Below are 72,089 nucleotides of genomic sequence, written 5' to 3' on the forward strand. Positions count from 1 at the left end.
TAAAAGTAAAAAAAAGGTGAAGGTTCATCTCCCCTCACTGATGCGATCGGTGAGAGGAGATGAAACTTTTTGCCGGAGGCCTCCGTATTTGCGCCCCGACACAATCTTCTTCCGTGAACGTTCCCGGATTCTGCGCATGCGACCGCCGGCAAAACATCGGACACATGCGCAGGAGTCGGGGAGCCCAGGAAATTTAAAATCTCCTTGCTCCCAGCGACCAACGGTCGCCGAGAGCCTGGAGCAGTGATGGGTGGCCTCGTTGAGCGGTCCCCAGTCACGTGAAAAAAAGGTAGCGATCTACCTTAGGTCGGTCTCACATGACCGGATAGGAATTACGGATTCCGCATGCTTCTGATCCGCGGTAATACGCAGATCAATCGCATTGGATTACCCAATTCCGCTCACATTAGTGGGTCGGAATTGCGTAATCCACTCGCAGAAAAGAGAACGCAGCAGGTTCTATTTTACCGCGGATATCCGCAACATAGAGCCCATTGTGCTCCATGGTCGCGGATATACCCGCAGCCCATACGCAACTACCTTGTATACGGGCTGCGGGTACCCGCGTCATCGCTAAGCGACGGTGCGGAAAATACAAACAAAAAAATATATATATACTGCGTATGACCGCCTGTGTGAGTAGGCAGTTATGCGCAGTACATTACGCGGCCGTACGCAGGGTCACAGCCGGGCTCACAGATGGGATCCGCTGCGGGCCTCCGCAAGCGGATTCCACCTACGGCTGTGTGAGCCCGGCGTTATTCAGACCGCTACCTGTAATACGTATTTTACAAGGAGTCCCAGGAACGTTCACCTTCATGCAGTTCCAGGAGCAGCTTGTTGAGCGCCTTCTGTGTGAGACCGCCGCATCTCATTAAGCTTACGGAGACTCACAGAGCGCCACTTTTTACACCCCATCCCTGCCGCTGAGGTCAAGAAATACCCCCAAAAAGCATGAGAGGAGGGGGGATACACGGTTTTATAGCCCCATGTACCCATCCCAACCAGCCTCCGTAATTACCCTTGTCTTTGGAAATATTACACAGTTCACATTATTACTTTTATCTAAGATTTGGGTAACGCCGAAAAGGGCGGAGCGGTAGGGGTGGGTGTGTGTGGGGGTGGGGGGGGGATATTTTTTTAAGGTGTCAATTTTTATTCCGTACAAGTGGGCAATGGGGCCTGGAATGTATTCAGTTGTGCCCTGCAATCCAACGGGTGTTCCCTCCATTATAGGCCTAGCCATGTGTCCAGTAAGTAGATTGGGGCCACAATGGGTATGTTTCTGAACACGGGACAAACGGGGGTATCCATTTGGGGGTGAACGTCTTCATTCCTATGTAAACTGTACAAAAAAAACAGTTTTTAAATTGACAAAATTGCCAAAAAAATGAAAATCGTAATTTTTTCCTTCTGCTTTGCTTAGATTTATTCAAATACTGTGGGGTCACAATACGCAATACACCCCTAGATGAATTCATTAAGGGGTCTAGTTTTTAAAATGGGGTCATTTGTGGGGGGGTTTTATCGTTTTGGACGCTCAATGGCTCTATAAGTGGGCAATGGGGCCTGGAATTTATACCATTGTACCCTGAAATCCAACGGGTGCTCCATCCATTATAGGCCTAGCCATGTGTCCTTTAAGTAGATTAGGGTTACAAGGGTTATGGTTCTGAACACGGGACAAACGGGGGTATCCATTTTGGGGTGAAAGTCTTCATTCCTATGTGTGCTGTACAAAAAAAACTGTTTTTAAATTGATACAACTGCCAAAATAATGAAAATTGTAATTTTTCTCCTACTGCTTTGCTTAGATTTATTCAAAAATTGTAGTGTAAAAATACACAGTACACCCCTAGATAAATTCGTTAGGGGGTCTAGTTTTCAAAATGGGGTCATTTGTGGGGGCTCTCTGTCGTTTTGGCCGCTCAAGGGCTCTACAAGTGGGCAATGGGGCCTAAATCACCTTCATGCTAAATTTCTGTTCTGAAAGCCACCGATTACTCCTTTCATTTTGGGCCCCGTTGTGCATCCAGACAAAAGATTAGGGCCACAATAGGTATGTTTCTGAACACGGGACAAACTGGGGTATCTATTTTGGGGTGCAAGTCTTCATTCATGTGTGTGCTGTACAAAAAAAGCTGTTTTTAAAATTACAGAATTGACAAAAAAACGAAAATCACAATTTTTTCCTTTTGCTTTGCTTCAATTCTTTCAAAAACTGTGGGGTCAAAATGGGCAGTACACCCCTAGATAAATTCGTTAAGGGGTCTAGTTTTCAAAATGGGGTCACTGGTGGGGGCTCTCTTTGGTTTTGGCCGCTCAAGAGCTCTACAAAAGTGCTATGAGCCTAAAACGCCTTCAAGCAAAATTTATGTTCTGAAAGACACCGACTACTCCTTTCATTTTGGGTCCCGTTGTGCATCCAGACATAAGATTAGGGCCACAATGGGTATGTTTCTGAACACGGGAGAAATGGGGGTATCCATTTTGGGGTGTAAATCCTCATTTTCATGGGCTCTATAGGAAAAAAATATGTCTTTAAAATGACATATTTGCAAAAATATGAAATTTTATTTTTTCTCCTCTAAATTGAATTAATTCCTGAAAAAAACTGGTGGGGTCAAAATACTCATGACACCCCTCAGTGAATACATTAAGGGGTGTAGTTTTTAAAATGGGGTCATTTGAGGGGGTATCTATTATTCTGACACTTATGAGCCTTTGCAAACTTGGTTTGGTGCAGGAAAGCAAAGTGTTCCTCAAAATGCTGAAAAGTAATGTTAAATTTGTATGTCCTCTAAATGGTTAAAAAAAACACAAAAGTTTTTCAAGTGTGCATTCAGAATAAAGTAAACAGATGGAAATATATATCTTATCAAAAATTTGTACAGTATGTTTGGACATATTTGAGCTATTACGGTTGAAAATGTGAAAAAATGACAATTTTTTCAAACTTTTTCCAATATTGGTACTTTTAATAAATATACACAAATTATATCGGTCTCGTTTTACAACCTAAATGAAGTACAACATGTGGCGAAAAAACAATGTCAGAATCACTTGGATATGTAAAGCCTTTATGGAGTTATGCTACGTTGAACGACGCATGTCAGATTTCCAAAATTTGGCTCCGTCACTAAGGTGCAAACAGGCTTCGTCACTAAGGGGTTAATCTCTTAAAGACCAGAGTATATTTAAGGACGAGGCACTTTTAAGCGATTTTCTGTATCCAATGGTTTTACAGGCCCATTTTTTTTCTTGGGCTGCTAGAATTATTTTTGCTGTGTTTTTACTTTCCTAACATATAGGGCTGTTTTTCTATATTTAGTTTTATATGGCGTAATGTATATATAATTTATTTCTTACCGTCTATGTCCCCCATGACGGCATAGAAGACCTCTTGGGAATATTCACAATGGGAACCCATAGCAGCAAACTGTTACAGGGGAAAGCATTCCCCTATAGGGACATTAGTCACTGTCATGGCTGAGTGGGATCTGTTAAGACCCCGTAGCTCTGCCATCCTGGGGGTCACTGGTAATTATGCATGATCACCGGTTCCTCTATTCAGCACACAGAAATGGTTGGGTGTAATTGCTGAGAAGGGTAGTAGCCTAGCAGTTGCGGTGACCCCTGGAGGCACCAGGGCAACGACATAAAGAGCCTAGTGCAACCCCACAAATAATGCCTAGGCAGGGCTGCTCTGGTAGGGGTCCCTCCATAGTGGCCTGCAAGGTTGTCAAGAGCCATCAGTCATTTGGGGTACAATCTAACTTCCGGGAAGATTTGTGGTGCGGCACCAGAAAGACATTGCTGATAATTCTGCAACTGTTCAGCTGTTCTCTTGATCAAGAGTATTCGCCTGTCTTGTGTCAGTGAAACCACCAAGCATATTGCACCTCTGAGGCCAATGCCACCCGAATATATGCACAAGTGTGTGCAACTCAGTGCAACTTTTTACTTACTGAACTAGTTTTTTTGTATGCATATCTGCGTATTTTACTGTACTTTCTCTACCCAAACGTATTAGGACACACCCCTCCCCCCCCATTGACTTTTATGGGGATCTTTAGTGTACATAGGCGCAGAAAAGTAGAGTATGCTGTGGGTATTTTTGTGTGACCGAAATACGCACACAAAATATGGAAATGTGAAAGAAACCATTAACGTCAATGGATTGTATTCTCTGTGTATTGTGTGCGCAAATATGCCTGTGTGACTAAAGGCTCGCTCACATAGACATATGTCATCCGCATATTACATGGTGCTAAAAGCCCATTAATCCTATTGGGCTACTCATACCTGTGTTTATTTTCACACATGTAATACACATGTAATACACATGTAAAAAAACCGCAGCATGTCCTATTTTGGCGCAAATTATAGGCTATGGGGATTTAACATATGCAGCAAATACACATGTGCATGCATATTTGCTGTGTAATGTGTATTTTACGCCCATGTGATTGAGTCCATGGCCACACTGGGGTAGATCTATGTCACATGGCAGGTAGATCATGCTGATCAATGCTATATGTCTTCATAAAAGCCATGCCATTGACCAGTACACTTTAGAAGTTGGTGCAACACATTGACCAGCTTCTCTGACGTCACTGTTGGTGCAGGTTACACAAGATGCATCGATCCATGTTGTAACTTTTGCTACAGGTGGGGTGGTCTGCATTGCATCAGATCTTTGCTCTAAGGCAGTGGTGGCGAACCTATGGCATGCGTGCCAGAGGCGGCACACAGAGCCCTCCCTGCTGGCACACGCCGCCATCGGCCGCTTACCACTTGTGAATACCGGCAGGGGCCGTGGCTCTCCGGTATTCTTGTATTATGTCGCCACCGGAAGTTAGGGGTGGCGACATAATACAGGGGTTTGACATGTTGTAACATGCTCAGCTTCTGATAGGCTGGGGGAGTGTGTGGCCTTACCAGGGGAAGCGGCGGAGGAATCGGTGACAGAAGGAGCAGCAGCGGACCGAGCAGAGAGATCGACGGCAACAGCAAGGACGCTGAAGGGAGCAGCGCCGGCAGCAGGAGACAGTGTGTCGGCGTCATGAGCACAGCCACTGCCAGCCGAGGTTGGAGGGAGCGGCGGCAGCAGCTGGATAGCAGGACACAGATAGGCTGCAGCACAGACTGTGGGTACGCTGTGGGATGTCGCTTTTACTCTGGGGGCCGCTGTGGGGTGTCACTATTATGCGAGGGGCTGCTGTGGGGTGTAGCTTTTATGCGGGGGGGCTGTGGGGTGTCGCTATTATGCAGGGGGCCGCTGTGGGGTGTCGCTATTACCACTGGGGGATGTTTACATGTGGCGAAAATAGGCAGGGCTGTTTCAAAATAGACAGGGTGCAGATTTTGAATGCTTTTTGGATGCGGAAAAGCTGCACAATTTTTCACAGAAATTTCCGCACAGTACATTCTGCAGCATTTCCGCATCTAAAAAGCAGTCCGAATCTGCACCCTGTCTATTTTGAAGCGGCGCTGTCCTTTTTTAGAATGACGGGGGTAAAATCATAGGTCGTGATAAGCCCCTCCCCCTGATGTGTTGGCACTTTGCGATAAATAAGTGGGTTTTGGGTTGCAGTTTGGGCACTCGGTCTCAAAGTGGTTCGCCATCACTGCTCTATACAGTTGCAATCACAATTATTCAACCTTAAAAACTTTCAACTGTTTTTCAAAAACATAATCAAACAAGTTAAATAGTTTAACACAACTAACTGAACAAGTGGATTCTCCAAATTCAACACAAAATAACACTTTTAACGACTACTGCCACCTCAAAATATTTCACCCCCCTGAATAGAATCCATCATAAATCAAGTGTTGTCTCAAGCACACCTGATGCAACAAATCAAGGGTGTCATTGGTTGCGCCAGGTGTGCTTGAGGTAAAACACATCAGATAGCTGGACTGGCTAGGGCTTTGTTAAATGTGATGTTTAATTGGATGTTAGACATATGACTAAAGGAAAGGTACTTTTACATGGGCCCATTACAGGTTGAAAAATTGCTCAAAAAAGTGATTCTGACTGACAGTCGTCCCGTGTATGAGCTGGATCCAGCAGGTTACTGAGTGAGAAATCATTCATTAGTTGTTAGTGGCTTTATTTAAGCTCACTGAAATAAAACGACTAATGAGTGACTTCTTGCTCAGTGTAAGAACAGGAGCAATACTTGTTGGGACAGCTGTCGGGCACTTCAATGTCTTCCTGTCATCCCGTGTAAAAGTACCCCGAGTCAAGGAAAATGGTCCAAAAAGTTAAAGGGATGGAAACTTTTCAGACAACTTATGCTCATCTACTAGCTTGTGTTAGCCTCATCATTCACTACAAATGTTTTTGCTTTACCACTGTAACGCTCCTCTCTCCCATGAGCCTATATCAGCCGGCCGTTTTCACAGCCGGTTATAGACTCTGTGATCTGATGCATTGGATTCCAATGCAATAGATCACACGGCTGTATTCCTGAGAAGTAAAAGCGCCCGGCCGGCCAATATAATGTTGGGTGTTTTTACGCCAGGCCCAAAAGATAGTCCTGAAACTATCTTTTGGGCCGGAATACGACGGCCACTGCATGGGTTTCTATGGGAGCACATGGCAGTGGCCGCAGGTGGGAGGGAGTTTAGCAGCGTGGCTGCTAAACTCCCTCCCTCTGCTCTCCTCCCCCCATGCAGGCTCACCTGTCCTCTCCTCCGCGCTGGCTCTCTGCAATGGGAGGGGGCAGGATGTGGGCAGAGCTAAGCACCTCTCCCCGCCCCTTGTTTATAGCCATCAAAAGGAGGAGGCGGGCCGGGTTGGCACTTAGCTCCGCCCCAGCCACATTGCAAAGAACGAGCGGGGAGGACAGCAGAGGTGAGCCTGTGATGGGGAGGGAGGGGAAATGCGCGACGGCATGGTATTCTTGGGGTATATGCCCCGGGACCCATGCCGGCTGAACGGGCGCACAAACATTTGACTTATGCGTTCGCTCACCAGTTTTATTTTTCCCAACGTAGCGTATATTGGCTGGCCGTGAAAACGGCGGCCGATATACGCTTGTGGGAAAGAAGCCTAAATCCTATGCATCAGCGTTATATCTGGAGGAGGAAGAATAAAGCATATGCTAAAAGGAACATGCCTTCTGTTTGGAAGCTGAAGCTTGGGTGACATTAGACATTTCAACACAACAGTGACCTCAAGCATACTTCAAAGTTCACAAAGGCTTGGTTTCAGAAGGTATCCTATTCTTGAAAATACTGTGTTTTAAGACTACTATGAGTGGGCTTGGACTTCTAGAATTCCCAGAAGCTTCTAATGAACATTTGATGCATGCTTTGTTGGACACACATGATCTACTTTTGATTAAAAATAGACAATTGGGAAATCCCAGCCATAGATAAGAATACACCTGAAAATAAACTGTGAGAATGGTATTTTCTTTGAATAAATCATTAATTCTGATAAGCAAGTGAAAACACAGATGTAAATATTTGATGTTTTGACAGATTTATGTAACAGATGACATGGGTCCACCATGATTGTTTACCTTTTGCAAACTCCTGTCTCTGAAATTTCTAAATAACTACTTATTGTTGATTCCTGACCTTTTGACCACATGCTAATTAAAAACATCCACATGTGAATGTCATGGTATGGGAAATTCCAGCATTATGTAAGATGCTCACATTCTGTGCGCAAACTCATTTATTGATAAAGATGACTAGAACGTTTTCCCAATAAAGTCTGGAGTGCTTTTGATCACACCATATCTCTGTGTGAATTAATGCCTACCCATACAGCTCTTGACTGTATGCAGAATGATCCCAGAAGAATGACTGGTCTTATTGGGTAATAATTTATCCACTTTGACAGAAAATGGAGGTCCCGTACCAAGATTATTAGATTAAAGCCTGGTTTAGACAGAACGATTATCGCTCAAAAGATGTCTTTTGAGCAATTTTTGAGCGATAATCATTGTGTGCATTCAGCACAAGGTGATCACTCAAACATTGAGCGATCACCTTCCGCTCCAAGCAGGGGATGCAGAAGACAAGCAGAGCCACTTGTCTTCTGCATCCAGCTGTTCCCCACTCGGAGCGCCCAGCTGGTATACAGCTGAACGCTCCGAGCGGGGCATGCAGAAGACAAGCAGGGCTGCTTGTCTTCTGCATCCAGCTGTTCCCCACTCAGAGGGCCCAGCTGGTATACAGCTGAGCACTCCGAGCGGTGTATGCAGAACACAGCTGGACCACTGTGTTCTTCATACCCCGCCTGTGTTCAGGGAGCGGGATACAGCTGAAACAATAGTATCAGCTGTGAACTCCTGAAAAGGCTGATCGTTCTCTTTTAGCATGCTGAAAGAGAACGATCAATGACTCCTTAACAAAAACTGCACAATGTCAGTACAGTTAAGGCCCCTTTAGACACAACGATTTTCGCTCAAAAAACGCTCAAAGCCATCTTTTGAACGATAATCATTGTGTCTAACTGCACTGACATCGTGCAGTTTTCTTAAGGAATCGCTAATCTTTCAGCATGCTGAAAGATCAGCGATCAGTTATCAGGAATTCACAGCGGGATACAGCTGACACTATTTCCCCCCCCCCCCCCCCCGCGCTACCACCTGCCGCTCACCCCCGCTGCAACTGAGTTATTCTATCTCAGGGACTTAGGGCTTTAGCTTAAGCATTACTGAAGCCAGTATTGGTGCTCGCATATTTATTAGATCAGCTGTCAGAATCTTAGCTCTCAAAAGGAGACTACTACTTCCAGACTAGCATTACCTACATTGCATTGCTAGGATTAGGAAGGGCTTGCAGCTTTGAACTAGCAGTGTATCTTACTAGTGTTCTTCAGCACTAAAAGCCGCATCTGACACACCATCTGTGCCAGTGTATAGACTCTAGACTTGGTCTAATCTGCACCTCGTTTCCCTTCTCTTACCGACGTGGCTACAAAACTTCTACATTAAAGTAGTTTATTGCCTGACGGTTTTTGGAACTACTTTTTCACGTCTCTATAGACAATTAACCCGTTGCCAATTGAACACCATTGGCTATACTCTAAAAGAAGCGGATACTTCTGTCATTTAAATTACTGACGTTACCTGCTTCATCTATGACTTTTTGGTCAGCTATCTATTTTGGCTCCTGATGAACCTCTCCTAAGGGAGTGGGGAAAAGCGTTGAGCCTATACCCTAACGACCTCTGAGACATATGAGCCTAAGTTTCGTGACTTTTACATATTATTGTTATCAGTCACTAAGTGCAGTAATAGACTATATGCACTTAATTCATCTGCTCATACTGACCTTGTCATCGTGACCTCTACCTGTATTGGTTGTACCAGGTGCACATCTTATTGATTCAAAACTGCACCTTTACATCCTTTCCTCTTTTTTTGTTGTGAGTTTTTTGTTAGTACTGTTGGTCAGCCCGTATATGTTTTTAAGAGTTTCAAATAAAATCTATTTCTTTTAGTCTATATCTGTGAAACGCTGCCCCCCCCCCCCCGAGCATGCTCGGAGGAGAAGGCACTTTCACGAGATGAGCGAGGCTTGCTCGAGTAACTGACCTTATCGAGCATGCTCGCTCATCTCTACACAGCACCATCTCACTCTTGTGGGGGGAGCCCAGGCCCTTAACGTTTCATGACATGATATGCATGTTGTTGGTTTAATAGGTCATTACTATATTACCCCTAGTCTGTTTAAATGATGGTCTGGTTTGGGTATGGGGGAAAGGAAAGGCGTGGAATGAGTAGGTGAGGATTGGGAAGGATGTTTTGGAGGCACACCTGGGCTATTTCCAGGTATATTCCTTCAGTTAAGGTTTCTGGCTACTGTGTTTACAACAGGAATCATATGAGTTCGGATGTTGATGATAATACAAATTTGCTTTATTTGTTGCATTATCAGATGTATACTGAAAGGATTCTGTTCTGCTTTTCATAGAGATAGTCCAGTGAATAATATCAACCTGATACTTGCAAGCTCCTCCCCTCTTTGTAAGATGGGACACCTGCAACCAAAAAAACATCCAAATCCAATAGATGTCTTTAAAAAAAAGCCCATGACAATCCGAGAGTGAGTCTACTGGGAAAATCTTATGGAACAAAGCAGACTTCTTTCCGGTGGATGGCATTAAACCCTTTACTCTAATTTTATCGATACTTGTATTTTGTAACTATGCGTCATTCCGATCAATACTGTATTTTTGAAAATATTGCATTTTAAGACTATTGTGAGTGACCATGGACTTCTGGAGTTCCCAGAAATTGCTAACAAACACCTGCTTGATGATTTGTTGGACACACATCACCTACTTTTGATTAAAAATACACAATTGGAAAATCACAGCCAGATAAGAATACACCCGGCAAATAAACTGTGAGAATGGTGTTTTCTCAAAATACATAACAAATAATTTTGATTAGCAAGTGAAAAGACAGATGTTCATATCTGATGTTTTGGCAGATTTATGTGAAAATGACGTAGGTCCACCATGATTGTTTACGTTTTGCAAAATTCTATCTCTGAAATTTCTAATTACCTGCTTATTGTTTATTCCTGACCTTTTGACCACATGCTAAAGATGTCCAGATGTGAACCACATGGTATGGGATATTCCAGTGTTATGTAAGATCCACACATTCTGTGTGCAAATTCAGTAGGTTGTTTACTAATAAGGAAGACTATAAATGATGCCCTTTTTATGCCTGAGATGGGAAAACCTGGCCGTTCTTTTCTGACAACCCGTCGTAAGCAGCTGAGTGCTTAGTGCAGCGCTATTTCTGTAGTTCTCATTGAAGTGAATGGGAGCTACGGAAACAATGTAGCATACTGTTTCTGTAGCTCTCATTCACTTCAATGAGTGCTACAGATAACAGTGCTCCACTAAGAGCTTGGTTTTTTTCGTAGCCTGTGATAGGTCATCAATAGTTGATCGTTTGAGTTCCGCCACTCAGGACCCCGGATGATCAGCTGATTGGGCGCCTGCTGTCAGCAGACACTGCTAATCCTTCCACTGTGTAGTGGCCAGTGCTGGCAATTGCAGACATAGCGGTCATTGATTTTATCATAGGAATCTATTAAGATTGGAGTTCATGTCAGGAGACCCACGGTCAGGCCAGGACACACGTCCAAATTACGGATGCAAAAACACGGTAAAAATACTGTGGTGTGTCACTGACCTTAAGAACGGAACATACATTGAACAGCACAGAACCACACAGAGTGTTAAATGATAATAAACATTTAATAGTGCAGTTAAAAAAATGGAACAATGACATACATATATTTACATGCGTGAATCAATAATTACAAAATGATATTCATACTAAATAGTGCAGAAATACATTGAAGTGCCGTCAGTTTGTATTCAGTGCAGGTAATCTTATAAAAAAGCCACAAGTCTGACAGTGTGCCAGAATACAAAGAATTGTAGTGACTTCTCAGTAAGCTTTTATTGTGCTTCTCAGTCTCTTTTGCATTCTACTTTTAATCCATTACTACCTCAAACATAATGCCCACTATTCCGCAACTGTGGCATCACTGATAAATTTGTAAAAAAAAAAACAAGCCCCTAGAAGAAGTTGTCGTTGTGCTGCCAAACTCGACATGCAGTTACACCTCAGGTTGATATGCAAATGATTAGAGTTATGGTGATTAGATGAATGGTCCTGTTTCCTGAGGCCCTAAAAGTGGGTCCCCCCTTGGCCTATAAAATGTTCTCGGAGCTCCTTGTGTGTAATGACCTCTTCTCCTGCTTGTGTAGAGCTTGTTGACCACTAGATGCCTCTACGACACAATCAAAGGGATTTTACCCAGTTAACCGAGTTTACGAGGCACCGCATTATTGGTATGTGAGAAGCTGGATGGGCTTATTGATGAACTGCCCACTAGCTGGGCCGTTCTGACCAGACTGTTAGAAGGTGTTGAGACCAGTAGATGCGTGAGAACATGCACATAAGATGCCCTTGGCAGACCACCAGTAGAAAGGATCATCTAATCATCCAACAAGCACGAGGAGCTCCAACTGTTTCATTATCCACCATCTAGAGACAGGGGACGCCATCATTACTGTCGGAACCATCTCCAGGCGCTTAGCTGAAGGACATTTGAGACCTCGGGTTGAGCACCTCAATCCTGCCTTTGCTGTGCAGCGGCACACTGCCCCCGACTGCTGGTGTGATGGTCTGGGGGTTGATCACATATAACAGTCGGTCACCCCTAGTGATGGTACGGGAGACAATGACAGCTCAGCGATATGTTCAGGACATCCTGCAGCCAGGTGGTACAACAGGGTACTAGAACCTCCCTTCAAGTTTGAGTTTTCTGCAATAAATTATCCTTTTTCTCTGATATTGTAATCACCTACTTATATCAACATTACGACTAAACATTAGAGATGAGCGAGCACGATCGGAAAAGTCAGTTACTCAAGCGAGCCTCGCTCTTCTCAAGTAACTGCATTCTTGTCCGAGCGTGCTCAGGGGGGCGCGGCGGGGATAGTTCACCCCCGCCCCCCCCCCCCCCCGAGGTTAGCTCGAGTAACTGACTTATCCGAGCGTGCTCGCTCATCTCTACTAAACATGTAACGTTTCCTTCGATTACGCCACTCCTTCAAGTTGCTGGATTCTTTTTGACAATGAGTACATATTTAACCATATACTAGTATTTTAACTGATTAAAATAGTGCTGCACATTTTTTACAATTTTTGTCAAATTTATTATGCCAGTTCGTAAACAGATATACAAAGCATAAAGTTTTGGCAAAGTTTTACACTCAATGCAATGTGCCATACACTATCCTGTATAACAGGAATATATCTAACAAAACAATGAACTTGTGATCAACTTCTGATCTGTAAAGTGCTATAGTTGCATGTTTTCAATAACTTGCCCCTTAGTACTGACAGGCAGCAATTAACCCCTTAAGAAACAGGCCTGTTTGGGCCGTAAGAACAAATTATTTTCTCTTTTAAACGTCTATTTATTGTGCAAAAGTAGTAAAATATAAAAAAAAATATCTATTTGGTTTTGTCTTATTTGTTCCAACGCACAGAACAAAACTTAAAACACAAACGGGCCTTTCATAGAGGCCAGAATTTTGCCACATGACACACCGCAATTCGCAGTGGAAGGTGCTACTGCGGAACCCTATGGATTTTGCTGCAGAAGTCCAGGCAGAGTTAAGCCATTTTCAATTCTGCATCAAACTTCGCATGGAGGTATGCAGATTTTGGTGCGGAATTTTCTCTATGTTGCATCTAAATTCCATCTGAAAGGTTTAAAAGAACAATGGTGGAATCCCTTAGAAAGAGCTAATAAATTATATGGAACCCAAGATGCTACTGAAAAATACAGCTCATCCCAAAAAAACTAAGCTTTCATACAACAAAAGTCTAAAAAAAAGTTATGGCTATTGGAATGCAGCAATCAAAAAAATGAAAATAAAAATATTTTTTGGGGTCACTGTATTCTGAAAACCATAATTTTTTTATTTTTCCATTGACAGAGTAATCCAAGGGATTATGGTCGTTTTCTGCAGAACAAGCTGCAGTTTTCTTTTGAGTATATGCAGCCTTTAAATCACTTTTTAGTCCACACTACAGTAGGCAGACTGAACAAAAAAAGGCATTTCTGAAATTGCTCTGCTGTATTGATTTTTTTTATGTTTAATACCCTTGCACAACAAAAACACTTTAAAAAGGCGTTTGTTTTTGTTTCAGCTTTCAAGAGCCATATATATATATATATATATATATATATATATATACACACACATATGAACTACTATGAGCTTTCTTGCTCACCGCTCACCTAGTGCTGTGCAATTATTTAGCATTGTGTGTCCCTGGCTGCCATGATGAGCCCTCAGCACCTGGGGATTGTATTACATGGAGGAGGAAGGCAATGTGGTGACAGGAGGAACCTTGCCATCTGTCCAACCAATTAGTTACCCTGTTTGTATAAAAAAAATCCACATATTTGACATCATCATATCCATAACGACCTGTGCAACTAATGAAACACACGTCATGCATGGCAAAAAGTATAAAAAACTGAGGCAAAATCATCCCAAAAATGTCTCCCAAAAAACGAGTTAAAAGTGATTAAAAAACACATATGTACCCTAAAATGGTACCAATAAAAACTACAGCTCATCAAGCAGAAAACAAGCCTTCACAGAGCTCTGTCCATAGAAAAATGAGGTTAAAAAATTTTTAAAAAAAGTTTTATTCTGCCAAAGTGGAAAAACCTAAAAAAAATACTAATTTTGGTATCGATGTAATAATACCAGCCTGCAGAAAGAAAACTGAATGTCCTTTAAATCATGCAGCATAGAAGAAAAAAAAAAGTTGGTAGAATTGATGTATTTTCTCTCCCTGCTCTCCCCAAAAAATTAATAAAAGTTTTACAATATGTTATATTTACCCAAAAATGGTACCAATAAAAACTACAGTTTGCCATGCAAAATAACAAGCCCTCATACGGCCGCGTCGATGAGAAAATTTAAAAAAAGTTATCGCTTTTGAAAAGTGGAGATAAAAATCCCTTAAAAATCGTTGTTTCTTTATGGTCAGAATAGGTCATGTCACTAAAGGGTTAAAAGGCGGGGGGCACGGATGGCCAATGAGCATAATCTCTTGTTATGATTCATTTCTTAAGTGTTTTTCATGTCTTTCCTTTTTAGTACAGCAGCTGGGAAATGGAAGTATTTCCAGGAGTTCAGGCTGGGGGTGCTATGGCACAGGAGACGATGGTAGTATCCAGCCAGTTTCTGTTTTCCTATATGGATGCCTCTGGAATACAACATATATAAGTATCTCTGGAACACAACATTCCTGTCCTTAGTGTCTTGTTAGTTATTGAAAGTGCTCCGGACATGTTGCAATCCTTCAAAGAATCTTTTACTGTATTGTAGCAGTAATGTTGTACATCAAAGGCCGCAATTCTTAGTGATCCAACTACGCAAATATGTGACTCTGGAGTACACACCAGGTTTATATCGTAAGGCACATCCATCTCCAAAGCTGACAATTCCAATAAGCACCCACTTGCCGTTACTTTGTGTGGTTACCAGCGGACCTCCAGAATCACCCTTGTTAGGAGAAAGTGGAAATAAAAAAAAAACAACTTTTGTGAAAGTACTGAATTATATTTCATGCAGTAGTGTCGTGTGCATAGCGAGAAATACGTGTACAAAAGACAGGCATTGTTGGTGAAATTTTACTAACAGGGTCTCAGATGCTGAGCATGCAGCTTTGTCATAATTAACCTTTGTAATGTTTTACTAAGAGAGAAGTATCACACAGGCTGTAGGCTTTGAATGGTTTACTTTGTTGGGGATGCCGCAGCATATAACCTCTTGCATTGGAACAATAAAACAGAAGAGCTTGGAAACATCACTTGAGTGTTTCTCATTGTCTTCTTCTCTGATGCATCGAACAATAGTTAGGCACACCTGAGGCTATGATACCCTTTGAGTATCAGCTAAATTAAAGGGGTTGTCCCGCGAAAGCAAGTGGGGTTATACACTTCTGTATGGCCATATTAATGCACTTTGTAATGTACATTGTGCATTAATTATGAGCCATACAGAAGTTATTCACTTACCTGTTCCGTTGCTAGCGTCCCCGTCTCCATGGTGCCGTCTAATTTCAGCGTCTAATCGCCCGATTAGACGCGCTTGCGCAGTCCGGTCTTCTCCCTTCCGAATGGGGCCGCTCGTGCCGGAGAGCTGCTCCTTGTAGCTCCGCCCCATCACGTGTGCCGATTCCAGCCAATCAGGAGGCTGGAATCGGCAATGGAGCGCACAGAGCCCACGGTGCACCATGGGAGAAGACCCGCGGTGCATCGTGGGTGAAGATCCGGGCGGCCATCTTACTAAGGTAAGTAAGAAGTCGCGGGAGCGCGGGGATTCGGTTAAGTACTGGACGTTTTGTTTTTTTCACCCCTGCATCGGGTTTGTCTCGCACCGAACGGGGGGGCTATTGAAAAAAAAACAAAACGTTTCGGCGCGGGACAACCCCTTTAAGCAATTGGTTCAACACCTTACAAAGCTAACAAATACATTGAATCCATTGTGAAGAGACAATGAAATTTCAAAAACATCAGGAGCAATTCCTAATATTCTGTATTTGCTGACAAGCTCATGGACTTTAATTAACTACATGTGTGCCTGAGTGCAGTGTGACTAGAACATAACTAATGCATCCATAACTTACCTGACAGGCATCAATTTGTCCTTCAACGTATCCAGCACATATCATGGATGGGTCTATTAAATGCCCATACATCTGTGGGCTTCCGCATAAAGCTGAGCTGATTATCTTTACTTCAGCTTGCTGTAGAGTTGGTGACGTTCCACCTGTAAAGGAAGAACATCATGCTTTGATTTGCTGTAGAGTTCCAAGAAAATTCTCATCTTTTTGTTTACAAAGTCATACTTAATAGAGATGAGCGAGCACCAAAATGCTCGGGTGCTCGTTACTCGAGCCGAACTTTTTGTAATGCTCGAGAGGTTGTTTCGAGTAATGAACCCCATTGAAGTCAATGGGAGACTCAAGCATTTTCCATGCCGACCCATGATCGGTAGCTTTCTCTCTCTCTCTCTCTCCAGAGCTCCATTTTCTCGAGCAGCCGAGCGCCGCGAGGTGCTCGGCTCAAGTAACGAGTACCTTGAGTATGCTAATGCTTGGACGAGCATGCTCGCTCATATCTAATACTTTACCATTTGGAATTTTACCACTTATCTTGGTTTTTATGGGAATTCTGTACACATGTATATGTTTCTAAAAATCAGACCGGAATTGGACAGAAAAAGAAGCATTATATTGGCATTATATTAAATGGTTATATTCACACATGCAACTTTTTGAATTGGATGAACAGTCTGAGTAAAAAATAAACAACCGTATATCCGATTTTGTTGCGGCTTTTGGGTGTAAATCCCCTATTCAAGTCTACTGGTGCGTTTAAGAAAAGGATTGCATTTGTTTGATGCGACTGCAATCCGCTTTTATCGCATGTAACCTTGGTAGCCTTAAAAAAAAAAGTATGCAGAACTAGGAAGTATACCGAACCCATCATGCTTTTTCTTTAATGGGCATAAAAATCGGTTGTAAAACGGGTGAAAATTGCACAGAAAAATTGCAGAAATACATAGTGATTACAAAAAAATTGCCCCTCCACCCCCCCCCCCCCAAAAAAAGAAAAAACAGTCCAATTTTTCAAGATCTGCTGTATGAATACATCTTTTAGGCTGGATTCACACAAGCATACGCGTATTTGTGCACACATGAGCGCAGCGTTTTTTCAGGATGCATATTCCTTTTTTTTGCTTGCTCATCGGCGTATTTTACTGTACTTTTTGCGCACGCACGTTGTATGCAAAACAATATGTACCAACGCTCCCAGCAATAATTAGTCTAATGAGTTTAATATGTGTTCTTCTTCCTGCATAATCACACAGTGTTTCACGCATCTCCTGGCGTATTGCACATGCATTTGCGCATCCCCTTTGGACTTTTGGTGCACAAATGCGCATTTTAGGTGCGGATTGAGGAAATATATTCAGCTCTTATGAAAGCACTCTTAACGTTAAATGATGTAAGTTTACGTCCTGGCAGGGAGGTACTTAACATAATAGGACATAAACTCACTTCATGTGGATGGCGCGAGTTGAGAAGCTGAGCCCATGCCATCCCGCAATGGGAGCTGGCTGTGACAGACAGCAGAACTCCAGCAGCAACATCGGAGATCGATGAGAACATTGATCTCCGCTGTTAACCCCCTACATGCCGAGCTCCCTCTGTGACGTCATTGGACCTCTGCGATGTAATCGTGGAAGGCCGATGGGTTGCCTTGGCAACTCGACGCTAGATACTGGTGTCCAGGCTTGCAATTGCCTATGATCCCTATTGTAAGTGATAAGGCATTGCAGTACAGAAGTACTGCAATGCATTATCATAGCGGTTATGGTTCCAAGTCCCTTACAGGGGCATAAAAAATGTAAAAAGTAAAAAAGGGTTAAAGAAAAAATTTTTTTTAATGCACTTGCAGAAAAAACAATTGCAGAATTGATGTTTTCTCTCTCTGCTCTAAAAATAAAATAATAATAAAAGTTTTACAATACGCTATATGCACCCAAAAACGGTACCAATAAAAAACTACAGTTCGCCACGCGAAAAACAAACCCGCGTCAATGTAAAAATAAAAAAGTTATATCTTTTGAAAAGTGGAGATGAAAATCCCCCAAAAAGTGTTACATCCTTATGGCCAAAATAGGCGCGACCTTAACGACGGTGCGGATTTACTGAGCATATTGGCAGTAAGCCGCATGTCAAGCAGTTGTCGGCTATGCTGTGGCTGCCACGTCTGGGGACTCTGAAAGGAATAGTCAGTCTGGCTTGGATAAAACATTTCTATATGCAGTTCTTGCCGTAGATATAATACACAACTGATTAATAGAAGACCTTTTGGATCCTACGACGTCTAGTACTGACCGTCCTCTTTCAGTGCTCCCCATCCTGTGACGTAGCATGACTTATCATCGGCGAAGTTCTCGGAGGCACTCGGCAGACATACAGGTCGGATGTTCTGATTGAAGTTCACTGGATCAAGCAGCTGGACGAGCGCAATGTCATTCTGATGGGTTTCGCTGAAATAAGGTTGGTAGGTTATGATTCGTTTGACCTTGAATCCATGCTGAGGAGTGGATGACGTTTTCCCTAGTACCACCGTCCACATATTGGGCCTGTTGTCCCTGAAGGAGAGACGCAAAAAGAGAGAGAAATGATTCATGGTCAAGTAGAATATCCTCTAACTATATGATGTGGTATATATATGACAGCCAGGACCACTTTGTCTATTGGCCAAATAGTCTGTGTGTTCCTATTCATATACAGATAACTGCCATGTTATTAACCCCTTAAGGACCAGACACTTTTTAGGGATTTTACAGCCCTATTTTTTTCATTTAGCTATCAAACTTATTTTTGTTATGTTTTTTTTTTTCCGTGACATATAGGGCGATTGTTTAATATCTTTTTTACTTGCTTTTCCCCCCCCCTGTTTTTTCAGTTTTATTGGGGGTAAAATGCTAAAAAAAATGATTTTTTTAACATTTATAGTTATTTTTTTTTAATTTGTAAATTTACGCTAAAATAAAGTATGGGAACGGGTTAGTCATTTTGTTTCAAACATTTTGATATAAAGTATGTATGGTTTTGCATTACAGGGCGCTTAAAGCGACGGTTTTGGTTGATGTCGGTTTTGGGTTATTTTCTTTCTTATGTATATATTATTGTATTATTCTGTAATTATGTTTTTTTACTATCTATGCCCCCCATGACGTCATATAAGACCTCTGGGGAACATTCACCTGTTTTTGTCTTTTCTTTATTTGACACTTTCCCACTGTAGCTGGGGCATCCATAGGATCCCGAGTTACAAGGAAAAACAACCCCTGTAGTGAAATTAGTCACTGGCAGAGCTGATAAGGGTCTAGTATGACCCTCCAGCTCTGCTGTAGCAGGGAACCCCCAGCGGTCACATGACCCTGCACCCCCTTCCCCCCCCACACACACACCCCGGCTCCCGTAGTGAACGTTACACTTCTACTTTCAATTTTGGAGTACACAGTGCACTTTGTGCCTGTGTACTCAGGGAAGGAAAAGGCAGAAAGGGTTAAAAAACCCTCCTGCCTTCTCCTCTGGGTTATCAGCTGTCAGTGACAGCTGATAACCCGACCTGACTGATTGATTGCAGTGCCTGGTCTTTAATGGGTCTAAGAACATGTCCTATCATGTTCTATCTTTGCGCGCATCTCGGAGCCAACATGCGAGTTTGCACTCGCATGTCCTATCTTTTGTTAGGTGCGCTATAGGGACGTATTGGTTCCTATTAGAAGCACGTTCTGTGCGCTGCTAACAGCGCTCATATGAGGCCTGAATCCACTTCTTGATGACTATCTTCACTGTGTACCATGCAGGAGGCGTAGTTAGAGGCTCATGGGCCCGGGTGCAAAAGTTTAGCTTGGGGCGCCCTTACAGACCCCTCCAACCGCCACTCCTTTTCACGGCTACTCTTTGTACATCACTTTTAGCTACATTACTGTTTTTTTTAAATGACGCATCAATGGATCATTAGTAATCAGGGGTTTTAGCAGAGCTTTAAAACATCCAGAACACAAGCCTCAAGGCGCGCTTCGCTTCCTCAGGAAAGAAAAAAATAATTTTTATATACATATATATACATACACACACACACACACACATATACATCGGAGATAGCATAATAACAATATATACAATAGAGACAACATAAGCTGACTTTTATAACATGTTAGGGCTCGTGTCCACGGCCAGGTTTTCACCACCTATTATGCGTGCGTTGCGCAAACACATGTGGTGCACAGTGAACGGAGTCAATGAAAGTCAATGGACTGCGTGTAGATATGCAACAGAAATAAATCCCAGCATGCTCTCTTTCTCTGCGTACCACGCAACGTGAGCCCTGTACACTTGTATGGACTGCATATGATACACTGCCCATACGCAATACATTGTTTCGATACACATTCTCACTCTAAGCACTCCCCATCACACAGAACACCCCTCGTACCCCCCACTCCCCATCACACAGAACACCCCTCGTACCCCCCACTCCCCATCACACAGAACACCCCTCGTTCCCCTTCCACTCCTCATCACACAGAACACCCCTCGTCCCCTCCACTCCCCATCACACGGAACACCCCTTGTCCCCCCCCCACTCCCCTTCACACGGAACACCCCTCGTTCCCCCTCCACTCCCCATCACACGGAACACCTCTCGTCCCCCCCAACTCCCCATCACAAGGAACACCTCTCGTTCCCCCCCCCACACCCCATCACACAGAACACACCTCGTCCCCCCCCCCCACTCCCCATCACACAGAACACCTCTCGTTCCCCCTCACTCCCCATCACACAGAACACCCCTCGCACCCCCCCCACTCCCCATCACACGGAACAGCCCTCGTCCCCCCTCGACTCCCCATCACACAAAACACCCCTCGTCCCCCCCCAGTCCCCATCACACGGAATACCCCTCGTTCCCCCCTCCCACTCCCCATCACACGGAACACCCCTCGTACCCCCCCTACTCCCCATCACACGGAACACCCTTCGTACCCCCCCACTCCCCATCACACAGAACACCCCTCGTCCCCGCCCACTCCCCATCACACAGAACACCCCTCGTCCCCCCCCTCACTCCCCATCACACAGAATGCCCCTTGTCCCCCCCACTCCCCATCACACGGAACACCCCTCGTTCCTCCCCCCCACTCCCCATCACACGGAACACCCCTCGTTCCTCCCCCCACTCCCCATCACACGGAACACCCCTCGTTCCCCCCCCCACTCCCCATCGCACAGAACACCCCTCGTACCCCTCCTACTTCCCATCACACGGAACACCCCTCATTCCCCCCTACTCCCCATCACACAGAACACCCCTCGTCCCCCACCCACTCTCCATCACACAGAACACACCTCGTCCCCCCCACTCCCCATCACACGGAACACACCTCGCCCCCCCCACTCCCCATCACACAGAACACACCTCGTCGTCCCCCCCCCACTCCCCATCACACGGAACACCCCTCGTTCCCCCTCCACTCCCCATCACACAGAACACCCCTCGTCGCCCCCCCCCACTCCCCATCACACAGAACACACCTCGTCCCCCCCCACTCCCCATCACACAGAACACACCTCGTCCCCCCCCCCACTCCCCATCACACAGAACACCCCTCGTTCCCCCCCCACTCCCCATCGCACGGAACACCCCTCGTACCCCTCCTACTTCCCATCACACGGAACACCCCTCGTTCCACCCAACTCCCCATCACAAGGAACACCCCTCATCCCCCCCCCCCACTCCCCATCACACAGAACACCTCTCGTTCCCCCCCCCCACTCCCCATCACACGGAACACCCCTTGTACCCCCCCACTCCCCATCACACGGAACACCCCATGTCCCCCCCCCCACTCCCCATCACGCGGAACACCCCTCGTTTCCCCCCCACCCCACTCCCCATCACACGGAACACCCCTCGTACCCCCTTTACTCCCCAACACACGGAACACCCCTCGTTCCCCCCCACTCCCCATCACACGGAACACCCCTCGTCCCCCCCCACTCCCCATCACACAGAACACCCCTCGTCCCCGCCCACTCCCCATCACACGGAACGCCCCTCGTCCCCCCCACTTCCCATCACACGGAACACCCCTCGTTCCTCCCCCCCACTCCCCATCACACGGAACACCCCTCGTTCCCCCCCCACTCCCCATCACACGGAACACCCCCCGTACCCCTCCTACTCCCCATCACACGGAACACCCCTTGTTCCCCCCTTTTCCCCATCACGCGGAACACCCCTCGTCCCCCCCACTCCCCATCACACGGAACACCCCTCCTTACTCCCCATCACACGGAACGCCCCTCGTCGTCCCCCACTCCCCATCACACGGAACACATCTCATCCTCCCCCGACTCCCCATCACACGGACTAGCTCGATTGCTGGTCATGTGTTCTTTTTCCGGCGGTGCGGAGAGTCCTCCGCACCTGCAGTGCAGCCGTTTTCTTCGTGCAGTAACACGGGCGCATCGGCGCCCGGATGTGCCCGTGTGACTGAGCCCTTAAGCTGCTTTATCACCATTATGAACTATCTGATGCTTCTTACTTAAGCAGCAATAACCCTCCATTGCTCTCTATGGAAAAAGGATTCTTCATGCACATGAGCAGAAACCAGTTGTGATTTCCGCTCACAGATGTAAAATCGCAGCATGCTCCATTTTCTTGTGATTCCCGCATGGACGGCTTCCATTGAAATCATTGGAAGTCATCAGACCCGCAGCCCGTCCGTAAATGACATTGTTAATGGGCCGCGGATTCCGTGGGAAAAGCAGGTATTTACAAGAAAAAAATCTGTACTGCGCATGTCCGACAGCGAGCCATGTGAATCATCCGCAGTACAGAGAAGCCGGAAGAAGACAGGTCCGCACGGAGGCCGGCGAAGACGACAGGTACGCAGGGTCACCCGCTGCAGTCAGGGCCAGATTCCGTGCAGGATTCTGGAACCGGAATCCGGGCGTGCGGTGTGAGCCCGGCCTTACCATCTGTTCTCTCTATGAATCACCCTTCTCAGGGTAATGCAATCTAACCGCTGACCTCTTTTTCCCCCGGTGTCTTTGTGCGCCAACCTGTATGCAGCGCAGACACCAAGGGGAGAGGTCAGTGGTCACAGACTGCACTGCCACCATCGCTCGAGACCTGTAGGCTAGGTGAGTGGAATGCCCGTAGGGATACAGCCTGGCCCAAGGCCAACAGTGAGGTCTCCATTACTAATGGGCATACTATGGGGGTAACTTATTATTACTGGATCCAATATAGGAGATATTGTTACTACTGGGGCCACCTATATAAGGGGCACTTACTACTGCGGCCACTATTACTGGAGTCACTATGAGGGTCCCTATTACTTCTGCGGCCACTGTGAGGGACACTATTGCTTCTGCAGACCCTATGGGGGTCATTGTTCAGATTTGGTCACACATGCGTAAGTGCATTTTGATTACGCTTATATGCCACCCATTTGCACAACCGCCTCCGCCCGCCTGCATTTTTAGCTGCCCCAGCCATTTTCGTCTGCCCAGTTACACTGCGTTTTGCGGATGCAAAAAAACAACCCAGACAGGCCCATTGAAATGGTGCACAAATATGCAGTGAATACACAGGTTATTTGCGCCGGCCCACTCACTGCAATGGCCTACTGTGGTGCGTAATATCAAACTGGGCCATGTTGTGTATTTTTTCACATGCTTACGTGAATGAACCATTGAAATCAATGGGTTCTGTTCACTGCATATTACACGCATTTTCCTTCTAATCTCTTATTATTTCACCTTTGATACTGTCTTGCCCAATCGGTATAGCACGAAAGAAGCAGGCAAGATCTTTGTAAGTACATCTAGAATATACTGTACTTTCCCATTCGTCCTGATCCAAGCCAAACAAATACCATACATTTCTGAAGGTTCTAAATGGCGAATGCCTTATGATCACTAGGTAGAAGCCAGATAACCACTTACGTTTCAAAACAGTGAGCAGCGGAGACCAGCCAGGTATTGTTGATCAATGACGCCCCACATCTATGAATTCCATTCATCCGCAGGCTGGCTTGCCAGGGCCATGACGCCAAGGCTGCTGGCTCACCACCTACTATTCTGCTCAGTCCTGAAGGTCCTCCAACACCACATTCTGTCAGAAAATAATATGTAGACATGTTACCAGGTAACGTATATATAATGTTACAGTATTGTATTACTTCCAGACAAGCCCATCTCAACTCCATATCTCCTTTCGTAGCATGTTTAGAAAAAGCGGGAGACCCACTCTTGACTTCTCTATTAACGAAAGCCATAGGCTGTATTCATGAGCATAGACTTCCAATAAATCCTATCATTCTTTTGTATGGCGGTATTATTATAGGCTTGTTCATACCTCACAGAACAGCCTCCCCTAACTACTGGATGCCAGCGGTTGGCAGTCGTGGATACTTTTACACACTAATAGCAACGGCTGCAGTGATACAGTTGGTGGCTACATTCAGTAAGTCTGGAACAGTTTCGGGCCCTTTCACTCTTTTTTACATTTTGTTATGTTGTGGCGTTGTGCAAATTGTAAAAAAATGAAGTTTTCCCCCATCATTCTGCACTTAATACCCCATAATGACAACGTGAAAATAGAATCTTAGGAAAAAAAAAAAAAAACTAACATTTTGCATTGACATACAGTAAGTATTCAGAGCCTTTGGGATGACACCTAAAATTTAGCTCTGTGGGCCTGCCCATTTCTCTTGATCATCTTGTTTCTACATTTTGCTGATTATTAACAGACACACTCATCTATATAAAGATCTTACAGCTCACAATGCATATCAGAGCCAAAACCAAGCCATGAGGAAAGAACTGCTTGTAGAGCTCAGAGACAGGATTGTGTGGAGGCACAGATCTGGAGAAGGTTATAAAAAAATTCCTGCTGCACTGAAAGTTCCCTAGAGCCCAGCGGCCTCCATAAGTCTTAAATAGAGATGAGTGAGCGTACTCGTTAAGGACAGATACTTGAGTGAGTATCATCCTTTACGAGTACCTGCCTGCTCGTCCACAAAGATTCGGGTGCCGGCGTGGAAGAACGGGTGAGAACGGGGGGAGATCTCTCCCCTCCCCCTGTTCCCCCCTGCTCACTCCGGCGCAACCCACTGCTCACCCCCGCCAGCACCCGAATCTTTGCGGACGAGCAGGCAGGTACTCGAAAAGAACGATACTCGCTCAAGTACCTGTCCTTAACGAGTACGTTCATTCATCTCTGGTCTTAAATGGAAGAAGTTTGGAACAACCAGGACTCTTCCTAAAGCTGGCCAGCCGACTAAATTAAGTAATGGAGGGAGAAGACTCTTGATAATAGAGATGATCAAGAACCCAATAGTCATTCTGGCTGAGCACCAAGAGATCCTGTGTGCATTTGGAAAAAGCTCCTAGAACATCAACCATCACTGCAGCCTCCACCAAGCTGGGCTTTATGGCAGAGTGGCCAGAAAGAAGCCTCTCCTCAGTAAAAGAGACGAGAAAGCCCACCTGGAGTCTGCCAAAATCACCTAAACAACTCTCATACTGTGAGAAACAAGATCCTCTGATCTGATGAAACCAAGACTGAACTATCTGGCCTCATTTCTAAGCATTATGTCTGTAGGAAACCAAGCGCTGCTCATCACCCGCCCAATACTATCCCTACAGTGAAGCCTGGTGGTGGCAGCATCATTCTATGGGGGTGGTTTTCAGCAGCTGGAACATGGACAGCGGTCAGTGTTGATGGAAAGCTGAACGGAGCAAAGTACAGAAATTATGACAACCTGATCCAGAGCACAAGGCACCTCAGACTGGGCAGAAGGTTCACCTTCCAACAAGGCAATGGCCATAAGCACACAGACAGGACAACACAGGAGTTGCTTAAGGACATCTCTGTGAATGTCTACGACTGCCCCAGTCAGAGCTCTTACTTGAACCCAATCAAACATCTCTGGAGAGACCTGAAAATGGCTGTCCACACACGGCCCCCATCCAACATGACAGCTTCAGAGGATCTACAAAAAATAATAAGGGTCTGAAAACTTTCTGAATCCTTTGTAGTGGAGCCCTTAGTCCATTGATAAATAGATCTACTCCCAAGATGATGAGTTTGGACAATATAATGATGCTAAGGTGCATATATTTACAGCAGTAGTTTTATCCCCACGCACTGCTGCAAGTGTATATTTAGACTAGCTTCAGACGAGCGTATTACAAGTAATAGGAAGGAGTGTCCCGGCCCAACCGTGGGTGTACCGACCCAAACTCAGAGGGAATGATCATGCTCTGAATTCAGGTCCGTACACCCGTGACCCGGCCGAGGTACTGGTCCATATCACAGGTTCATAGATAGACCCTGAATACGCTCAAGTGACACTGGCGCTAGTGCAATGGAAGTGTTTGCACATCAGAGAAATATATACATGAACATATTTTGGGGATGATAGTGACAAATATGAGAAGAAGAATGATAAACTTTAGAAGGTGAAAAAACTCAGTTCAGTTAGACCACCATCACACGGGCGTATGCGTATTTGCACACTTAAAGGGGTTGTCCCGCGCCGAAACGGGTTGTTTTTTTTTTCAATAGCCCCCCCGTTCGGCGCGAGACAAACCCGATGCAGGGGTTTAAAAAAAAAAAACGGATAGTACTTACCCGAATCCCCGCGCTCCGGTGACTTCTTACTTACCTTGCGAAGATGGCCGCCGGGATCTTCACCCACGGTGGACCGCAGGTCTTCTCCCATGGTGCACCGTGGGCTCTGTGCGTTCCATTGCCGATTCCAGCCTCCTGATTGGCTGGAATCGGCACACGTGACGGGGCAGAGCTACGAGGAGCAGCTCTACGGCACGAGCGGCCCCATTCAGAAGGGAGAAGACCGGACTGCGCGAGCGCGTCTAATCGGGCGATTAGACGCTGAAATTAGACGCACCATGGAGACGAGGACGCCAGCAACGGAACAGGTAAGTGAATAACTTCTGTATGGCTCATAATTAATGCACAATGTACATTACAAAGTGCATTAATATGGCCATACAGAAGTGTATACCCCCACTTGCTTTCGCGGGACAACCCCTTTAAGTGCAAGACAAGAAGCACGGAAAATGTGTGCAAGGTCGGCTTCGCTTGAGCATATGCACAATTACGCACTGAATGAAGCTTCTTTGCGTGTGTATCGGCACATGCCACTGCATTTTTTCTGTCCGCAGGACATTTGCACGCAGGATACATTGACTGAAATAGCTAATTAGTCTCTAATGAGTTTCAGATGTGTTCATTTTCCAGCAGAATTACCTATTCCCTTGCATATTGTGCATGCATTTGCACATCCCCACATTGACTTCTATGGGGGCCTTTGGTGTGCAAATACGCAGAAAAATAGAAAGTACTATTTGTTTTTGTGCAGCCGAAATGTGCATACAAAATACGAATATATGAATGAATCCATTGAAATCAATGGGTTCTATTCTTTGTGTATTGTGCGGATCAGTGCCATATCGCTGCGATTTCTCGTGGTGATAGCACGATTTTGTAGCGCTACAAAGTCGCATTTGGTGCTACAAAGTTGACTGACTTTGTAGCACCACATGTGAGGATTTTCGGGAGAAGGGGGCTGAAAAATATGTGCCCTACCCCGAAAATATGCCGTAGCTGTAGAAAAAAAAAGAAAGTATGCATCACCTTGAAGCGCTGTCCTGGGTTCTGTTGCAGATTCTTCTCGGTCCCCAGCAGTCCTATTAGGCCTCCTTCCCACGAACGGATTTCCGCCGCGTAATTCGCGGCGAAAATCCGCTGCGTTGCACGCAGCTATTAGGTTCTATTGAACCTAATAGCTCCATGCTCACGATGCGTAATTCCACCGCGGAATTACGCACCGCGATTTCTCCCGTCCTCACCCGCAGCATGCTCTATTTTCTGCGGGTGAGGACGGGCTGTACGCACTGACGGCTTCCATTGCAGTCAATGGAAGCCGTCCATTCACGCTATCTCCCGCTGTAACCAGCGGGAGATAGCGTGAAAAAACGCTTTCCCGCCCACCGCCGAGCGTCATATGACGCCAAATGACGCGGTCCGGCCGCGTCACGTGACACGGCTGGTGACGCGAGAGCGGTGGGCGGTGATGAGCGGTGACGAGCGGTGACGCGGCGGTGGTGGGCGGGGAAGCGATTTCACGCTATCTCCCGCAGGTAAGTATAGGGGCTCTGGGGGGCGCCGTGACGGGCTTCACAGCGGAATATTACGCTGCGGAGCCCGTCACGCTCGTGGGAAGGAGGCCTAATTCATCTCTTCTGGCCAGGGATTGAGAAACCGCTGCCTCCTGGAAGAGGTACCTGTGATTGGCTGACGCTTAGCCAATCACAGCCAGCGCTCGATGAATGGCTGTGATTGGCTAAGCGTCAGCCAATCACAGCCAGCACTTCCAGGAGGCGGGGTTTTTTCAATCACCGGCCAGAAGAGATGAAGACAAACGGTGCCGGGGACGGAGAGAAAGCTGCAGCAGCGTCGGAAAGCGCTTCTAAGGTGATGTATGTTTTTTGGGGTTTTTTTCCCCTGAAGTTAGGGCTTAGGTCAGGGCTTTGACAGTAGGATTTCCTCCTGTTAAAGTTGCATCGCATCACACGAAAATTGCGTTTCATGCGATGCAACAGAGAGGAAAGCTCCATAGGGAAACATGGGCTACAAAACCTCACGATTTGCATTCATATCGCCGGACCCACGAGGTTTTTGTGTCGGGTTGTTGCATGCCACAAAACATCACATGTGTGAAGTAACCCATAGGAAAGCATGAGCTTCACATACATGCGATTAGCATTGTCGCAATGCGGCCTAAATGTGAGGAAAGTGAAGAAAATATTCCAGATATATACTGTGTGATATCCTTTCTATACAATGTAGAGTTGTGAAGACGGTGCATAGGACACAAGGTTGTACAAGATTATAAAGCGGATGAGACCAGGTAAGTCCTTAACTAGAGCTTAGCTTCAGGGAACGCATATATTTGCTCAGGTGTCAAAAAATGTAAGAAACAAACATGAAAAATATGACCTGATAATTTATTCTAAATGTATCATAATAATCCTAACAGTAAGAATAGATATGAAGTTACATGATCTTACCACAATACAGAAGGTTCTCTGCATCCGTCACTGTGATATCTAAGGGGATAAGTCAACATTCATTATTAGAGAAGAACATTTTCTCATATTCCTGAATTTAAGGGGTTTTACACGGTTTTAACATGGCTGACCTATCCTTAGAAGAGGCCATCGATATTCCATCCCTGAAGGTCTATTCTATGGGATTCCACCAATCAGTCCATCAATGTTAATAGCCCAGAGAACCAATTTATGGTGGCCACGCACATCACATTAAAGCCACCAAACCCACCATTTTTGGAGACATTAGTGAATAATTTAATCTGTTTAGGGATCTTCTAGTTATGCCCCAACAGCAGATGGATTTTAACACACCCAATAGTTTATAAGCCACTTTCGTAAAAGTTTGTTCCCCCCTTCACATTGAAATGTGATGCCAAGTGTCCATGCTTATAGCTGGAGTCAGGAATAGCTCTATAATGTGTTAGGGCATTTTCAAACATTTAATGCATATCCTATCCCAATGGTATAGCGGGTGAGCATGTGCCCTGGGTACTGGATGTGGACCAACAGCTCCTCTGCTTTGGGTGAGGCCTCCTGTTCACAGGCGGGTCGGATTCCGCATGGGTAAGCCCGCAGCGGAATCCGGCAGTGCCGTCCGCGCGTACGTCACACCTTTCTTTTTCTGTACTGTGGATGGTCCGTACGGCTTAAGCCTCCTGCTCTTCCCGCGGAATCGGCGGCTAGTTCGCAGTGTCAACTGTGGACGGGCCCCAGATCAGATGGCTTCCGTGGACTTCAATGGAAGCTGTCCATGTGGGAACCGCTGTAAAATGAAGCATGCTGCAATTTTTCATCCGCGAGCGGAAACCACAACTCGTTAACGCTCATTTCCCATTGCATGCTATGGAAGGTTATCGCTGCAGAATCCGGAGCGGAACACCCACTCCAGACTCCGCCGCAATAGTCCGCCTGTGGACATGAGGCCAAAAGTGTTTAGATACAGGGCAAGAGTTATATATTTAAATGCAGAACTTTTGTAGTACTGTCCACCTTCTAAGCAAGATTCAATACAGCGTTTCCTGAAAATAAGACCCTGTCTTATATTGATTTTTGGCCCAAAACAGGCACTAGGTCTTATTTTCGGGGGTATCTCATTATACGTACCTAGCAGGATCGGTTCAGGTCACTCCCGCTGCTCTTCAGAGCTCTGACGCGCTTCTTGCAGTCCTTGGCCATTCATATAACATCACTTGCTGGTTACAGGATTCATAAATCCTGCCACCAGGAAGCGATGGCTCTGATTAGTTCTCGAGCGCTGCTCAGCCAATCAATGCAGTGCTTGATGAACCAATGTAATGGCTGTGATTGGTTCATCAAACGCTGCATTGATTGGTTCTTCAAACGCTGCTCAGCCAATCACAGCCATCGCTTCCTAGAGGCAGGATTTATGAATTGGCTGAGCCGCGGAGAGCAGTGGGAGGGACCTGTACCGAACCTGCTAGGTAATGTATTCCTTTTTTCCCCCTTTTTAAAATGCAATGCAGCTAGGGCTTATTTTCAGGGTAGGGTTTATATTCAAGTCTCCCCAAAAAATCAGGGTATGTCTTATTTTCGGAGGAAGCAGGGTAGTTATGAAACCATGTATTACGTATTTGGTAAGGACTGATCTAGATACCCCATAAGGATATTAGTAATTCATAGTGTTAAAAGATATACCATTTAGAACCATCCAGTTGATGTTTCAGATTTCATATAGGGATGATGACTTTGAATTCCAACATATGCAAAGTGAGGCGCTGACTGGAAATTGTGGTCATCTTTTCCTCATACCATGTGTTTACTCATCTGCCATAAGCACTTATTTAGATGATATAAAGCAAGTGGCATCTGAGCACAAGGCATGTGTCACCATACACATGCAAATGTGAACATGAGACATCTCCGCCTTATGTCATCTGTGGTTTATAGGAGCAGCCAACCTTTCATATAGTAATCACAATGCATGTTCTCATGGAAAGCAGCCATGTGCTCCTCAGTGCCAGAATGAAAACCAATTGGAACCTCTTTATCTTCCTTGGATCGGTCCAGTATTGGAAGCTCCTAAGGCTTTTTCATTGCATCACACACTTTGTTGCTTTAGCATTAAACCTGTCTGCAGCACCCCGATTGGATGTTGATTGCTCTCAATACATAGGGTTATTGAAAGCATAAAAAAATGTAAAAAATTGCAAATCTCAGTGTTTGGGGCTCCATGCATTTTAAGAGTGACTGTGCCGTCCAAAAACATTTGACATGTCATACATTTTTACCACTGGGGATCCAAGTGCTGAGAACACCGACTGCTAGAATGAAGGCTGTCATGGCTCGCTAGGTGAAGGTAGTCTACTGGTCTGTCTTCTGCTAGCGACCTGTCACAACGCTCGGATGATCTGTCTGGGTCTCGGCACCCGGATCTTCAGAGATAAAAACTTTTCACATGTTCCTATGACATGTCAAAAAGCTCTTGGGAAGCACAGTTACACTCTAAGGGCTTAGTCACACGGGTGCCGATGCGCCCGTGTGACTGAGCCCTTACTGTAGGAAGAAGACGGCCCTACTTCAAGACGGACGACTCCCCGCAGCGCTGATGAAAGAACACATGACCGGCAATGAAGCCGGTCACATGTTCTTTCTTCCGGCGCTGCAAAGAGACGTTGGTCCTGAAGTGCGTTCGTCTTCTTCCTACGATGCGCCCGTGTGACTAAGCCTAAAAAATAATCAAGCACCTAGAAAAAGTTGTCATTTTTTTGGCAAAACTCGGCATGTAGACAAATAATGTTCCATCTCAGGCAGATTTGCAGGTGATCAGAGTTGTGGTGTGATATGCAGGTGATCAGAGTTCTGGTGTGATATGCAGGTGATCAGAGTTGTGGTGTGATATGCAGGTGATCAGAGTTCTGGTGTGATATGCAGGTGATCAGAGTTGTGGTGTGATATGCAGGTGATCAGAGTTCTGGTGTGATATGCAGGTGATCAGAGTTGTGGTGTGATATGCAGGTGATCAGAGTTCTGGTGTGATATGCAGGTGATCAGAGTTGTGGTGTGATATGCAGGTGATCAGAGTTCTGGTGTGATATGCAGGTGATCAGAGTTCTGGTGTGATTAGATGAACGGTCTTGTCACCGGAGGCCCTAAAAGTGGTTCCCCCTGGCCTATAAGAGGCTCTCGGAGGCTCCTTGTGTGTAGTGACCTCTTCTTCCGCTTGTGTAGAGCTTGTTGACCACCAGACGATTCTACGATGCAGAGAAGAGATGTCACCCAGCTGAGAGAGGGCGCATTATTGGAGTGCAACAAGCTGTATGGTTGTATGAACGAACTGTTCGCCACCTGGACCATTCTGACTGAGGAACTGTTGGGACCAGTGGATGCGTGAGGGCATGCACACGAAGCGACGGGGCTCAGGACGCCCCCTACAGACAACCAGTAGAGATCATCTGACAAGCATGAGCAGCCCCATCTGCACCATCGTTACAGACCCCTGTGTTTGTTGAAACTACTTCAAGGTGCTTGACTGAAGGAAATTTGTTCTTATGGTGCCCATTACATGTAGTGCCTTTGACACCCACTCATCATCTCCGCTTGTAGGGGTGTCATGAACAACAAAACTAGACTGCTATGGAGTGGAACTCGGACGTCTTCCACAATTAATCTGGGTTTAGTTTAGGAACTGACGACAGTCATCTTCATGTCTGAAGTCCTAGAGGTGAGTGTCTCAATCTTGTCTTTGCTGTAGAGCGGCACATGACCCCCACTGCGGGTGTGATAGTCTGGGGGCCTATCACATACAATATTCGGTCACCCGTAGTAATACGAGGGACTATAAAGGCTCAGCAATATGTTCAAGACATCCTGCAGCCACATGTGTTCCTCTCATGGCAAAGCTTCCAAGAGGCATTTTCTAGCTGGATGATGTAATATACCGCAAGATACCATACAGAATCTCTATGCCCACCTGTATCACATCTTGTATTATAAGCTAGAGGCTGTACAACAGGGTACTAGAGCCTCCATGCCCACCTGTATCACATCTTGCATTATAAGCTAGAGGCAGTACAACAGGATACTAAAGCCTCCATGCCCGCCCATATCATATCTTGTATACAAGCTAGAGGCGGTACAACAGGGTACTAGAGCCTCCATGCCTGCCTGTATCACATCCTGTATCCAAGCTGGTGGCTGTACAACAGGATACTAAAGCCTCCATGCCCGCCCATATCATATCTTGTATACAAGCTAGAGGCGGTACAACAGGGTACTAGAGCCTCCATGTCTGCCTGTATCACATCTTGTATCCAAGCTAGAGGCAGTACAACAGGGTACTAGAGCCTCCATGCTGACCCATATCACATCTTGTATTCAATCTAGAGGCTGTACAACAGGGTACTAGAGCCTCCATGCCCGCCCATATCACATCTTGTATTCAATCTAGAGGTGGTACAACAGGGTACTAGAGCCTCCATGCATGCCCGTATCACATCCTGTATCCAAGCTGGTGGCTGTACAACAGGATACTAAAGCCTCCATGCCCGCCCATATCATATCTTGTATACAAGCTAGAGGCGGTACAACAGGGTACTAGAGCCTCCATGTCTGCCTGTATCACATCTTGTATCCAAGCTAGAGGCAGTACAACAGGGTACTAGAGCCTCCATGCTGACCCATATCACATCTTGTATTCAATCTAGAGGCTGTACAACAGGGTACTAGAGCCTCCATGCCCGCCCATATCACATCTTGTATTCAATCTAGAGGTGGTACAACAGGGTACTAGAGCCTCCATGCATGCCCGTATCACATCCTGTATCCAAGCTGGTGGCTGTACAACAGGATACTAAAGCCTCCATGCCCGCCTGTATCACATCTTGTATACAAGTTAGAAGCGGTACAACAGGATACTAGAGCCTCCATGCCCGCCTGTATCATATCTTGTATTCAATCTAGAGGCTGTACAACAGGGTACTAGAGCCTCCATGCTGCCCATATCACATCTTGCATCCAAGTTAGAGATGAACCAACAGAGTACTAGAGCCTTCCTCCAATTTTGTGCAATAAAGTATCCAATAACATGTATAAATTTTCATTCCATTTTGAAAATTCCTTCTTGATTTTTTTTTTTGACAATAAGTGTAAATGACGATTAAAAGGTTAGTACTGAAATGTATGAAGTCAGTATTCAGTGAGCTCTGTCTAGTAGTGGTTGCCGGTAATAACTATACAAAGCTTATATCAAGCTGGGGAGTAGTTTGATTAGAGGGACCCCTCCCACCACTAGCCCCATAGCAGTGTCCAGTCACTATAGTACGGCTGCCACTGGTATACACTGAACAATGCACTAAATACAAAGTAAACAAAAATTGCAGATGAATAGATGATGACAGATCCCCTTTGATGGTACTTGATTCATAGACACAGTGTGATAAGACATTTAACTGATATATTTAAAGAATGAAAAGGCAAAGGCCCATTTACATGCAACGATTATCGCTCAAAATTTGTTTATTGCTTAGTTTCAGCCTACATAAAAATGGTCATTAATTCGTTCACCTTTCACTTGGCTTAAATGACACTTATTAAGTCGTTTGAAAGACTAAAGGCCCATCATTCAAACGATTCAAAGTTTTAGAAATCATTTTGCATAAAGTGTTAATGGACACTAATGTCCATTAACACTTTATCATCTTCATTTGCATCTAAAAGGGCCTCTGGGAGCTGTTTGCAGAGCCCAGCATATGGACTGGGCTCTGCACAAAGCCACAATGTTCTTGCAGGGGCTGCTGACACCCAACACACAGTGTGTGGTCTGTTGAGAGATACTCTATCTCTCTGCGGCTGAACAATGGATTTTACGCTCATCGTAAAATCGTTGCGTGCAAATGGGCCTATAATGACTGAAGATGAGAGGTGATTGTTGGCCCTGCTAAACAAAATGGCTACTTGTTTACTCATAGTAACATTGTAGCACAGTATGTTAGGCTGAATGAAGACAATGTCCATCTAGTTCAGTCTGTTTCAACCTCTTCCTTCTGGGTCCAGAGGAAGGCAACCTTCCTGACTCCACAATGGCAGTCAAAGTGATCCCTGGATCAACATTTAAGATTAACAACCCCGCTGGTCACCTAATGTGTATATCCTGTAATATCATAGCGCTGTAGGAAGGCATCTAGTCCCTCTTAAACTCCTCTATTGATGTCGCCATCACCATGTCCTCAGGCAGAGTTCCGGCCTCATGCGGAAGAAGACAAAGGCTTATCTTCACAATAATTAAAAACCTCCAGGCCAGAAATTCCTCGCATAAACACCAACCAGGGCAAACAACATATACAGCGTTTACATAGCTAATGAAGGAAATTCGTTCGACAATCGTTGAGCATAAATGGGGCTTAAAGTAATGTTCACTATTAGGATAATCCTTATGAACACTGGAATTCATTGTCCTTAATTTACTCACAATCTGTTGATAATAAGTAATTTGCATCTTTATGGCATGGGACAAATAGTAGAGTAATATAGGTAGGTGTCATATACAGTGTTGTATTACATAATCTATCATGACATTACATACCGTCGGATCATCAGCTACTTACCTGACAACTGAAGTGAGTCCTTAGAAATAGAAAATTGGGAATTGGAGGCACTAATTAGATTGTCTGAGAAAATGTTTTGAACAGAAGTTGTTGAAAGTTTGGCGTCAGCAGCCGGAACTTGAAACTGGAGCAGAAAATCTGGTATAACACTGCCAGCGCTGCAAAGCACCAATTTCATTATGTTAGCAATCACAAACTTTCAAGTGGATAAAACTAAGCAAGGTGAAATACACCTCAACGCAAAACAACATTCACCCCCGATTTGTAAGCACAAACATGGAGCACACACCAGCACCACCATGGCTTCCTGGAGCTTAGCGCTAAACGTACGCCGGCCTTTTGACCTTCACAGTGCCGTAAGGAACCAGACCACTCCTTCTGGAAAGATGGTCATGTACATTCAAGCCGGCTGATTTAGTGATGGCATATCAGCCATTGGCCCAGTAGTACCCTGACTTCCAACATGCCTGATCCTCTAGCACCCCAAGGAAATAAGCTGCTGCCAGAGTTTTCTGGCAGGAGCTTATTCTGCTCTCTCCAGTAAGTAAATATATACTTTCTGTCTAAATTCTGTCCGGTTTTAAATGGAAGCCAAAGTAGCCAACGTCTGGTAAATTGAGCGTTCAGCTGACTGTTATCTTATGTGCATGTCTGACTTATGTGCCAAGCTCTACATTGTATCAGACGGGTCGTTTCTCAGCACTTTTACATACCAGATAATGCTACTTTGTTTCATCTCCTGTGTGGCAGGCCTTTTCTTCCCGATTTGTCTTGTGCGCCATATTATTCCTAACCAGGCCCTACTATATGCAGGACTACATCTTCCCATGCTCTGATTTGTGCCAAGCTTTTAGAATGGACATTTGCTGTTTGCACAAGCGAACGAGCGAGTGACGTTACCACTAGCTCATTCATTCTCATGCAGGCTGTTTAAACAGGCAGATTCATCGCTGACCTGTTCAACGAGAATCGTTCAATATCATTCAGTGTTTTACGTAATGAATGTGAGATACTGAACGATCGCTGTACAAGCGTTCACTGTCTCATATGTAATTATCGATAACTGAGTGAGTCAAAGATGATTTTTAGGCTACTTTCACACGAGCGTTTTTACCTGGCCAATTTAGCCGCGATTACAATTCGCAACCATCTACAACATTGGATCCCAATGCAATCATTCAGACGCTTTTTGGCTTGGTCAAAACATCATGCCGGCCGACGTTTAGACATGGCCGGAAAAGGTAGGTCTTGCCCTATCAGCTGGTGGCTCCACAGGCTTCTATGAGAGTTGTTGGCAAAGAAGGGAGTTTAGCAGTGGCTAGTGCTACTAAACATGTCAGCTGGCTCTGTTGAGCCATTAAAAGGATTCCCGAGGATTTATGCTGGCTGTATTCCGTATATACGCCGCGCCCGGCCGTGTAAATGGGTGAGAAAATGCGAGATTTAACTGTGACCTTGTTGCGTCTTTTTCTCGCCCATGCATCTCTCAGCCGCGATGCAGACGGCCAAAAATCCCATCGCACCCATGTGAAAGAGCTCTAAAATAAATGAAGAGTGAGAAGCGAATGATTCTCATTCATCGTTGGCTCGCGTTTAGTCCGAACGATTATCATTCACTTTAGCTCGTCTGAACGATTTTTTTGAACGCTAATTGTTCCGTCTAAAAGCACCCTAATCCATCTCCAGCACTCCTATGTGCCAGGCTGTGCCCTCAATAGCTCTACTATGTGCCAGGCTGTGCCCTCCCTAGCTCTACTATGTACCAGGCTGTGCCCTCCCTAGCTCTACTATGTACCAGGCTGTGCCCTCCCTAGCTCTACTATGTGCCAGGCTTTGCCCTCCCTAGCTCTACTATGTGCCAGGCTTTGCCCTCCCTAGCTCTACTATGTGCCAGGCTGTGCCCTCAATAGCTCTACTATGTGCCAGGCTGTGCCCTCCCTAGCTCTACTATGTACCAGGCTGTGCCCTCCCTAGCTCTACTATGTACCAGGCTGTGCCCTCCCTAGCTCTACTATGTGCCAGGCTTTGCCCTCCCTAGCTCTACTATGTACCAGGCTGTGCCCTCAATAGCTCTACTATGTGCCAGGCTGTGCCCTCCCTAGCTCTACTATGTACCAGGCTGTGCCCCCCCCTAGCTCTACTATGTGCCAGGCTGTGCCCTCCCTAGCTCTACTATGTGCCAGGCCATGCCCTCCCTAGCTCTACTATGTACCAGGCCATGCCCTCCCTAGCTCTACTATGTACCAGGCTGTGCCCTCCCTAGCTCTACTATGTGCCAGGCTGTGCCCTTCCTAGCTCTACTATGTGCCAGACTGTGTCCTCCCTAGCTCTACTATGTACCAGGCTGTGCCCTCCCTAGCTCTACTATGTACCATGCTGTGCCCTCCCTAGCTCTACTATGTACCAGGCTGTGCCCTCCCTAGCTCTACTATGTACCAGGCTGTGCCCTCCCTAGCTCTACTATGTACCAGGCTGTGCCCTCCCTAGCTCTACTATGTGCCAGGCTGTGCCCTCCCTAGCTCTACTATGTGCCAGGCTGTGCCCTCCCTAGCTCTATTATGTACTAGGCTGTGCCCTCCCTAGCTCTACTATGTACTAGGCTGTGCCCTCCCTAGCTCTACTATGTGCAAGGCCATGCCCTCCCTAGCTCTACTATGTGCCAGTCTGTGCCCTCCCTAGCTCTACTATGTACCAGGCCATGCCCTCCCTAGCTCTACTATGTGCCAGGCTGTGCCCTCCCTAGCTCTACAATGTGCCAGATTAGCCTCTGTTCACATCCCATTGAACATTTGTGTTCTGCACACCAATCCTGAAGCTAAGCAAAGCTTGTTATAGCAGATTCCTCAGGCTCTGTCCGCCCGGGTGATACGCGGTAGCCCGCAGGCAATCAATTACATTGCCTTACGCAGTTCCAATCACATTAGCGTGTCAGAATGGCATAATCTGCGAGCGGAGAATACAATGCAGTATGTTCTATTGTACTGTGGATATACGTGACATAGCGCACATTGTTCTCTATGGTCACATGTATACGCGCAGCCCGTAGGCAATTACATTGTGTATGAGCTGCGCGTATACGCGTCATCGCTAAGCAAATATAAAAAAAAAACAAGTGTACTGTCAGGAGCGTTTGCGTGCGTACAAGGTCATGCCCAGTACAATGTCGCCACCATACGCAGCTGTAGGCAGGGTCACGGCCAGGCTTACAGCTGTAAAATGCTGCAGGGGGGATGCAGTAGGGGTTGACTTGTGAGAACAATGGATGGTCATATACGGCTAGATTAAGGTGAGCTTCACATGGGCGTATCTGTGCAATAGGCAGTGAATAGAAACCATTGATTTCAATCATTTTGATTGTGAAAAAAAATAAAAATGCAGCATACTCTATTTTTCTGCGCCAAAAGTCCCTATAGAAGGCAATTGGAATGCAGAAATGTGGGTGAAATATGCTAGAAGATGCGTGATACGCTGCGTAATTGCGCCAGAAAAGAACACATCCTGAACTCATTACAGTAATTAGCCATTTCAGTGGCTGGGACCATCACTGCACATTTTTTTGCATGTGTGAACCAGCAAAATATACGCCGATGCGCACGCAAAAAAAGCAACGTTCCGCAAATACACAGCGCTCATTGCACGCAAATACGCATCTGCTTGTGTGAAGCCAGCCTATTATGATCTAATACCATCTCTACTTGTCTGTTTTGTCAATATATGACACAAGTAGAGATGAGCGAGCGTACTCGGATAAGCGGTACTCGCTCGAGTAATTTGCTTTATCCGAGTATCGCTGTGCTCGTCCCTGAAGATTCGGGTGCCGGCACGGAGCGGGGAGCTGCAGGGGAGAGCGGGGAGGAACGGAGGGGAGATCTTTCTCTCCCTCTCTCCCGCCCGCTCGCCCCTGCTCCCCGCTGCGACTCACCTGTCAGCCGCAGCGGCACCCGAATCTTCAGGGACGAGCACAGCGATACTCGGATAAAGCACATTACTCGAGCGAGCAGTGCTTTTCCGAGTACGCTCGCTCATCTCTAGACACAAGTCTAATCCAGAGAGCGCTAATGCGCAACAAATGAGAAGCAGCGATCTGCGACATATTTTAGCTCTATTTCCTTTTACCTTTGACAATTTGGACTTGCTTACCTAAATCCGATGACTTTGGACATATTGTACTGAGCCTTTAGCTCTGAGTTCTTAAACGTTTCTTCCAACTGTGCCGATAAAAAGAAGTATTAATGTGTGTATATAATATGTATGTATATATAATTACGGCATTTAAAGGTGTAGCAGATTAGAAAAAACGCAGCAGCTTTCTTTAAGGCCCAGTTCAATTTTTGCTGCGGAGTCCGGATAGGGCGTCTGTCTCCAGCTTCCACAGCAATAACACTCCCTAGCATGCAATGCAAAAAAAGATTCTTCATGCACACGAGCGGAAACCAATTGAAGTTCCACTCGAGGATGAAAAATCGCAGCATGCTATATTTTCCTGCGGTTCCTGCACAGATGGCTTCCATTGAAGTCAATAAAAGCCGTCCGATCTGCGGCCTGTCTGTAATGGATATTGCGGGCGGGCCGTGGATTCTGGGGGAAAAGCAGTAGTTGGAAAAAAATTCTGTACTGCCCCATGTCCGAAACGAGTCGTGCGGATAATCTGCAGTACAGAAAACCCCAAAAGAGAGAGGTCTGCGTGGAAGCCGCCTCCTGCACACACAGGTACCCGCCACGGTCAGGGCTCGATGCCATGCAGTATTCCATAGGCAGAATCTGCACCTGTTGTGTACATGAGGCCTTAGACAGAGCGCCACTGTTGTCATAAGCTGTGTGTCTGATTTTACAGCTCAGTCCCATTTATCCGAATACTAGAGTCAGGCTGTTGACAAGAGTGGCGCCGTTCATGGAAGAAAACAGCCAGCAGTTTTTTAATCTCTTCTGCCCCATTTAACAGTAGTAACAATTAGGGTGGGTTCACATTTGCGTCGGGCAGTTCCACTTTCCTACTATGTTTGGGCAGCAGGAAAAGGGAATCTCCTTGGCGAACCGCTCCGTGTTAGAACGGAACTGAACAGCGCCGAATGAACCCCATTGACTATAATGGGGTCCAATAGTTTTGCACTCGCGGCCCGGCTTTTCTAGTATTTGGTGACAGATCTGCAGCGGAACCTCTGACTGTGAAGGTTCCAACGCAGATGTGAAACAACCCTTAGTTAATAGGTTTTGCGTTACACCCTATCAATAAAATCCCAAACCATGTCCTAATCAGGGCTTATTCCCACGGCCGTATTCCCGAGACATAAAAGCGCCCGGCCGGCCAATATAGTGCCAGGCGTTTTTATGTTGGGCCCAAAAGATAGTCCTGGAACTATCTTTTGGGCCGGAATACGCTGGCCGCTGCATGGGTTCCTATGGGAGCCCATGACAGCGTCCAGAGGTGGGAGGGAGTTTAGCAGCGTGGCTCTGCTCTCCTCCCCGTTCGTTCTTTGGGGCGACGGCATGGTGACCTCCCGTATATGCGCCAGGGCCCATGCCGTGTGAACGGGCGCACAAACGGTAGATTTGTGCGCCTGTTCACAACCTCCTACACCCCAGATGGTTGCATATATTGGCTGGCCGTGAAAATGCCGGCCGATGTATGCTCGTGGGAAAGAAGCCTTAGGGCTTTTTCCCATGAGCGTATATCGGCCGGCCGTAAATTGACATTGCTGGTGATAGAAAAAAAACACATTTAAATTTCAGTTTTCACTCCATTTTCCTCATAAGGGAAATTGAGAATTAGCAAGAATAAAGCCTAAAGACGTCTAATTCATTCCCAGTGTTTCTGAGGAGTCCGGCTTATTAATAAGCCGGACTCCTCAGAATAATAATGATGCTTTTATGCTTACAATGCCTTCAATCTGAGCTGCCAGCATTCTGTATTCAAAGTTGTCGCTGTCTTTGTAATCATCACTGTAGTTTCGGTCAAGTATTCGGAATGACCCTCTGAAGTAACGGGGATTATAACCGGACCCGGAACTCTTTTTAACTGTTGAAGAAAGTAAGCAATGATTTCAATCAGGGGTGCGCACGCTTATTTAGGCTGCATTGTCATATTGATTTACTATAAAGCAGCCCTATAGGCCTTATGGCGGCACCACTTCTCTGCCTACCTGATGCTCACCCTGCATTAGTATGCATCATTAGCTAAGGGTTGGTTCACATCAGCGTATTTTTTCTCATGATTGCATGAAAAAATACGTAACATTCCCTTTCTTGGCGTGCATTTAAAATCAATTGGCGTGCCTAAATGCGCATGACATACGCAGAAAGCCTGTATATTCGCTGCGCATATAGGCAGAAAATCAATGGGATTTTGCATGGGTTTTTTTGTGTGTGCAAACACACATTTGCGCACACAAATACACGCTAGAGTGGGAAAAATACGCAGGATTATGTGCATTTCGGTCAAAATGCGCTTCTACCCATGTTTACAAGACCAATGCATACTACGCACAGGGAGCATCAGATAGTCAGAAGAGCAGTTCGGCCATGTTTGCTTTTTCAGGCTTGTATCGTTGCTTTAAGGGGCTTCAAAAACTACACTGTTTCACAAAAATTAAGACCTACCTCAAAAATAAGCCCTGGCCTGATTTTTCAGGATTTTGGGGGAGGCTTGAAATATAAGGCCCATCCCAAAAGTAAGCCCTAGTTAAATTACATTAAAAAAATGGAATACATAACTTAGCAGGCTCCCTCGCACTGCTCTCCAGAGCTCTGGCAAGGTTCCTGCAGTCCCACACAAGATCAATTCCTGGTTACGGGATTCATAAATCCAGCCTCCATGAAGCGATGGCTGTGATTGGTTCATCAAGCGCTACATTGATTGGCTGAGCCACGGCGCTTGAAGAACTAATCACAGCTATCTCATCGTGGAAGCAGAATTAAGAATTGACTGAGCCGTGTCTCAGCCTATTCATGAATCCCGCATCCACGACCTGATGGCTGTGATTGGTTCTTCAAGCGCCATGGCTCGGCCAATCAATGTAGTGCTTGAAGAACCAATCACAGCCATCACTTCATAGAGGCACAATTTATCAAATCCATAACCAGGACCTGATCCTGTGAAGACGGTCGAGGACTGCAGAAACTGCGCCGGAGCTCCAGAGAGCAGCGGGAGAGACCTGGACGAGCCTGCTAGGTAAGTAAAATAACACATTCCCCAAAAATAAGCCCTAGTGCCTATTTTGGGCCATCACAACCAACACATCCGCTATGCCTTGCTTCTTTTCTGTTTCGTTTTTTTATTTATATATTTTTGGGGGGCTTCACTTTTTAATGTAGCGTTATGTAAGTTTTCAGTTAACACATAAAAGTATAAAAAGCATAAATATCATTGTTGATTCCGCAAATACGCAGCAGTTAGGCGCACGCTGATACGCATACGCCTCACTGAAAGAATACTGCTAACCTATTGTAATATTGTATGTAGATGCTAAAAGGAATCTGACTACTTGCCCTCATTACATGCATGATCGATGCTAGATACAGTAGTTCCTATCCTTCCATATTACTGCAGCCGGTATACTTGCTTTTAATCCCACTTATTGTTCCCTGGTATATCCTGCTAATATACCCTAAGGCATAATAAAAGAATGGCTTTCTTCCCTAAGTAGCCTTGTGATCTACTTTGGTTGCTCTCCAAAGCCTTCTCATACAAATGAGAAATGCATATTCACCCCTTAGTGACCAGCCCATAGTGTTTTTACGCCCTGCCTAAGTGGGCTTTAATCCCCGAGGACGTAAAAACACGCTTCCTCTGGGGTTTAAAGCCCTGTGGGCTCTGGACATGACAGCTCCAGGCTGCTTTCATTGGGGGCTGCTGGAATTTTAGAATCACTTGGATATGCAAAACCTTAACGGAGTTATTATATGTTAAAGTGACACATGTCAGATTTACAAAATTTGGCCCAGTGATTAAGGCACAAATAGGCTTGGTCACTAAGGGGTTAAGTAGTACGAGCTGCTAAACATACAATCCCAGATTCAGGTTTGTGTATATTGTGAATAGCATCCATACCCAGAGGCGTAAGTTGAAGCTTCTGGGCCCCCAATGCAAAACCTGTAACGGGGTCCCAACTATAATGCTTTAATCATAGTACGAGGCTCCCTAACAAAGATGTACCAATTGAAATGGCTAATTAGTTTTAGATGTGTTGTTCTTCCTGCGCAATTATGCAGTGTTTCACCCATAGCGTACAAATGTGTGATGTTATGGAAGACATAGTTCTGTGGATGCGGATATTGTGATGTGAGGGGAGACGCGGTTTTGTGGGGCTAGGGGTTCTGCTGTGAGCAGTTTATACCATGCTTCCCCCAAAATAAGATATATTGCGCCAAACAGGGACAGCTCACAAAGGTACAAGCTATACTCTGTGGCCTTCTGTTCCCACATATCGTGCCCCCCTTGGATTGTGGCCTATTTAAGGTGCAGTAAATACAAATATACACAGTGCAGTCAGCGGCCCCAGACATCCTTCAAAGACGCCAGTCCGGCCACTGCAAATTATTTACTGCAAACTACAAAGTTAACTGAAAACTTACATAATGCTACATCAAAAAGTGAGCCCCCCAAAAATAAATAAATAATAATGAAACATGAAGGAAGCGAGGAGTAGCGGATGTGCTGGCAGTGAAGGAGGTGTAAAGGATGGGCAAGGTTGGCATTTCAAGCGGCTCCCACTGAAGCAATTGCTCCACGTTCATGTGACTGATAACAAGTCCCTGGCTTTGAAGAACGTGGGCAGTGGCAGGGTGCAGTTGACCATGGACACAAGGTCCAGTAAGCATGGCCAAGAGTGTTTTATATATCCTTAACAGCACACTGGGTCAATGTCTTACAAGTGGGGCTTAAAGCCAGAAGTGGTGGTCCACGTTTCATGGTACCCCTAAGAGTTTTGTAACATTCATCCTTGTCTGTCCCCTTCTCACCCCCTCCTCATCCTTCTCTTCCTCAAGCTCCTCGTAGCACCTTTCAACACCTTCCACATCGGTACAGATATCCACACGTGACAAAATGTGACTTCCATGCGCGTGGAAAACGTTAAAATGCTGTCCTAAAACTCATACGCCTAGGGGAACGCAGCCACGTGACCGAGAGCTGTTGATGGCTCTGCAGGCCCAGAGTGAAACATGGCTGACACCGCACAATCTGAAGCAAGGGCGTGTGGGACCAACCTGCTTGCAGCCCTTTGGCTCAGCAATCTCACACACGTGCCCATGTGATGCACCATGTAGTGCAACGCTTCCGATACACAATTACCCAGGAGAGAGTGATTCACAGAGTACCAACTGGTCTATACCATTAGTGGACGCTATATAGAGGTCGGTCACTTGACTCATGGGAAATGGCCATAGCTGAAAGATGGATGCTGTTTTAGACTGCTTTGAGGAGCGACTAGAATGGTAAGTCCTGATGACACCTCGATCAATATGACCATCCCCATTGTCTGCCTGATGGAACAGATGCTACAGGGCCTCAGGGACAATGATGTGTTGTTGTCACAGGAGAAGAAGGAAGAGATACCGATGTCCCAACTGTCCGGCCAGTCCACCATTACTCAACTCCCAGGGACAGTGGCTTTGGCCAAGAAAGAGGGGCATCTTCTCCAGCACATGTCTCCACCCATAGGAGAAGTAAACTATGTTTTGGGGCTTAAAGTTGATGGAATAGCAAGTCCGGGGAGCTGTACTTCATACTCACCAGGCACCACGTTCTAGCAGTGTGCTCCTGGGAACTCCACACAATCCGTCAGCTTGACGTTTTCTGTGCGCTCATCTCCCATGGAGATGAATGAGAGATGCACATCCCAAACTCCCCATTCTCTTACCTTTGAGTCCCATAACGTAATTTATGGGGACCAAACTTGATGAGAGTGTCCCTTTAACAAATGAAGGGCTGAGGAATTTTCCCTATGGTTATGGAAAGGTTTCCAAAATAGGGTCCCATCTTTGCTACAAGGCCCCTCTCATCCCTTCTATATATACCATTCTTTCTAGCTCCTTGAAATGAGACTATTTATTACATGAATCATGTATTTCACATTACTAATTATGACTAATTAAGGATTATTTATGGCAAAAAATGCTAATTATCGTGAGTCTGCTGACTCTGATGTATTCATAAATGTAAACATAATTTTGCTTTAATAGTCTTACCATAGACCAGGCTTATAACAATGGCGGCAACAATAGCTCCAATGATAATGAGGATAGAAACAGTAACGACAGCTATCGTGATTATCATGCGCTTCTGGGAAGACTTTGGTGGTACGCCCGACACATCCAACTCAGTCATCCTAAAATAAAAAAGTTTTGTTTTCAATATGCACAAGTAAGGCAATTAGAGGGTTTATGTAAATGAGCTCCTTAGGCTGGGTTCACACAGGGCTGATTTCCAGCAGAATGTCCACCGCGGGCATTCCACTGAGATCAGCCGCGAAAAACCTGCCTCCTTTTGGTGCGAGTTTCAGTGCCAATTCCTGTGTGGAATTTTCCCCTTTATGGAGAAGAGGTGAACGGCAGTAAAATGAATATGCTGCGAATTTGAATTCCGTACGACAAGTCAATTTCCGCACGGTTTTGCGCAGGTTACTTCTGCAGCTCATGGACGAGCTTTTCAAAATGTCATCCACTTTGCTGCGACTGTGAATGCAGAGGAATTTCTGTGCGGAGGGTCCGCATGGAAATTCCATGGCAATTCCGCTCCGCCTGAACCTCACCTTAAGATACCGTATATACTCGAGTATAAGCCGAGTCAACAAGTTTTATCACAAAAAAACTGGGAAAACTTATTGACTCAAGTAGAAGCCGAGCTATACTCCAGTATATACTAGGTAAAAAAAAAATAATGCAAGACTCACCTCCCAGCCGGCGTCTGTGTCCCCGGCACGATGGTCTCCCCGACGGTGTGGCAAGCTGCTTTAGACTTCTCCCCGCTGTCATCTCCCTGCTCGGTTCTCAATTCTCCTGCTGTCAGCTCTATGTATTTAAGCGCTGTGATTGGATCGAGCGCCAGCCAATCACAACCGGCGCTTGATAAACCAATCACAGCTATTCAGTGATGTTATTCACTGAATGGCTTTGAATGATCGAGCGCCCGGTGTGATTGGCTGGCATTCAATCCAATCACAGCACTTAAATACATAGAGCTGACAGCGGGAGAATTGGAAACTGAGCAGGGAGATGACAGCGGGGAGAAGTCTGAAGCAGCTTGCCACACCGCTGGGGAGAGCATCGTGTCGGGGACACAGATGCTGTTTGACAGGTGAGTATTGTGTTTTTTTTTGTTTTTTTTTACCTCACTCGAGTATAAGCCATGGGGGGCTTTTTCAGCACATTTTTTGTGCTGAAAAACTCGGCTTATACTCGAGTATATACAGTAAGTGTTTTTGGTGTCTTTCACTTACAATAAATTGATAACATATCTTCTAACCCCTCCACCCTCCCGCAACCACACAACAAGACTGCATGCACTGCTCCATCATAAATACATATCTAAATAAACTAAATCACGTGTCTGATAGTCATCATATACAAATCCACTGGTATCTGTAGGGAGAAAAAAATGGACACCATACAGCAAGAGGAAAAAGGAGGGGGGGGGGCACTTTCAGAGGAATTCACTCTGAATGTAATACACTCCTCTGTATGTACAGAATTATATATATATATATATATATATATATATATATATATATATATATATATATATATATATACCCACAGCAAACTAGTTGTAGTGTCCATTAAATTAAGGTGAATTACACAAGCTTTTTCGGCATTACCATATATCAATCCAAATTTGCATATCATTAACATTCTACATGTCTGAGGTCAATCAATGCTTTCTGTATTTTAAAAACACCCATTTCTCTATCTTTATTAACCAATTAATCATTGATATACTTCAATATGTTTGGTGCAGAGAGGCAGATAGCACTTGGAAACTGGTGAAAAAAAGATATATATATATATATATACATTGTATATCTATGTAACTGCTTCAGAAAGGCTCAGATGGTAGCCTGAATAGTATATAGTATTGTTGGCTTCGAATGAAACTCTCTATGTGATTGTAATGTTCATACAGGGAGATACTTCTGGTACCCTCCAGAAGTCTTCAGCATGCCAGTTGGTGAAAAATTACAGAAACACACACATATAGATCTGTATACTCATATAGGTCTATCTATATATCTATATCTATATCTATCAATCTATATACATGTAAATAATGTATGCTCCTCACAGATGAGTAATAAACACAACGGACTTGGATGCAGTTTTTCGGCTCACCTGAGATCCCCTGCGTCCCACCTACTATAAATACAGGTGTATTTTCCCTCTGGCTGTGGACGTCAATGCGAGGCAATGGGTCGCAAGCAAGTTAATAATTCTGCTGCCTACCAAACAGGTAGCAGGAAGCAAGTGGGGGGGAAGACATGCTAGGTAAGCCGAACTAATGATGGGAGTGGCGCTGGAAATGGCTGCAGATACAAGTCACTTTTCTCAGTGTGATTCATGATTTATCACAGTATTGCAGGTTTATGTAGGACGGAGTTAGACGGTTAATAAATAGCAGCATTTGATCCCAACAAGGGGAACAATTCTATACAGAGTTACATGGAACGTCTCTGTGTTACTACTGAGATAACATTGAGATAACATTTACTTAGGGAAGCGATAAAGTAATCCCTCAGATAACTAATCACCAGGCAGGCTTAGTGATATCGATCTGATAATGCACATGTTGGTAGGGTGAAGATCAGGAGGCACTGGCCAAGGGGGAAAGGCGGATAGCATTAAAAACATGATAAGTAGAGATGAGCAAACGTACTCGGTAAGGCCGATTTCGCAATCGAGCACCGCGATTTTCGAGTACTTCACTACTCGGGTGAAAAGTACTCGGGGGCGCTGTGGGGCGGGGAGTGGTGTGGTGGAGCGGGGGGTAGCAGCGTGGAACAGGTGGGAGCTCTCTCTCTCTCCCTCTCCCCCCCACTCCCCTCTGCAACCGCCCGCTCACCCACAGCGCCCCCAAGTACTTTTCACCCGAGTAGTGAAGTACTTGAAAATCGCGGTGCTCGATTGCGAAATCGGCCTTACCGAGTACGTTAGCTCATCTCTAATGATAAGATTTGCTATGGTGGAGACTAATGGCAGAATGAGCATCTGATGGTTGCCCCAGCGAATGAGCCGGTGACGTCATCATCAGCTCGCCGCTCGGACAGCCTCTTCAGGCTGCACACTTCTCGTTGAGAATCATGCCGTTCTTCTTCACTTATCGCTCAGCGTTTCACATTCCTATGAACGCTCTGTGTCTGAACGGCCCGCCAGGTGAACGAGCCGGCGCTGATTTTCATTCCAGCTGAAACTGAGCGACAAACGAGAACCGCATGATCCGTTCATCGTTCAGTTGTTGACTCGCGTTTAAACTAAAGGATTATCGTTCGGTTTCGCTTGTTCGAACAATTTTCTGGACAATTATAATCGTTCAGTTCTAAATCAGCGTCCTCACTTGGGCGTACGCTGAACGACGGAACGTGGTTGCCCATGAACCAGGGTTTTTTTTTTTCTTCGAACTATTCAAATTCCGCGCTATAGTGTGTGAGACTTTGAATAAAAAAGAGGGAAGAAAGGTCCTGCCCTATCTTTTCATAGAAAAGTTACAAGTCCTATCTTTTCTTAGGCGTAGTCCTACCACCCAAGAATACCGCTAGTGGAAACAGAACAATTGAAATCAATGGTTTCGTTTCGACCGTTATGTGGCCGCGATTTTCCCGGCCGCATAACTGGAGAAAAACACACCTATCTGCTTAAGCCTAAGGCATCTTTCCTACGAGCGTATATCGGCCGCCGTTTTCACGGCCGGCCGATATACACTATGTTGGGAGAGATAAAACTGGTGAATGGGCGCACAAATCAAACGTTTGTGCGTCCGCTCAGACGGCATGAGTTACGGCGCATATACGACGAGACTACCATGACGCCGCCCCTTTCCCCTCCCTCCCCATTGCAGGCTCACCTCTGCTCTCCTCTCCGCTCGTTCTTTGCAATGGGAGGGGGAGGAGAGAGGGGGGAAATAAGCGCCGTCCCGTCCTGCCTCCTCCAACTGATGGCTTTGGACAAGGGGTGGGGAGAGGGCGGGCTTAGAGAAAGAAGTTTGGCAACAAACCAAATCTTTGCCCCGGTGAAGGAAATCCAATGTACAACCCCTACAATAGGGTGAATTAATCAATGTTTTTCCCCCAGTTTGAAAAAAAATTTTGTTTTCTGGCCAAACACTTTAAAGGGATAGCCTGAGGATAAAACATTTGATTGAAGCATAGTCATACCTCACCCTATCCCCCACAGCTCTTGTTCCAGTGGTGCATGCTCACCTGCTGGACTCTTCTGCCGGCTGCAGCCTTGATGTCTTGTCACAGGGCTATGTGACTCTTGCAGCCAATCACTGGCTGTTTGTAACTCAGGATCAGCCAGTGATTGGTTGCCGCAGTCACATGTCCATATGACAGAATGTCATGGCAGCAGCAGGAAGACAAAAGTAGCAGGGGACTGGGGAGTGCGGGGGATCAGGTAAGGCGAGTATAACTTTTTGGGTATAGCACTGACCAGGCTTCAGTTTATTTTTTTTCTCCCAAAACTACCGCCTTCACACAGGAAGCAAACTCCGGTAGCGGAATAGCTGCAGGAATACTACAGCATTTACAGTAGAAATCTCCTTCACACATCATGGATTTTTTTTTGCTGCGGAAATCCACCGCATGTCTATTTATGTTGCATAAACTGCACGTTACCCGTTTTGGATTTTCTCCATAGAGATCAACAGGAAACAAAATCTGCACCAAAATCTGTAAATAGAGTCTTGTTGCAGATTTTGAAGCATCCTAGCTGCAGAAACGCACTGAATCTGCTTGAAGATCTGTTGATGTTTGAAAGCAAAGTTTTCTAGTGTGCAGAAACTAACGCTACATATCACAAAAACACAACACATTCCGCAACAGAAAATCTGCACAAAAACACACAACTACATATACAAAATCTGCAACAAAAAATGCAGCAAATTTCGCAAAGCTTGTTAACTCTGGCCATCTGCAGAAATGCAACAGAAATTCTGCAGCAGAATCTCGGCAGCTCAGTTGTCACGTGTGAAGGTAGCCTAAAGTATCAACAAAGGATATTTGCTGGGTTAGCACTACTAGAGTTCCCACTTGGGAACCACATGCACTGATGACATTTCTAATACACAGTACATCAATGGCTGACTTTCATTCGACATTCCAAATCCTTTGAAGAATGACATCTGCGTAGGAGTGGGATTTGTGGTTTCCTCATTTAGCGGTAGGACAGATTTGGAACATAACAGTTATGTTACACAAATATTGAATATGATGTGGTTAAATTCATTCAGACTTCCTTGTCTGTTCCCATTAATCCATAATTACATTTAATAATGGCACATCGTTGCTCTGCTCTTTGTACATGGGCAGAACCCTATTACATACCATGTAATATAATAAGTCACAGTTGCATCTCACAAACAGCAGCACACGGTCTTCTGCACAATCAATCAAAAAATAATAGGTCAGCACGCAGAGCTTCCATAAAAAAACTTTTCTATATTTTATTACAGTTAAAAAGATGTTACAGTACAAAAGAGATGAGTATCCAATGTGCAGCAGACAGGCTGTACCTGATATGTTGTATGCCTTTCTTCCGCCTGTCTGCTGCACATTGGATACTCATCTCTTTTGTACTGTAACATCTTTTTAACTGTAATAAAATATAGAAAAGTTCTTTTTATGGAAGCTCTGCGTGCTGACCTATTATTTTTTGTTCTGTTACATACCAGTCACAGCCTTCATGTGTAAATAAGAATTTGTGAGATATCATGTCTTAATATATAGGGACGGAAAAGTTATCACGTTTGCCATTTTATCGTCAGTATGCTATATATAATTACAAGTTGAACAAAATGTATCCATTACTTTAAAGCCCTCAACATAAGGCTGCCTGTCCATGGGCGCGATGGAATAGCGCTAGCAATATTCTGCCGCGGGGGAGGAGGTGGGGGAGCGGCGGGAACACTAAAAGGTCTCAACAATGAGCCAAATATTCATAGGCTCCTCATGGAGAATTGTAGCATGCCGTGATTTGAATCACACAAGCGGAAAATCGCTATGATTTTCCGCTCGTTGCAGTAGGCTGCACTTTCCTTAGTTATCCTATGGAAAGCGTGTCATGCGAGCTCCGTGTGCGATTTATCGCTGCAGATCTCGCAATGACACCCCTCCCGTAGACAGCCAGCCTTAAAAGAATGTAAACTTTCACCTTCTACTGTTGTGCAAAATGCATTGATTACTGTGAATTATTAACCTGCTTTGCTAGCATCCCAGAAGAGTTCTAGTGAATGCTAGTAACTTCAGTATGGATAATTACTAAACGTGTAACTAGAAGGACGAGTCTTGTAAGGCAATCAACTTGTAAATGAATCTTAACAGGAAAGGCTTCAATACACAATGGAAACTTATAAAGAACAATATGGCAAATAAAGAAGCTTAACTTCATGTCTTTATGATATCAAGGTTACATAAAGCAAGATTTGTATTGCACCTACAGTAACTGACTTGTACATGGAAATAAGTTAAACTGTTGTGTGACCAAATATGATGTATTTTACTGTCATTGGTTAGACGTGAGCTTCTCCAACACGCTATGAATTACATGTTTAAGCCCCTTTAAAATGCTTTTCCTGGACTTTCCAATTAATGTCTACTCTCTGTAGCACACGGTTATCCCTGAATCCAGCTATGGCTCTACTAAACCTGACAACATACCCCATAATGTTCGTACCCCGATGATACATGTTCTGATACACCAGAATATCTATCGCCCAATTGTGGAATGGTAATGCTATTCCTTCTATAACAGATATAATTAAGGCTGTGATTAACAACAGCTGGTTCGAATACATGCATTCCTGCCATTAAGCAAGAAAGGAAAATTCATGAAGAATTGGGAAGTCTGGATCCACAGCAATTTTTGCTACATGCCAAAGTCCTATTTGCTTTGATTACCTTCTTTCATCTCTTCCTTCATGTACTAAACTGATGACTTGATCCGAAAGTTTCTAGTTCTATTATATTTAAAGGGGTTGTCCCGCGGCAGCAAGTGGGTCTATACACTTCCGTATGGCCATATTAATGCACTTTGTAATGTACATTGTGCATTAATTATGAGCCATACAGAAGTTATAAAAAGTTTTTCACTTACCTGCTCCGCTGCTAGCGTCCTCGTCTCCATGGAGCCCGCCTAATTTTCGCCGTCTAAAATGGTCTAATGGCCAAATTAGACGCGCTTGCGCAGTCCGGGTCTTCTACTTTCTTCAATGGGGCTCCGTGTAGCTCCGCCCCGTCACGTGCCGATTCCAGCCAATCAGGAGGCTGGAATCGGCAATGGACTGCACAGAAGAGCTGCGGTCCACGGAGGAAGAGGATCCCGGCGGCCATCTTCACCGGTAAGTATAGAAGTCACCGGAGCGCGGGGATTAAGGTAAGCGCTGAGCGTTTTTTTTTTACGTCCCTGCATCGGGGTTGTCTCGCGCCGAACGGGGGGGGGGGTTGAAAAAAAAAAACCCGTTTCGGCGCGGGACAACCCCTTTAAGTTACACATCTAAAGCTCTATGTAAGGCTTCACATGGGCGGATTTGCATTGTGGAATCCGGAGCGGGCGTCCGCCTCCGGATTCTGCAGCAAGTGCTGGCCATAGCATGCTATGTAAAAACGCTTTTTTTCTCCACACGAATGGAAATCAATTGCAAATTTTCTGCTTGCAGAGGTAAAATCTCAGCATGCTCTATTTCTGTGCAGATTCCGCACAGACGGCTTCCATCGACAGGAATGGAAGCCATCCGACCCGCAGACATTAACCCCTTCCCGCTGTAGGACGTAAGTTTACGTCCTGGGAGCCTGGTACTTCCCGCAACAGGACGTAAACTTACGTACTGGAGATAGCGCGGGATCACATATGATCCCGCGCTATCCCGCAGCGGGAGCCGGCTGTCAGTCACAGCCGGCGTCCCGCTGTTAACCCCTTCCCTGCCGCGATCTAAGTAGATAGCGGCAGGGAAAGAGTTCACAGAGGGAGCGGACTCCTTCTGTGTCTCCGGCCGGCTCTCGCGATGTTATCGCGAGAGCCCGCCCTTGCGCCATGGTAACAGGACGCCAGACACTGGCATCCTGTATTGCCAGTGTCTGAGATCGCTGTATAAGCGATAAGGCATGGCAGAGCAGCAGCTCTGCCATGCCTTATCACAGCGATCATCAGGGCAGTGGTTAAAGTCCCTCAGAGGGACTCAAACAGTGTAAAAAAAACAAAGATTAAAAAAATGAATTAAAAAAATGTAAAAAAAGAGTAAAAAAAACTTTTTTTATGCTTTTTCTCAGATTAGCATAAAAAAAAAGGTTAAAAAAATTAAAACCCCACATACTTGGTATTGTCGCGTCCGTAACGACGCGTACAATAAGATGCACATGCTTTTGACTGTGCACGCAAAAAAACGCAAAAAAACCCGCTAAAAATCTGAGGCAAAATGCTAATTTTTAGCATTTTGCCTCACTAAAAATGCGATAAAAGTGATCAAAAAAGCCGTATGTACCCCGAAATGGTACCAATAAAAACTACAGCTCGTCTTGCAAAAAATAAGCCCTCACAGAGCTCCGTACATCAAAAAATAAAAAAGTTACAGGACTTTGAATGCAGCGATTTAGAAGAAAAAAAAGATTTCCAAAAAAAGGGTTTTTATTGCAGAAAAGTGGAAAAAACTAAAAAAAATGTAAGAATTTTGGTATCATTGTAACCGTACCGGTCCGCAGAAAAATGGAATGTCTCATTTATGCTGCATGATTAACGCTGTAAAAAAAAAATAAAAATCTATGGCAGAATTGATGCGTTTTCTCTCCCTGTTATCCTAAAAAAAAAAGAAAGTTTTACAATTTAGTCAATGTACCCAAAAATGACGCCAATAAAAACTACAGTTCGCCGCGCAAAAAACAAGCCTCAATATGACCGCGTCGACGGAAAAATAAAAAAGTTATGGCTTTTGATAAACGGAGAAGAAAATCCGCCAAAAATTGTTGCGTCCTTAAGCCCAAAATAGGCCGTGTCATTAAGGGGTTAAGCAATGACGTTACGGAAAGGTCGCGGATTCTGGAGTCATCTCCTAAAGGCGAGATTTAAAAGAAAACAAAAACAGTACGGCACATGTCCGACGGCGAGCCGTGCGAATTATCCACAGTACAGGAAAAGAAGAAGAAAAGCAGGTACGCATGGATGCCGGCTGGGCACAGGGTCAGACTCGGCTGCGGGCTCCCGCATGCTGAATCCAACCTGGTCGTGTGCAGCCGGCCTAAGAAACCCTGCGATGACTAATCCAATGAGGTTTTGTTACTTGTTTATTACGATTTCTGTAACTATATTGAAAACCCTTTTTGCAATAAAAATTGAATGTTCAAAAAAAAAATGCTTTTTTCCCCCAATACAATGTTTATTTATTTAGTACTTTAAACCCTTAATTTGAGGCCTAGGGTGCTTATAGAGGGAACGATTATCAAAAAAGTGTTCAAATGAGAGAAAGTGAAAAATAATCGTTTAGTCAGACGTGGGCCAATGAGGGAACGACCAATGAGAAGGCAGGCATAAAAGTCATCGTTGGCTCCTTCACTTATCGTTCATTTTATATGGCAACCGTTCAGTCACTTATGCGCATGGATGGAGCAACATACGCCCACAGATTTACGCTGCGGGAGTACTGCGGTGGTAAACAGAAAGTCCCTGCTGTTATCTGCAGTCTCTATTAACCCTTTCCAATCCACTGTCTGACGTCTGAAGACATTCTCATTGAAGGCTCTACAGCTCCGATGTCGGAAGACGTCCGGCAGGGTATTCTTACTGTATATTACTGACTGCTTAGTTGTCGACGGCCTCTCCAGCATGTCCAATACCGCAGTACTTGCTCTAGCCAGCAGGTGGCGCCATTGTATAATGGCAGAAAGAGAAACCCCCCTAGAAAACCCTGAATCCAAAATTGGATTGCAAAGGGTTAATACTATATTAATGGAGACCTCCGCTGCAGAAAAATGTGGTGAAAATAGAACATGTTGCGATTTTTTTCCCCGCAGCGGAAATTCACGGCAGAATCATGCATGTGAGCACTGACAGGCAGAAAAGCTATTAGGTTCAATAGGACCTAATAGCTGCATTATTCCGTCGCGGGGAACGTGGCAGAAATCCATCCGTGGGCATCGGCCCTTATACAGCGAATGTGAAAGACTGAATGATACGGAACGATACTTCTTTAGACAGAGGCATCATTGGCTCATACAAACAGGCTACATGAGAGCAAACGAGCTAGCGGTGACGTCCCTCGCTCGTTCAAATGAGAATCGGATCGTCTAAAAGGGATCCTGCCTAAAGCATCATTAACTGGCGTTAGGGCAGGTGACAGGGAGCCAGCTGCTGTATTTTTCATATACGCCCGCTTCAGCTTAAAAAACATCACTCAATCGCGGGCTTGTCGTTCTATGTCAATGCTCCCCACTTGGCGCTTCACGTAGACCGTGAAGCGATGAGCGAGAAGTCTGCAATCCAGCGGTAAAGTTTGTCAATCGGCTAAAACGAGTGTACAAGTGGTGATGTCAGCGCTCGTACAATCGTTTTACCCGATTGTTGTGCCATGTAGAAGGGCCATTATCTAGATCCATTTGCAACCGCATTCTGTCCTCTCTTGTGTTAATTTCTTCACATAGTTTTGTATCATCCGCAAATATTGATATTTTACTGCACAATCCCTCTACCAGGTCATTAAAGGGTTTTATCATGAACATAAAAAATGTTATCAAAAACTGGTCCTATTTTAAAATAAAAAAAATAGATTATACTCACCTCTCTTCAGACCCCCAAAGCAGAGTTAAGTGGCTCACATTGCCCTGCTTCTGCATAGTTATGCAGCTATTTTCATTGAGGTCCTCCAGAACAGCATCTCTTAGAAGAACTTCAAACACTTTACCCAGAATAGAAGTCAGACTTACTGGCCTGTAGTTTCCAGGTTCACTTTTTGACCCCTTTTCGAATATTGGCTCCATATTTGCTATGCTCCAATCCAGTGTAACAGACCCCATCACTATAGAGTCCTTAAATGTAAAAAAACAATGGTGCTGCGTCACCCGAGCAACCTCTTTCCATTAGCTCTAATATAAAATATGAAAATATGAAGATCACAGATGCTCAGAAATCCGTTCTGTTACCTAAAACGCACTAAAAAAACAAGTCTGTCGTTCATGCAGACACAGCCATGATCCATCCATGACATGATAGATCATTCATCTAATTGGTCTTCATCTATTTTGACTTGAAGTCCCCTTTATCATATAATTATATACAGTACAGGTATAGAATAGCAAATAGTAATAGATCAGACAACACTGCATGTCTACAATGTGTTGTATAAGGTTATTTAATACAGATCGGAGCTTCCACATTCCTTGAAATGCTATTTTCCTCTACTCACTCGTCATAAAATCCTTTAAAATGAAGATATTTCGAGTATTTACCTGGGAGATGTATGCGCTTCTTCACCCCTTCTTGTAGTCGTCTCGCTAATGATCACGCTGCTACAACTTTTTCCTAGGTATAAGAAAGTCCTTTAACTATTTTGAGCCCAAGGGTTGGACAATTCTTAAACAAGCAAACACAAAGTGCTTAGCCTTAAACTTGTCTGACTGGTCTGGATCTGCAGGTGATAATAAAAGAGAGTGCAACACGGAAAGTATCATTGGATTAATAATACGTAAGGTATACCTACTTCCTCATTTACATTGGTTGCAGCAGAATAAACCAGTTGGAACGGTGAGAAAATATGGTAATGAGATATGTGTATCCAACACGCTGGCAAATTATTAACACTTCTAGGTAGCGCACGAGAGCAAGTGTTATTATCCCGATAGATGAATATTTTCAAAGGTGACAAACTTTCAAACCTTGTAAGACACATGTGGATGGAAGAGGTGATGTAGAGGTATTTTATCTATGAGAAGAGTGCCCCATGGTTGGGACCACCAACAATCAGCTGAAACCTGTGGCCTCCCTACCACCGCCGGGTATATTAAACACGCAGTGCCCACTAAAGTCAATGGCCCTCGAAAGCGAGTGACCCTCTTTGTAGCCATTATTAAATCTGGCTTATAGATGTGGGTCCAAAACAGGTAACACCACCCTTTCTCTATTGACTCTGACTAAAACATTTGTGTTACACGGTTGGCTCGGTTCTTGTATCAGGCTCCGGCTAATGCCTGTGACCTTTAATCAATGCCTCCTCTTCTGCTGCTTCTGTGATGTTTCTTGTCTTCCGCAATGACTCTGTTGGATAAGGCTGCAACTCCCCTATTCTGGCTTCATGGCGGTATTAGGTTGCCAAGTTAGCCAGTGTCCACAGATGACAGGAGACCTAGTGTCTTATTTAAAAGAGAGGCTGCCATTGATTCCCTGCCCATCTCGCCCTTGGGACTGTTCATCCGGTAACTGTTGTTCTACTCTTGACTCTTGGCTTCATCCCGTTTCATCTTGGCTTCATCCCGTCTGGCATAGTGTGACTGTTCTTCTGGTGATGATTTTTTGCTCCATTTCTGACTATGCTACTTCTGCATCAGAGCTACTGTCACCAATTAGTGACTATACTCGGGACTGCAACCATGAAGTCCATACCTCCTTGCAGAGGTTAAGGGTGAAGAAATTGGAGATTCGTTAGACTGTGGCCTTCAGCCTAGGCAGTCCTAGACTGAAGGCTTACAGAATCCACATCTCTGGTAGCAGATGTTATATTTTGTAACTCCATCAGCGTTGTCATATATTTTGTGTCCTCCAGTTTGCTCATCCCTCCATTAAGAGCTATAAGTATAGTTTCTCATTCAGTGATTTACCTCGCTTGGCTTTAAAGTTGGAGAAACACTTCAGCTTCTTTGATTAGTTCCTTCCATGCACACTCACTCAGGCATAAATTCCCTGTTATTCACTTTTGTCACCTCTAGCTTGTATACAAGATGTGATACGGGCGGGCATGGAGGCTCTAGGACCCTGTTGTATCACGTCTAGCTTGTATACAAGATGGGATACAGTTGGGCATGGAGGGTCTAGTACCCTGTTGTACAAGCTGTAGCTTGAATAAAAGATGTGATACAGACAAGCATGGAGGCTCTATTACCATGTTGGGCCGCCTGTAGCTTGTATACAAGATGTTATACGGGTGGGCATGGAGGCTCTAGTACCCCATTGTACCACCTTTAACTTGGATGCAAGATGTGATACGGGGCGGAATGGAGACATTCAGATTCCGTATGGTATCCTGCAGCATATTGCTCCACATTTGCTCTGACAGAGCCTCTAGAATGTGCAAACTCACCGGCTGTCGAGGTTGGTGTCCCAGATGGTCTCATACATGTTCTATTGGTGATAAATCTGGTGACCTGGCAGCCATGGAGGTATGGTGATGTTGTGAGGGCATTTTTGTGATACCCTTATGTAAGTGGCCAAGCATTATCCTGCTGTAAAATACCTCTTCGAAGCCCTTTCATGAGAGGAAGACATGTGGCTGCAGAATGTCCTGAACATATTGCTGAGCTATCATTGTCTCTCGTACCACTACTAAGTGTAACAGACTGTCATATGCCATTGCCCCCTGACCCTCACACCAGAAGTGGGGGCAGTGTGCCGCTCCACAGCAAAGGCAAGATTGAAGCGCTCACCCCAAGGTCTCCAGACATGAACATGTCCGTCATCAGCGCCCAAAGTAAAACCTGGATTCATTGCTGAAGACAACCCGGTTCCACTCCATAGCATCCAGTTTAGTTGCTCATGACACCACTGCAAACATAGGCAATGGTGACTGTCAAAGGCAGTACATGTAATGGACATCACGAAACCAAATGTCCTTCAGTTAAGTGCCTGGAAATGGTTCTGACAGACACAGGGACCTATAACGATGGTGCTACCTGTCTCTGGATGGTGGACAACAAAACATTTTTAGCTACTTGTGCTTATTGGACAATCAGGCAATCCTCTTTACCAGTGTTCTTTTGAGGGTGTCCTGAGCCCAGTTGCTTTGTGTGTGTGACCTCATACATCCACCGGTCCCAACACCTTTTACGTTCAAAAGAAGTTTTATTAATTTTTCCAGCATACAATTTAACATAACCGAAATAAAGGAAAATTGGGGGAAATAGAGTTAAGAAATGATGGGATTGTCGTGAGCATTATTCAAAGTAGTGAATTCAACCAAAGTCAGTGGACAGTACAGGGCCGGGCGTTGTCCAGGTCAAGCACAAAATTCTTCCAGTAACACCATCTCTCTGAGGGGTTAGCGCAACCCTCAGAGCTCACCAATCTTCAAGCTAGCTCAGCCAGCAAGACCCCTACTGGAATAACCCGGGCTAGATGCGGCATTACAGTTAAGTCCCTTTAACATTCACCTCCCCAAACTCCCAGTAGGAACTCCCTCCTCCCCCCCCCCCCCCACTAGACCCCATGGGTCTATACCTCCAGTAATATACCTGAGGATGGGGCTATACAGATAAACATGTGAAAATCAACAAAAGAGTACACAGACCAGGGAGGATCACATCGAGGACCAGACATTAGGGGAAGGGTCAGACAAAGAGGAAACATGAGCCATACCCGGACCCCCTCATCTTTAGGTCCGCCCCTGATCCCCAATCCGGGGGTGCCCGACTTCAGCCACTTTCTCAGCCCCCCCCCCCCCCCCCCGAGGACCTAAAAGCCATCCAGGCCTGCCAAATGTGATAGTTATTTTCCCAGTCATCTGGTTCCTCCGCCCCCAACTCCTCAAAATGCATGAGTGTATGGAGCTCCTCTACCCATATTATCCGTATCGGGGCAGTAGTGGAGCACCACAGTCTTGGAATGATCCTTCTAGCTGCTATGATGAAGAATCCGAGGAGGCTCCAGCTGTTTCTCCTATCGGGCCAGGGAACATAGAAAGAAGAGCTAGTTCCGGGGTACAAGTCACCCTCGTGCGACAGATATGATTGCAGAGCTCCATCACCTCCTTCCAGAGGCTCGACACCAGAGGACAGCCTCACCAGATATGCATCATCGTGCCTCTGCTGCTGTTACATCTCCAACATGTGGAGGGGGTCTGGGGGAACATCATCTGGAGCAGATCCGGTGTTCTATACCATCTAGATAATATTCTGAAGTTCAGATCCTGAACTCTACCTGCCGAGGAGAGTTTGTGGGTCAGGAGCCATGCCCTGTTCCAGTCCTCGGGAGTAAAAGTTCTACCAAGCTCTTTTCCCATGCTCTCACATAGTCGGGTTCCTCGTCCTCCAACTCCAGAGAGAACAACAGCCCATAAAGTCTAGAGATCATGTGCCTGTGACGTGAAGAAGAAATGCACAGCCACTCAAACTCCGTGGGGAGGCTTAGTTCACTCACCCGGGGCGTCAGTGTCCGCACAAAACCTCTCAACTGAAAGTATTGTAGCCAAATTCCCGGCTGGGCCTCCCTATCTCCCAGAATCTCCCGGAGCAATCTCAGACCCGACTGTGACACAACGTCCCCCAGTCTTGGGATTGGGGTGTTCGGGAGCGCCAGGATGGAGGGACCCCTAACAGTGGCCTCGAACTGAGGGTTGAAAACCAGGGGAGTGAGAGGGCTCGGTACCCCCACCAGGCCTTTCGAGGCTGCGAAACCTGCCCAATTTTTGATTAGTTGGATACAAAATGGGGATAATATAGGTAGGGCTTTGATCTGTTTGGGTGGGATCCAGAAAGCTGCCTGCAGATATCCTGATGTGCCCTCGTGTTTCGCCTCTACCCACAGCTTCGATGTTTTGTGTTTTAGCAGATCTAGCACGCAATTAGAGATACCCGCCCGATAATAGAGGGTGAAGTCAGGAAGACCCAGACCACCTCTGTCCTTTCTCCTCGTCAGAAACGAAAAGCACATGCGTGGTTTATGCATCCACACAAATGCTGTTATTAAAGATCTCAGTTTTTTTAGGTATTGTCTGGGGAGTCTGATCGGCATCGTTTGTCATAGATAAAGATACCTAGGCAGCGAGTCCATCTTGACCACATTGACCCTTCCACTCCATGATAAAAATAGGGGACCCCACTTGCTCAAGTCGCTCTCTAAACCCGCCGCGAATGGGAGGAAGTTAAGTCTAAATGACTGAGAAGCGTCTGCAGGGAGCTGAATACCAAGGTATTTTATGCTCGTGGAGCGCCAGCAGAAGGGGAACGACTCCTCCAGGTGGGACACCTCGGCCTGTGGGCGTGTTATGTTCAAGGCCTCGGATTTCTGGGCATTAACTTTGTTATTGCTGACCCTGCTGAATCTTTTGAACTCCTCGAGGAGAACCGGCATACCAAATCGGGGATTGGTCATATAAAGGAGCAGGTCATCTGCAAAAAGGGCCATTTTATGTTCTAGTTTCCCCGTTTGGATTCCTCTGATGGATGTATTACTGCGGATAGCGTTTGCCAGTGTCTCCATGGTCAGAATTTACAAGAACGGTGAAAGCGGTCACCCCTGCGTGGTTCCATTCCTCACCTAAAAAAAACCCTGACAGTACCCCATTAACCCTAGACTCTTGCTGAGGGGTCATGGTATAAAGCCATTATCCACTGCTTCATCCATACTCCCATGCCTATGCTGTCCAACGTGGCAGAGAGGAAGGGCCAACTCAATCGATCAAATGCCTTTTCAGCATCAATCGCCAGCTAGCACAGGGGAGTCCTGGAGCATCTGGTTCTATCAATGAGAGACAGTGTCTTTATGGTGTTGTCCCTTGCCTCTCTGCCCGGAACAAAGCCCACCTGTTTTCTATGCACCAGTCGTGGAATAATATTTTGGAATCTGTTGGCTATGAGTTTAGCAAATATTTTAATGTCTATGTTGATTAATGAGATGGGTCTATAATTTCCGCAGACCGAGGCATCCTTGCCCGGCTTAGGGATGACCGTGATATGGGCCTGTAATGCCTGGGGAGGAAAGGGTTGGCCCCGACTAATCGCATTGAACGCCTCCAGCGCCAATGGGGAGAGTTCTTTCTGGAATAATTTATAGAACCTGGCGGTAAACCCATCCGGTCCGGGGCTTTTGCCCATTTTCAGGTTTTGGACTATCTTGGATAGTTCCTGTGATGTAAAGTCTAGCTCCAGATCCTCTCTCTCTCTATATCCGTCAGCCTTCCAGGGGCATTAGCCATGAGGCAGTCCCCTATTTCTGAGTCCCTGCTGTCCCGTCTCCCAGGGCCCCCAGCTCGATATTGTACAATTTACTATAGAAGGTCCTAGATTCATCCAGAATATCCCCTATCGAGTGAACGAGATGCCCCTTTCGTGACTGAATTTTAGGGACATGTGTTAATGGCGCTCTAGGATGTAGGGTTCTCGCGAGCCAGCTGCCGCATTTATCCCCGTATTCGAATGATCCATCCCAACACCTTTTAACAGTCTGGACAGAATAGCTCAGATGGCGACAATTCATCGATACGACCATCCAGCTTCTCACATCCCAATAAAGCGCCCCTCTCAGACTCTGGCAACGGGGTGAAATCTCTTCTTTGCGTTGTGGAGGCGTCTAGTGGTCAACAAGCTCTACACAAGCGGAAGAAGAGGTCACTACACACAAGACATAGCCTAGTACTGCACAACCTAGCTGTACAATTGGATTTGCAAATAAAAAAAAGCTATTTGTAAGTTTGCAGAGGATCTGATTACTTCCACAGTTCTGGTGTGGACACATATGCCTGCAGGCATCATCACAATGTAATTATACATTATCCAGGATCATTCAGTCATTAAGGAATGCTAGGATCTCTGCATGAGTATGTAGAACGTGCCTTCATCACATGAGTGAGTTCGTGTCTGCGGAATAAACGCACTCATCCATGTGCTATGAAACACATAACAGGATATGTCCAGTATATGTTTCATATGGAATAACACATGCTAGATACTGATGATGAAAACTGGATTAGCGCTCTCATTTGTACTGTAGATATGATCAAGAGTTCTACAAATCGGTCTGCAGGTGTTAATTGTTGTTTTCATTTTGCAAAGCAATCACTGGTAAATAGCAATTTTCAAGGACTGTGTAGCACTTTTATCAACAGCCTTGTACAGAGCTCCTACTACCAAGAGGAGTCTGGTGATACTAGGTCCCGTGCAGCGTTTGCCCGACATTCGTCTCGTCTAGATGGACCTCAAAGGGGTTGTCCCGCGCCGAAACGGGTTTTGTTTTTTTTCAATAGCCCCCCCGTTCGGCGCGAGACAACCCCGATGCAGGGGTTAAAAAAGAAAACCGGATAGTGCTTACCTGAATTCCCGCGCTCCGGTGACTTCTTACTTACCTGGTGAAGATGGCCGCCGGGATCTTCACCCTCGGTGGACCGCAGGGCTTCTGTGCGGTCCATTGCCGATTCCAGCCTCCTGATTGGCTGGAATCGGCACGTGACGGGGCGGAGCTACGAGGAGCCGCTCTCCGGCACGAGCGATCCCATTCATAAAAGAAGAAGACCGGACTGCGCAAGCGCGTCTAATCCGGCGATTAGACGCTGAAAATTAGACGGCACCATGGAGACGAGGACGCTAGCAACGGAGCAGGTAAGTGAATAACTTCTGTATGGCTCATAATTAATGCACAATGTACATTACAAAGTGCATTAATATGGCCATACAGAAGTGCATACCCCCACTTGCTTTCGCGGGACAACCCCTTTAAGTTAGGCTAAGTTGGCATCTATTGTTTGTCTTTTTTTTAAGGACCCAAAGCAACAAAAGTTGACATGCTCCTAACCCTTAAAGTAGATTTGGCAGGATGATCACTCCTAGACAGATTTACCCATGTTCCAAGTCTTCTTAGTTTGGAGATAGCAGCTGTGGCTCTTTAGAGTCCCAGAGACAAGGATTTTCGTTCAGTTTCGCTAGTTTGAATGGTTTCTGAACGATAACACTGGGGAACACAATTTTTGGTGACTGAGATGTTATAAGTTTTTAGGGGTATTTTGGGGTCATAAATTCTGAAAATGACATTAATTTTTCTCCATCCAGTCTGCTTATCAAGATATGACATATGTCCATATAAATGTATACATATTGTACTATACATGTAATGACCGCCAATCAAAAGCTGAAGGTACAAAGCTAAATAGCCTGGAAGACGAAGAAAACAAGAGTTTCTTCTTTAAAGGGGTTGTCCCGCGAAAGCAAGTTGGGGTATACACTTCTGTATGGCCATATTAATGCACTTTGTAATGTACATCGTGCATTAATTATGAGCCATACAGAAGTTATTCACTTACCTGTTCCATTGCTGGCGTCCCCGTCTCCATGGTGCCGTCTAATCTTCAGCGTCTAATCGCCCGATTAGACCCGCTTGCGCAGTCCTGTCTTCTGTCTTCTTAATGGGGCCGCTCGTGCCAGAGAGCGGCTCCTCGTAGCTCCGCCCTGTCACGTGTGCCGATTCCAGCCAATCAGGAGGCTGTAATCGGCAATGGACCGCACAGAAGACCTGCGGTCCACCGAGGGTGAGGATCCCGGCGGCCATCTTCACAAGGTAAGTAAGAAGTCACCGGAGCTCGGGGATTCGGGTAAGTACTATCCGTTTTTTTTTTATCCCTGCATCGGGTTTGTCTCGCGCCGAACGGGGGGGCTATTGAAAAAAAAAAAAACCCGTTTCGGCGCGGGACAACCCCTTTAAGATGTCGGTGAAAGTACATTTCTGTGATTTCCTGCGATGAGATATTCCTAGACATTCACGCTGGATGTTTCGCCAGTAGTCAGCCATCATATGTGTCTCCCATCGTCTGCAGTCCTGTTCTTCCATGGTCCTTATTTCCTGCTGAAGTCGTTCTCCCTGTTCATCACTTACATCACCAAGACAATCTGGACATCCATCCACAATGACTGCAGGTCCTACAATTTGATGCTGACATTCAAGAGTTCAAAAACAGAAGTGAGCGTATTCTCCACAAGGTTACCTGAGTTAGTGGCCTTATAGTTCCCGAGGAAATGCTTTACAACAATACAAAACAACAACCACGCAGGCGCCTCAAAGTCCTCCACTAAATCTTGGAAATGCTGGTCTTTCGTGAGTTCCCGGATTTGTGGTCCATAGAATGTACCTGCTTTTAGCTTCTGCATGCTCATCGCAGTTTTCTACGTTTTGGCCGAAATATGTTCCATTTCTCTTCAGTGTCTTTACACATTGTTTCATCAAACCAAGCTTGATGTGCAGCGGTGACAATATGTATCATATGTATTAATAGTAAGCAAATGCTGGCCGGAAAATAAAGTAGTCATAACTAAAATAGATAACGACATCAGGAACATCTCAAAAACTAGAGCACAACGAAATGGATGGGATTTTCAGAATTAGCGGCACAAAAATACCCAGAATAAAGTCTAAAATTCCAGACACCATGAAAAAAAATTTTTTTTTTTTTTTAGTTCCCCAGTGTTCCATCTAAACAGAGTATTAAGCTCATGTAGACACAATGATTCACGCTCAAAAACCGTTCAAAGCCATCTTTTGAGCGAGAATCGTTGGGTCTAACTGCACGGACATCGAGCCTTGTCAGTGCCGCGCGCTGAGTTCTCAGCGGGATACCACTGATACTATTGTTTCAGCTGGTATCCTGCTCGAAGAACACAGCCAGAGTATGAAGAAGACAGCGGTCCAGCTGTCTTCTGCATACCCCGCTGGGAGTGCTCAGCTGGATACCAGCTGAGCATTCTGAGAAGAGAACAGCTTTATGCAGAAGACAAGCGGCCTCGCGTGTCTTCTGCATGCGCTCCAAGAATACAACAGCTGTACAAAGAAGAAAAGCATCCCTGCTTGTCTTCTGCATACCCTGCTTGGAGCGCTCAGCTGGATATCAGCTGTGTTCTCCGAGAAGACAACAGCTGTATGCAGAAGATATAGGGCCTGCTTGTCTCCTATATACCCTACTCGGAGCGCAAAGTGATCACTCAAAACTATCAATCAAACTGCCGTTTGAGCGAATTTTAAAGGGGTTGTCTCGCGGCAGCAAGTGGGTCTATACACTTCTGTATGGCCATATTAATGCACTTTGTAATATACATCGTGCATTAAATATGAGCCATACAGAAGTTATTCACTTACCTGCTCCGTTGCTAGCGTCCCCGTCGCCATGGTTCCGTCTAATTTCGGTGTCTTCTTGCCTTTTTAGACGCGCTTGCGCAGATCCGTCTTCTCCCTTCTTCTCCCTTCGGCAGCATCGGCATTTTGGCTCCGCCCCCTTGTACGCATCATCGCGTAGCTCCGCCCCCGTCACGTGCCGATTCCAGCCAATCAGGAGGCTGGAACCGACACACATCATGGGGCGGAGCTACGCGATGATGCGTACAAGGGGGCGGAGCCAAAATGCCGATGCTGCCGAGCGGAGCCGAAGGGAGAAGACGGATCTGCGCAAGCGCGTCTAAAAAGGCAAGAAGACACCGAAATTAGACGGAACCATGGCGACGGGGACGCTAGCAACGGAGCAGGTAAGTGAATAACTTCTGTATGGCTCATATTTAATGCACGATGTATATTACAAAGTGTATTAATATGGCCATACAGAAGTGTATAGACCCACTTGGTTTCGCGAGACAACCCCTTTAAGCGATCACTTTGCCCTGTAAATGTGCACAACGATTATTGCTCAAAAGAAGTCTTTAGAGCGAGAATCGATGTGTCTAAACCAGGCATTACTCATTTCCTCACCAGTTTATGAATGTCATCATCCTTGCAGTCTTGTCATGTGCAGCATTCATTCATTCATGAATTTCCACATGGAAAATCCTCTTCTGGCGCATTTGGTCACGCCAAACAATGTGCAGCCATAGAAATGGCCAGTTAGTTTTATGAGTTCAATATGTGCAGGGAAAAAAAACATGCTGTGTATTTCTTGGCATGACCAAAACACGTACACGAAATACACGCATGTGAACAAACCCATTGAAATCTTGAAATCAATGGGTTCTATTCTCTGTGTATTGCAGGCAGATTTATCATGCGCGAATACGTCCGTGTGAAACCAGCCTAAGGGCTTATTCAGATGACCGTATATCGGCTGGGTTTTCACGCCCGGCCAATATACAGCGTCTCTCTCTCTGCAGGGGAGGGAGGCTGGAAGAGCCGGGAGCAGTGCTCTGAGCTCCCGCCCCCTCTCTGCCCCTCTGCACTATTTTATAAAACCATTGCTTTGCAATGGTATCGGACACATGAGCGCTTTTTATGCGCTCGTCCGATAAATTATAGAACAGAAATCGCAGATCGCACCTATCTGCGATCTGCGATTCCTGTTCTCTTCTCTATATGCGCTCAATGGGGCCGGCGGCAGCAGCGCCGACCCCATTGAGAACATATAGTAGACAAATCATTCTCCTCTGCCACAGCTGTAACAGCTGTGGCAGAGAAGAACGATGTTTGCCCATTGAATTCAATGGAGCCGGCAATACAGCCGACTCCATTGAAAGCAATGGGCTGCCGGCGTGCGCGGGGATGAATTGTTGGGAAGGGGTTAAATATATAAGCCCTTCCCTGCAATTCATCCAGAAATGTGTTAAAATAAAAAATATATATATACTCACCTGCTCCCGGCAGCCGGAGTTCCGTGCGGCCGGCCTGCAGTGGGTGTGAAGGGGGTGTGAGTCAGAGCTGCCCCCTGATTGGCTGTGGAAAATCCTCAGCATTTCACAGTACCAGCGATGTGGATGAGATTCCAAGAACTCATCCACACTCCGTGAAAGATGTGCTACATCAATTGACCTTTATTTTAAATTTTGCTGCGAACTGATTGCAAATTTCCCCCATTGATTTTAATGAGGATGTCAAAATTAACAACAAATCCAAATGCTTGTGAATTTTGCTGCAGATTACCCACAGATCCACATGAAAACCCACAGGTAGGAACATATAAAAAAGGGAATTCAAGCATATGCTGTTTTTTACAATGGTAGTAAATATATTTTTGTTCTTAAGCTTACTGTTGCTTCTGTTCTTCTATGTGTGTAACAAGCTTGATTCTGGAACTGAATCTGTATAGTAAATTTTGTTCAGTTTCCATATCAATGTAGTAGGCTTGGTTCTGCTACCGTATCCATGCAATAAGTTTGGTTTTCCTTACTATATCTTTGTAGTAAACTCAGTTATGGTATGTTATCTCTGTAGTTATTCTTGTATCTGTTCTCACATCTATTCGGTAAACTCAGTTCTGGTATTGTGTGTATGTAGTAAGCCTGGTTCTGTTCTCATATCTATGTAGTAAGCTTGGTTCAGGTACTGTATCAATGCAGTAATTTTGCCTCTATTACACTAGCTATGCAGTAAGTGTCAGATCATAATTAACACTTTAGATTGGTGAGAGACCCCTAATGTTCACACAGTCCAGAGCCTATGGCTATGGTAGCTTTCATCCCAGGTACGAGTTGGACACCACGTCCAGGTTCCCAAAAGGTGGACAGGTTTAACGAAACAGCCGTGAACCCCGTGCTATACTGCTTCCACAACTCCCATACAAGTGAAGGAAAGTTATGCAAACAGCATAACAGAATGAACTATGTTGTTTCGAACAAGCTGTTTATTTAACTTTCATTCACTTCTAAGGAAGTTACGGAATCAGCATATCATGGTGTGCTCGGCTGTTTCTGTAAGATCAGGCCACCTCTGGGAGTCTGCAAGCAGCAGCCAGCAGGACGACAGCGTTGAGGCCCCAACATAGGAATAGCTTTCTGTTACTTTTACTAAAAGCGCTAATTCCCAAAAGTTGTGCAACGTGTCATGCGAGTGATTGAAAAGCTTGTCAGTTTCTGGTATTGCTCTGCTCTTTAAGATGCGCCTAATTCACAGAACACTTAGGACGGATTCACACAAAGGCATTTACGCGCACAATACGCAGAAAATAGAACCTTTTCTTTAAGGGTTCATTCACAAGCGTGTAATTGGCGTGTGCAATTCGATCGCACCAAGAATACCTAGCGTGCTCTATTTTCGCAGGGAAAGAAGACATCTTGAATTCCTTAAACTTATTGGCCATTTCAATGGCTGAGAGCATCGGTGCATGATTTGTGCGCCTACAAAAAGCGCAGTAAAATATGCTGATGCACGCACCAATATGCAATGCCCATTCCACCAGATTCTGCCTATGGGCCTTAACCCTTTCCAATCCACTGTCTGACCTGTGAAGACATTATGATTTAAGGCTGTACAGCTCCGATGTTGGAAGACATCCGTCGGGGTTCTCTTACTGTATATTGCCAGCCTTTCTGCTGTCGGAGCCTATCCAACGTGTCACCTCATGCAGTACTGGCTTTAGCCAGCAGATAGCGCCGTTCTATAACGGCAGAAAAATAGTAAACCCCCTAGGAAAACCAGGATACAAATTGGATTGGAAAGGGTTAAAGGCGTTTTGTCATTAGAAAAAGAAAATACTTACCTAATTCTCCCCAGGCCATCTTCTTACAGCATTTTCTTCTCACACATCTTCTCCTGATTCCTTCAGTCCCCCCGGGTTATGTCACCTCCAGCTGGCCCGATTCTCTTCTTGTTATGCAGCATCCATTCGCTACAGTTCACTTCCTGCAGGGCAGTGAACACTATGTCACTAGTGTTCAGTACATAGCAGGGACTGCCGAATCCTCGCCATCCTGCTTTAGCGGTCAGGCGTGGGGTCCCGCCACAAGTGTTCATATAGTATATGAACACTCGCGGCGAGACACGGCGCATACGTGCAGTCGCATCAAAAGCCTGCGCCTACGTGATAAAGCAGGGTGCCGAGGATTCGGCATTCCCTGCTAGGCAGTGAACACTACGTCACTAGTGACCGAGTACAAGGCCCTGCAGGGTGTGAACGTATCGAATGGACGCTGCATAACAGGAAGAAGAGGATCTGGCCGGCTGGAGGCGAGGTGACCCGGGGGACTGGAGGAGAAAGGAGAAGACTGCCTGAGGAGGAATAGGTAAGTATAGAATTCTTTTTTTCCAATGGCAGAACCCCTTTAAGCTTGACCTGTGTGTCTTAATGTGCTTTTACACGGGACAACCTGTCGAGCGCACGATGCCCGACATGTCGTCCTATCCATTATCGTTCCTGTGCTTTTACATAGGAACAATTATTGTTAGTGAATGGAGGCAGAGTGTGACGGAGATCGTTCCAGCCTCCATTCACAGTAAACAAGCAGTCGTTCACAGGTGAACAAGCGCCTGTTTACACGGGCCAATTTATTGTTCGGTTTTCTATATGCAGAAACTGAAGAACGAATGAGAATTGAACGACTTCTCAATCGTCATTCCTTTGGTTATTGCGTTCAGGCTGAACACTAAAAATCATTTACTTTCTTGCTGGAATCTGAGGCCCACGTAAAAGCAGATTTAGGCCCCATTGGATGGGACGAATGTCGGGCAAACGATGCCCGACACTTATCCCGCACATACTAGCTTCCGTGCTGCTGTACAGGAGCTAGAAGTGCTGGCTCACAGCGGGGAGGCTGGAGGAGATTTCTCTCCTCTTGCTCCCCCTCCCCTCTCCATTGACATAACATAGCAGCTGTTCAGTACTGAACGGCTGCTATTTACACTCAACGATGAGCAATCTGCCCATCGTCCATAGTTTAGGCTGCATATCCTGGGCGATGAGCTGATCAATGATCGCTCAGTGTAAATAGCAGCCGTTCAGTGCTGAACAGCCACTGTGTTATGTCAATGGAGAGGGGCGGGGGAGCCAGAGAAGAGAAATCTCTTGCAGTCACCCCACCCCCTGCTGGCCACTCTGTGAGCGAGCCAGCACTACTAGCTCACGGCCACTCACGGGAACGAGGACACACAGGGACGAGTGTTTGGCATCCTTTGCCCAACATTCTTCCTATATAACCCCAGCTTTAGAGATAATGTAGATAAACAGTTGCATTGAAGAGCACAGTTAACTACGCTTTTCAGTATAGGTGGCATGCAGGATCACAATGTTTCCTAGATGACTGTATGCCAAAAGGACACCCTTGCAGAATATATTTGCCCATTAAAGTCTATTATCATACTGGCATATTCCGATGGCACATTCAGACTAAGACAGATTGATGATCTCCAT

At 45.5% G+C, this 72,089-nt stretch overlaps 1 protein-coding gene across 2 annotated transcripts; it reads right to left on the reverse strand.

Annotated features, from left to right (window-relative positions):
* Positions 1-13,745: 13,745 nt before the first annotated feature.
* LOC136573156 (transmembrane protease serine 11G-like) lies at positions 13,746-57,704 on the reverse strand. Of its 2 annotated transcripts, none has more exons than XM_066574382.1 (10): positions 57,535-57,704; positions 46,085-46,224; positions 41,776-41,915; positions 40,040-40,107; positions 35,900-36,057; positions 29,295-29,333; positions 24,141-24,309; positions 18,501-18,760; positions 16,221-16,363; positions 13,746-15,094 (listed from the first exon to the last, which is right to left on the reverse strand). In XM_066574382.1, exons 2-10 carry the CDS (start codon positions 46,221-46,223, stop codon positions 14,933-14,935), a joined length of 1,278 nt encoding a protein of 425 aa, XP_066430479.1. In that variant the 5' UTR covers position 46,224; positions 57,535-57,704; the 3' UTR covers positions 13,746-14,932. The 2 variants fall into 2 exon arrangements, with proteins under 2 accessions (XP_066430479.1, XP_066430480.1); XM_066574383.1 differs by lacking the exon at positions 57,535-57,704 and adding an exon at positions 48,224-48,346.
* Positions 57,705-72,089: the final 14,385 nt, after the last annotated feature.

This window comes from Eleutherodactylus coqui, chromosome 7, assembly GCF_035609145.1.
Source record: "Eleutherodactylus coqui strain aEleCoq1 chromosome 7, aEleCoq1.hap1, whole genome shotgun sequence".
Lineage (NCBI taxonomy): Eukaryota > Metazoa > Chordata > Amphibia > Anura > Eleutherodactylidae > Eleutherodactylus > Eleutherodactylus coqui.

Bases quoted from the DNA above. Each gene is read 5' to 3' on its own strand.
- LOC136573156 (XM_066574382.1), bottom strand. From the start codon at position 46,223: ATGACTGAGTTGGATGTGTCGGGCGTACCACCAAAGTCTTCCCAGAAG. The intron at 40,108-41,775 runs GTAAGCATAAAA...TTATCGGCACAG, and splicing joins CAGCTCAGATTGAAGGCATT to TTGGAAGAAACGTTTAAGAA. The intron at 24,310-29,294 runs GTAAGATCATGT...ATTTTCTGACAG, and splicing joins AGAGAACCTTCTGTATTGTG to AATGTGGTGTTGGAGGACCT.